The sequence below is a fragment of the Leptodactylus fuscus genome, chromosome 10, assembly GCF_031893055.1.
Source record: "Leptodactylus fuscus isolate aLepFus1 chromosome 10, aLepFus1.hap2, whole genome shotgun sequence".
NCBI classification, from domain to species: domain Eukaryota; kingdom Metazoa; phylum Chordata; class Amphibia; order Anura; family Leptodactylidae; genus Leptodactylus; species Leptodactylus fuscus.
Genome location: NC_134274.1, coordinates 70,975,052 through 71,047,140, shown reverse-complemented (window position 1 = coordinate 71,047,140; position 72,089 = coordinate 70,975,052). Strand labels below are relative to the sequence as shown.

At 43.4% G+C, this 72,089-nt stretch overlaps 2 protein-coding genes across 2 annotated transcripts; one reads left to right on the top strand and one right to left on the bottom strand.

The window, feature by feature from the left end:
- The first annotated feature begins 27,240 nt into the window (after positions 1–27,240).
- Positions 27,241–49,677, top strand: ACY3 (aminoacylase 3). Its single transcript, XM_075288156.1, has 7 exons — positions 27,241–27,377; positions 27,829–28,062; positions 41,347–41,542; positions 42,309–42,402; positions 43,927–44,034; positions 45,684–45,793; positions 49,420–49,677. The coding sequence occupies exons 1-7, from the start codon at positions 27,241–27,243 to the stop codon at positions 49,627–49,629; spliced, it is 1,089 nt and encodes a 362-aa protein (XP_075144257.1). The 3' UTR covers positions 49,630–49,677.
- A 3,470-nt stretch (positions 49,678–53,147) lies between these two features.
- UNC93B1 (unc-93B1 regulator of TLR signaling) lies at positions 53,148–64,399 on the bottom strand. The gene is made up of 13 exons (XM_075257737.1): positions 64,312–64,399; positions 63,641–63,699; positions 61,830–61,939; positions 61,523–61,667; positions 60,447–60,600; positions 58,702–58,863; positions 58,456–58,585; positions 58,283–58,376; positions 58,075–58,202; positions 57,446–57,628; positions 56,826–57,099; positions 55,156–55,274; positions 53,148–53,713 (listed from the first exon to the last, which is right to left on the bottom strand). Exons 3-13 carry the CDS (start codon positions 61,920–61,922, stop codon positions 53,399–53,401), a joined length of 1,797 nt encoding a protein of 598 aa, XP_075113838.1. The 5' UTR covers positions 61,923–61,939; positions 63,641–63,699; positions 64,312–64,399; the 3' UTR covers positions 53,148–53,398.
- Between the last annotated feature and the right edge of the window lie 7,690 nt (positions 64,400–72,089).

Below are 72,089 nucleotides of genomic sequence, written 5' to 3'. Positions count from 1 at the left end.
AAGCCTGTTTCTCTGCTTATTTCACCTGCTTCACCTATGCCTCCTTCGTCTCCAATGTCCCCGGTGTCATCAGTGGGGTCCGGTTATTTGGAGGAGGAGGAGGTAACAGAAATGAGATGTGTCACCCAGTTTCACACAGGTACCTGACCCATGTGAACTATGTTGGATTGCCTAACTGACTTTTGTTATGCCTGTGTCTTTAAAAATCAGCTCACAGAACGTGAGGGTATTCACAGCTGCAGGACGGAGGACGGCTATCTTGGACTACCTCACATCTAAACAATGCGATATAACATGCGTCCAGGAGTGCGGCCTCAACCGCATGCCACAGAAAAATGAGTGGGACGGTGATACAAAGTGGTCTTATACCACAGGAAATAAAAATGATGAGGTGGGGGTGCTTATTTCTAACCGGGATATTAAGGTTAAGAATTTTGTTGTTATTGAGCCCGGCAGGTGCATAATGTTGTTTTTGTCTTATTTAGGCTGGGAGTTCCGTCTGGTTAACGTTTATGCGCCCACCTGCAAAAACAGTAGGCTGGCGCTGCTGGAAAAGCTTAAGTTTTATTTGCAGGGCACTACCCCCATCATAATGTGCAGTGACTTTAACTGCGCAGTGGATAAGGTAACCAGAGGCTGTGCCACCCAACACTGTGCAGACTCTTCAGGTAACAAGTTAAAAACGGTCCTGTCTGAACTGGGCCTTAGCGATGTTGGTCATATTAAAGGTACAGGCAACACATATTATTCTGACAGCGGGAAGACTGAGTCTCGTATAGACTTTTTTTTCATTTCTGGCAAATCAGTCATGTGTGAGGAGTTAACACATGATCGTGTTTGTTTTTTGGACCATGTTAATCTGGTCGCAAAATTCAAAGTGGGCAAAATTCAATATGGAAGGGGATTGTGGCACTTAAATGCACAATTATTGCGCGATCCCAACATAAAAAAGCGTTTTACCATCTGTTATAACATCTGGAAGCGAAAAATCAATTCGTTCCAAAACATTGTGGAGTGGTGGGTGTGGGCGAAAACCAAACTATCTGGGTTTTTCAGGAGGGAGGGGAGCAAACTCGCCAACAAAGGCGTCTTAAATACCATTGGCAGTGCAAAAGGCTGCTATACTTACACAGAATCAAGGCACTGGGCTATAATGTCCAGGCGGCCTTAAATAAAGAAAAAGAAATAGTTAACAAATGGTTTGTCAGTAGAGATGAGCGAACAGTGTTCTATCGAACAAATGTTCGATCGGATATCAGGGTGTTCGCCATGTTCGAATCGAATCGAACACCGCGTGGTAAAGTGCGCCAAAATTCGATTCCCCTCCCACCTTCCCTGGCGCCTTTTTTGCACCAATAACAGCGCAGGGGAGGTGGGACAGGAACTACGACACTGGGGGCATTGAAAAAAATTGGAAAAAGTCATTGGCTGCCGAAATCAGGTGACCTCCATTTTAGACGAATAGTGGATTTCAAATCCGGGTCATATGAGAATGTGAACTTTGTGACTATGAGACAGGGATAGCTGTACAGGCAGGGATAGCTAGGGATAACCTTTATTTAGGGGGGAATGTTATTAAAAATAACTTTTTGGGGCTCTATCGGGTGTGTAATTGTGATTTTTGTGAGATAAACTTTTTCCCATAGGGATGCATTGGCCAGCGCTGATTGGCCGAATTCCGTACTCTGGCCAATCAGTGCTGGCCAATGCATTCTATTAGCTTGATGAAGCAGAGTGTGCACAAGGGTTCAAGCGCACCCTCGGCTCTGATGTAGCAGAGCTGAAGCTGCACAAGGGTTCAAGCGCACCCTCGGCTCTGATGTAGGAGAGCCGAGGGTGCACTTGAACCCTTGTGCACCCTCGGCTCTGCTACATCAGAGCCGAGGGTGCGCTTGAACCCTTGTGCACACTCTGCTTCATCAAGCTAATAGAATGCATTAGACAGCGCTGATTGGCCAATGCATTCTATTAGCCCGATGAAGTAGAGCTGAATGTGTGTGCTAAGCACACACATTCAGCTCTACTTCATCGGGCTAATAGAATGCATTGGCCAGCGCTGATTGGCCAGAGTACGGAACTCGACCAATCAGCGCTGGCTCTGCTGGAGGAGGCGGAGTCTAAGATCGCTCCACACCAGTCTCCATTCAGGTCCGACCTTAGACTCCGCCTCCTCCAGCAGAGCCAGCGCTGATTGGCCGAATTCCGTACTCTGGCCAATCAGCACTGGCTAATGCATTGTATTGGCGTGATGAAGCAGTGCTGAATGTGTGTGCTTAACACACACATTCAGCTCTACTTCATCGGGCTAATAGAATGCATTGGCCAATCAGCGCTGGCCAATGCATTCTATTAGCGTGAACTGAGTTTGCACAGGGGTTCTAGTGCACCCTCGGCTCTGCTACATCAGATTGCTACATCTGATGTAGCAGTGCCGAGTGTGCATCAGATGTGTAGTTGAGCAAAACTGACTCAGCACTGCTAAGTCTCTGCATTCGCATAGGAATGCATTGGCCAGCCTTCGGCCAATCAGCGCTGGCTCTGCCGGAGGAGGCGGAGTCTAAGGTCGGACCTGAATGGAGACTGGTGTGGAGCGATCTTAGACTCCGCCTCCTCCAGCAGAGCCAGCGCTGATTGGTCGAGTTCCGTACTCTGGCCAATCAGCACTGGCCAATGCATTTCTATGGGGAAAAGTTAGCTTGCGAAAATCGCAAACTGACAGGGATTTCCATGAAATAAAGTGACTTTTATGCCCCCAGACATGCTTCCCCTGCTGTCCCAGTGTCATTCCAGGGTGTTGGTATCATTTCCTGGGGTGTCATAGTGGACTTGGTGACCCTCCAGACACGAATTTGGGTTTCCCCCTTAACGAGTTTATGTTCCCCATAGACTATAATGGGGTTCGAAACCCATTCGAACACTCGAACAGTGAGCGGCTGTTCGAATCGAATTTCGAACCTCGAATATTTTAGTGTTCGCTCATCTCTATTTGTCAGTAAAGGCAAGGAAATACAATTCCGTTCAAGGGTTAAATACCAAGAACATAATGAAAAATGTACACCCTTTTTCTTTAAAAAAATCTGCAGTGGAAAGGATGTGATGGAAGGATTGTATGGTGTGAATGGGGCTGAAGTGAATGGTGAGGGAATGCTTGATGTGGTGCGAGATTTTTATGCAAGGCTGTTTGAAAGGAAGGTGTGTGAACTGGGGGTGGATGATGACTTTTTGGATGTTGTGGAGAATAAGGTGCCTGAGGGTGAGAGTGGATTTTTGATTGAGGATGTGACTGCAAGAGAGATTGGTGATATTGTGAAAAAACTTAACAGAAATAAAGCGCCTGGGTGTGATGGTTTGATAAATGAGTTTTACATGTTGTACTGGGATGTGATTGGTGCGGATGTAGTGAATGTTATGGTGAGACTGTTTGAGGGACAGGGAATGCCTGACGCAATGAAGAAAGGTGTGATCAAGTTGCTGTATAAAAAAGGCGACAAAAAAGATGTTGCAAACTGGCGACCCATTTCTCTGCTAAACGCAGATTATAAAATCTTTGCGAAAATACTAAGTAACCGGATGTGGCAGGTGATCCAATATGTAATTGAGGAAGAACAGACCTGTGCAATTCCCAACCGCAGTATGCATGAGAACATTGTGTGTATGAGGGATGTGTTGGTGGACTTCAGGGGGCGAGGGAAAGGCATGATTGTGTGTGCGTTAGATTTTGAAAAAGTGTTCGATCGAGTGGGGCATGAATTTTTGTTTAAATTGTTGGAGCGAATGGGTTTTCCGGAGAGGTTTGTGCGTTTGCTGTATGGTCTGTATGAGGGTTCTAGGAGTTGTGTGCTGGTGAATGGCGAGTTTGATGTTATGTCTGGGGTGCGGCAGGGTTGCCCCCTGTCCCCCATGTTGTTCGTGTGCGCGATTGAACCGCTATTGACCATAATCCGTAAGGATAAAGTTATCAAGGGGATGTTTATTCCTGGTTCCGGGGGAAACGTGTTGAAGTGTTTGGCTTACATGGATGACGTGTGTGTGTTGTGTGAGAATGAGTGTGAGATACAAAGGGTTAAATTGTGTGTGAGCATGTTTTGTATGGCGACTGGGTTTAGGATTAACTGGAGAAAGAGTGAATGCAAAACTTTTTTCCTTCAGTCTGAAATAAATGAACAGGATATGCAAAAAGTGTCTGGGGACATAAAAATCCTGGGTATAAAATTTAATGAAGACCTGAAAGGGTCGAGCAATTGGGAGGATTTGCAGGCCAAAATTCAAAATAAAATTCATTTCTGGCGCCTGAGGGACCTGTCATTCACGGGCAAGCTACTGGTCATAAAAAGTGTATTATTGCCTATGATTTTGTTTATTTCAATTGTTTTTCCACCAAATGATTTATGGCTGAAAAGAACTTGCCGGTGTCACAATACCCTTACTAGTAGTCTAGAGACCAGTGGCTGGAAACAGGGAGTATACAATATCAATGCACAGATAGACTTACAGTCCGTTCAATGGAAGGCAGAGAGGCTTGGCCGGAAGCAGTGGTCCTATTATCAGCAGGAAGGCTTGCTGGAGGCAGTGGTTCCACGGCTCCTATGGACCAGGTAGATAGCAAGTCTTTTAGTAGAAGGAGGACTTGCTGGGGCCAGTAGTTCCACGGCTCCTATGGATCAGGTGGATAGCAAGGTCTTTTAGTAGAAGGAGGACTTGCTGGGGCTAGTAGTTCCACGGCTCCTATGGACCAGGTGGATGGTAGCAGGAGGACTTGCTGGGGTTAGTAGTTACAGGTAGCAACGAACTTGACAGGTGAATAACTAACTTGGAACAGTCAGTTAGAGCTTGAGGAACTTGGTAGAAGACAGGCTTCTGGAACCAATACTCAGGCAACTTGGGTAATCACAACACACATGCTAAATAGTCAAGAATCAGGAAACCAGGGTAAGTCACAGGCAGGAAACACAAAAAACTCCATCTTGACTGCTGGCAAAAAAGAGTTGAACAAAACAAGATCCTGACATTACTCCCACCTCAGGAGCGGCCTCCGGACGATCCCAGACCAGGCTTCTCAGGATAGTTATCATGAAATTGTTTAATCAAACGATAGGCATTGATGTTATCCAGAGGTTCCCAGGAATTCTCTTCTGGAGGATAGCCTTGCCATTTGATAAGATATTGTAACTTGCCCCTGAGGATCCTGGAATCCAGAATCTTCTCCACAACAAAATGTTCTTGATCATCTACTAAGAAAGGACCAGGAGGAGGAGATGACCGTCCCGGAAAAGGATTAGAAATTGTAGGTTTCAGCAAAGAGACATGGAAAACAGGATGAATCTTCATGGTCTTTGGAAGATTCAATCGACAGGTTACTGAGTTTACCAGACCACTAATTTTAAAGGGACCAATGTACTTTTGTCCCAATTTTCGTGAGGACACCCTTAATTTCAGGTTTTTAGTAGATAACCAAACTGCGTCTTCTACCTTGAATGTTGGTGCTGGTTTACGAAACCTGTCAGCTGTATTCTTAAATCTTGAGCCGTGCGCAATGTCTGTTTTAACAAATTCAGATCTTGTTGTAAAGAGGCAATTCTTTCTGTAACTGCTGGCACAGGGGCATCCACCGGAAATCTGGGAAAGATCTTTGGATGATAGCCTTGGTTCGCATAGAATGGTGTTACTTTTGTAGAAGCACTTTGGGAATTGTTGTAGGAGAATTCTGCCATAGGAAGCAAATCAACCCAATCATCCTGTAGATGGCAGACGTAGCATCGTAAATATTGTTCCAGAGTCTGGTTAGTACGTTCTGTCTGTCCATTTAATTGCGGATGGAAAGCAGAGGACAAACAGACATCTATGTCCAATGCCGCACAGAACCCTCGCCAGAATCTTGCAGTAAACTGAACCCCTCGGTTAGAAACAACCTCATCTGGAACTCCATGTAGGCGAAAGATATTTTGAATAATTAAGTCAGCAGTGTCTTTAGCTGAAGGTAGACCTGCACAGGGTATGAAGTGAGCAGCTTTCGTCAGACGATCAACCACCACTAAAATTGTATTTTTTCCCTTGGAGGTTGGTAGTTCTACAGTGAAGTCCATGGAGATTGACCCCCCAGGGGCGAGTTGGGATAGGAAGAGGCTGCAGTAGTCCTGTTGGTGCAGAACGTGGAGTCTTACATCTGGCACAGACGTCACATGAGCGAACATAATTCCTGACATCTTCTCGAAAACTTGGCCACCAGAAAAAAAGAGAAAGAAAATCTTGGGTCTTCTGTATCTCCCTGTGACCTGCCATCTTGGAATCGTGCATCAGTTTCAAAATGTTTACTCTCATTGATTCAGGAACATAAAGGCTTTGTCCTTGAACCCACACTCCGTTCCTTAGAGTTAAACGTACATCCCTTGTGGGTTGTGAAAGAAATAGATCTGAATCATAAGCCTCCTTAATGTCACTCAACAAATCTTGATTGTGAATTACCTGTAACATCTCTGCCTGTTCGGGCCTCTGCGCCACCCTCTGCTCGCATGCCGCGGCGCAGGAGGCGTGTGCAGTTTGATAATCTGCTTAAAGTTTTTAGTTGCACTGTGTGAACACGGCTCTAGTCCTTAATTGGATTTGCACCACACCCGTCTTCTGCCTATGTTGCCTCTGTTCATTTAGTGTTTGATTTTGTCTGCCTGTGATTGACAGCTTTCTTTCCTATCAGGTTCAGGGTGGGTTCTTCCTCCCCTATTTAGTCTTGGCTCACAGTCACACTGGTGCCGGTTATTGCCCTAGCTTTCTGGTTTTTCTTGCTGTTATATTACTTGTACTCTAATCCTTGACCTCTGGCTTCCCTACTGACAATTCTTTTGGACTCCGATTTGGCACTGCATCACTCTCCTGCTACCGAACCCTGGCTAGCTGACCTCCCTTTGTTGTTGTTCGTCTTGTCTGCGTTTTGTGTTTCACGTATTCAGGGAGGGATTGTCTTTGTGGTTGTCGCCTATTACCTAGAATAGGGTCTGGCAATAGGAAGGGAAAGCGGGGGGCTTTAGTTTAGGGCTCACTGTCCCTTGTGCCCCTTCCTCCAGGGTTCACCAGCAGCTTCTGGGGAATTATCGTCTGCCATTCCCTAACATTACCCCTACAAAATTTGAATTTGACAGTATTGTCTTGGGTAAAGAACCTGGAGTAGGGTCAACAGCGTACATTCTGGATAAGGCATCAGCTTTACCGTTACGAGAACCTGGCCTAAAAGAAATCACAAAATTAAATTGATTGAGGAATAAACTCCAGCGAACCTGTCGGGGAGACAAACATTTTGCAGATCTGATAAACTCCAAGTTACGGTGATCAGTGAGGACAACAATCTGTTGTGATGCTCCCTGGAGATGGTGTCTCCATTCCTTAAAGGCAGCGATGATGGCCAATAATTCTTTATTCCCTACATCATAATTTCTTTCTGCAGGTGACAAACGTTGAGAAAAGAAAGCACATGGATGTAATAAATTCTTCTCTCCTGTTCTCTGAGAGAGAATAGCTCCAATAGCACTGTCCGACGCGTCTACCTCAACAATGAAGGCCCGTTCCGGATCAGGATGAATTAAGACTGGGGCTGTGGTGAATCTTTCCTTTAAACGGTCAAAGGCTTCCTGTGCCTGAGTGGTCCAAATAAAAGTTGTTGACTTTTTTGTTAGTTGGGTAATAGGGGAGACGATCCCTGAAAAGTTCTTAATGAAGCGTCGATAGAAATTTGCAAAACCAATGAAATGTTGAACTTGTTTAACGTTCTTGGGAACAGGCCAATCAAGGATTGCTTGTATCTTACTTGAATCCATGCTCAATCCTTGAGGAGTGATTATGTACCCCAAAAACTGCACTTCAGTTCTATGGAACTCACATTTCTCAAGTTTGATGTATAGCTGATTCTCTCTCAGGCGTCCTAAGACAGTCTTTACATGCTGTTGATGTTCCTCGAGAGAATTTGAGAAAATCAAAATGTCATCCAGATATATGACCACGAAGAGATCTAGAAGGTCCCTGAAAATGTCATTCACAAGGTGTTGGAAGGTGGCTGGAGCGTTACAAAGTCCGAACGGCATAACAAGATATTCAAAGTGCCCATACCGAGATCTGAAAGCGGTCTTCCATTCATCCCCGGTCCTGATACGGACTAGATTATATGCACCACGAAGGTCTAATTTTGTAAATCTCTTGGACTGTCGTACTCTCTCCAATAATTCTGGGATTAATGGCAAAGGATAGCGATTCCTAACTGTAACTTTATTTAATTCGCGATAGTCTATGCAAGGTCGGAGAGAGCCATCTTTCTTCTTGACAAAGAATATGGGCGCTCCAGCTGGAGATGAAGAGGGACGAATAAAGCCTTTAGCCAAATTCTCATCAATGTATAACTTGAGAGCTTCCAGTTCTGGCCCTGCTAGTGGATAAATGCTCCCAAAAGGTATAGATGCACAGGGTCGGAGATCTATTGGGCAATCATATGGACGATGTGGAGGAAGTAGATCGGCTTTCTTTTTGTCGCAAACATCGGAGAATTCCTCATAACAAGCACTTGAGCTGGATCTTGAATCTTTATGCTGGCAAGTGGTACATTAGGGGCTGGAACCAGATCTTGAATATTCATGCTGGTAAATGTTACATTTGGGGCTGGAGCTGGATCTTGAGTATTCATGCTGGCAGGGCGATCCTTTCCCGGAAAACGTATCTCACTAGTTTCCCAGTTGATATCAGGGTTCTAGGTCTGCAACCATGGAAAACACAAAATGATAGGAAAGTGTGGCGAGGAAATCAGCATGAAGGTAAGTGTCTCTTGGTGATCAGGTTTCAGATGGATCTTCAAGGGTACTGTCTCATGATCCACGGGCCCTGAATCTAGTGGAGAGCCATCCACTGTCTCCAATACCACCAGTCAAACAATAAATCTATAAAGTTTCCACTAGCTCCTGAGTCAATCATGGCCGTACTGGTAACACACTGAGAGTTGATCAATATCTGAATTGGAAGGAGGCAGTGTGATCCTCTTTCCTTTTCTTTAGGGTGCAGAGTCACAGGAGCTATGACAGCATTCAGAAGTAAAGCTGACTCTGAAACAACTGACTCAGAAACAGAAAAGTCACATTCAGCAATTGCTGCAGCCGTTCTAAGTGGACGATTAGGACAATTCATAAGGAAGTGACCAGAACCACCACAGTACAGGCATAAGCCCTCCTGAAGCCTATGTTCTTTACGGTCCTGACTTTGACGTCTCTGTAGAGAATCTATTTGCATAGGTTCAACCCCTGCATCCCGGGGAGGTTTACTCAGTGGATCCTTCACGGATGAAGAGGGGAAAAAATTACTACTCCGATTCAGGGCGAGCCATCTCTCTTTCTCCTGCCTCCGTTCAGTAATACGCGTGTCAATACGGATACAATGATTGATGAAATCGTCCAAGCCTGAGGGAGCCTCTGCTCGGGATAACTCATCCTTAATAATACTGGATAGGCCCTTACGAAAAAGAGGAAGCTGTGCCTGACTGTTCCAGGTTGTATCCACAGCCCATCTTCGGAATTCCATAGCATAGTCAGTAACGGAGCGCCTGCCCTGACGTAAAGTTAGAATGGCAGCTTCAGCTGTAGCACATCGATTGGGGTCATCAAACATTAGATTCATAGCGGTAAGGAAATCGTCCAATTTGTCCAAGATGGGATCTTCAGTCTCAATGAAGGGGTTGGCCCAAGCTATGGCCTTATGAGTCAGGAGCATGATAATAACCAGCACTTTGGAACGATCGGTTGGAAACTGGCTAGCATTGGCATCAAAATATAAACGGCATTGGTTTATGAAGCCACGGTACTTGTCACGTTCACCGCCGAATCTAAAAGGTGGTAGCTTAGGAATGGGAGTGGGAGCAGGAACTGGTACCTGCGCCTCCAATTGTGCGGTGCGGTTACGTAGTTCCTGAATTGCTTGCCCAAACACCTGGGTATTATGGTTAGATTGTCGATCCATTGCATCAATGTTTGCTTTTAAAGCCTGCATCTCAACATGCATAGAGGTAGTCAGATTGCATAATTTCTTGAAACGTACCTCCAAACTCTCTGAACCAGCGGTCTCCGTCATCATGGCCTGAGTATTCTGTCACAATACCCTTACTAGTAGTCTAGAGACCAGTGGCTGGAAACAGGGAGTATACAATATCAATGCACAGATAGACTTACAGTCCGTTCAATGGAAGGCAGGGAGGCTTGGCCGGAAGCAGTGGTCCTATTATCAGCAGGAAGGCTTGCTGGAGGCAGTGGTTCCACGGCTCCTATGGACCAGGTAGATAGCAAGTCTTTTAGTAGAAGGAGGACTTGCTGGAGGCAGTGGTTCCACGGCTCCTATGGACCAGGTAGATAGCAAGTCTTTTAGTAGAAGGAGGACTTGCTGGGGCCAGTAGTTCCACGGCTCCTATGGACCAGGTGGATGGCAAGTCTTTGGTAGCAGGAGGACTTGCTGGGGGTAGTAGTTACAGGTAGCAACGAACTTGACAGGTGAATAACTAACTTGGAACGATCAGTTAGAGCTTGAGGAACTTGGTAGAAGACAGGCTTCTGGAACCAATACTCAGGCAACTTGGGTAATCACAACACACATGCTAAATAATCAAAAATCAGGAAACCAGGGTAAGTCACAGGCAGGAAACACAAAAAACTCCATCTTGACTGCTGGCAAAAAAGAGTTGAACAAAACAAGATCATGACAGCCGGCTACTGTTTGTATTTTTCTGGAGTAACACTGTGGAGAAGGCCCGGAGGGCAGTATTATGTAAATCAAGGAAGCTGGGAGGTCAAGGCTTCCCAGACATCCCGGTGTTTATAGGCCTAAATTACATATGGTTTTTTTGTCATCTCCCTACAAAAGGATACAAAAGCTGGATGCTTGGCAAAGTACATGTCCGGCACAATTGTTAAAAGGTTAAACTGGCCGATCAACTACAGAGGGCGGCCATACGCTTTTGTTTGCCCTGATGTATACCAGTATGTGGTAAAGTTCCTCCGTGCATACCAACTGGAACATATCACCATGTCTAAATTTGGCTCTGATAGAAAAGGTTTAAAAAAAATTGTGTTCTAAAGAATGTCAATGTGAGATTGCAGATCTGTCCTCTGCCAAGGCAAAGGAAGTCTGGGAGAACATAGGTAAGTTTGACACCACAAATAAACAAAAAGATTTTTTATGGTTATCCACGCAAAATGTTCTGCCAGTCAGAGCGTTTCAATATAGGCGGGGCTTCCAGGCTTCCGCAAATTGTCCTAGAGTCGGTTGTGCAGGAGAGGAGGATGTCCGCCATTTGTATTGGGGCTGCCAGTATGCGAGACAGGTATGGATGAGTTTGAATGGTCTATGTAAGGAAATGACTGGTCTTGAGTGTCTGTCGTATGAATTTGTGATGTATGGTTTGGTAAAATTGAGGAACATCAAAGCCAGGGTATTATGGGTTTTCTTGACATGTGTCAAAGAGGTTCTGTGGAACAGTAGGAACCTATACGTGTTCAAAAAGGAGGACCTAAATGTTACTGATTGTCGCAACATGGTACTTGAGAAATTGTATTTGTTATCAGCGTGATCTCAGCAAAAATCTGGATGCGGAAGGCATCTGGAAACATTCAAAATGGCGAAGCCTGCTGAGTTAAGTTGTAATTATGTTTTTTCTTTGTTCAAATCTGTTAAAATTAAAAACCTGAAAAAATTTTACATATCAGTATGATGACTGGTAGCATCTGGATAAAGTCTTGTTCAGATCTGCCATATCTGATGAGATATGGGAAAAAAAACCAAAACTGGTGCCCCTGCTGTGCTGTGCCTACCTGGCAGCCATTTCAAAATGGATACCAGGTAGGCGGTCCATGTTAGAAGGCAAGCACCAGCAGCATCATCCTCTGTCATACACAGACTGCCCCTTGCTGGTTATCATCTGCTTCTCGACTGCTAATGGTCACACAGATCACTCGTCCTAGGGGTCATTTGAAAGGACACTAGAGATGACCCAATAGTATTCAATCGAATACCTGGCTGCCATAGGAATGCATATTAGCGGCCCAACACTAAGGGGTTAAGGCTTAACCCCTTGGTCTTCGGCCGCTAACACGCATTCCTATGGCAGCCACGTATTACATCAAATACTATTCGCTCATCTCTAAAGGACACCTCTTGTTAGATTAGTCTCAGCATCTACAGATCTTTAAGGGGGTTCTTTAGGGTGAGAGAAACATGGCTGCATACTTCTAAAAACAGCGCCACTCCTGAGCCTGCTATTTGAAGCTCGGTTTCATTGATTACAAGAGTTGTGAAAACGCTTGAGATTTGTCGGAGCATGGACAGAAGCAAAGTTACGGAACTTAATCACAAGATGGAGTCATTGGACCTTGCTCCATGGTGCATCATAAATAGTCACATGACCTAGGAGGACTTATGTGAGGCTCCTCCTCAGTAAGAAGATTATGATAGGAACACCTTCAGCCCTTGATATTTAAATAATTCCCATAATGCACTGCCTGAGTTTCTCCTTAAGTTGAATCAACGGTGCTCTGAGGTTGTCCCTGTGAGGATGCTGGCTTCTCCATGTAGAGTGTGTTGCACACTCACTGTGGGCTGTCCATGGCTGCTGTGTGACCCGTGGCTGCCTACTGGTAGAAGCCTGGTGCCACTGCTGTGCGTGGCCTTAGGCTTTCTATCGGTAGAGGCCTGGTGCCCCTGCTGTGCCTGGCACCTGGCTGCCTACCGGTAGAGGCCTGGTGCCCCCGCTGTGCCTGGCACCTGGCTGCCTACCGGTGGAGGCCTGGAGCCCCCGCTGTGCCTGGCACCTGGCTGTCTACTGGTAGAGGCCTGGAGCCCCTGCTGGATGTGGCCTGTGGCTGCCAGTAGTGCATATTCAGCAATTGCTGTTTAAATTTCAGAGAAAAAAAAACCCTTTTATTAAAACCTACACTAAAATTTTTGCTTTTCTGTTTTGAATCCCTCAAAATTTCAGCTGCTGGAATCCTGACCTAGCAGCCACGCTTGGACCAATGCAGCAGGCTCCGCCCACCCCACAGATGAGAATTACACACATTTTGTTTGACATTTTCCTTCATTTGATTTATTCTTTTCATTATTCACTAAGCTTAGGGAGAGTTCCAGCAAAGGATTGTGGGTAATTATGCAAATTCTCAAGTTCCTATTGGTCAATTTTTCAAAATGGCTGCCAGGTAGGCGGTCCATGTCAGAAGGCAAGCACCAGCAGCATCATCCTCTGTCATACACAGGCTGCCCCTTGCTGGCCATCATCCGCTTCTCGGCTGCTAATGGTCGCACAGATCACTCATCCTAGGGATCACTTTTCATACCTATAGTTACCTATAGTAACTACAGAATACACCCAGACCATGAACCTACCTATGGTAACTACAGAATACACCGAGACCATGAACCTACCTATAGTAAGTACAGAATACACCCAGACCATGATCCTACCTGCAGCAACTCCATCCTAGTCAGTTCTGTAGTGAGACAGCTAGAATGGAGTGGCTGTAAGGACCTACCTATAGTAGCTACAGAATATACCCAGACCATGAACCTACCTGCAGCAACTCCATTCTAGTCAGTTCTGTAGTGAGACAGCTAGAATGGCGTTGCTGCAAGGAGGACCTACCTATAGTAGCTACAGAATATACCCAGACCACGAACCTACCTGCAGCAATTCCATTCTAGTCAGTTCTGTAGTGAGACAGCTAGAATGGAGTTGCTGTAAAAAGGACCTACCTATAGCAACTACAGAATATACCCAGACCATGAACCTACCTATAGTAACTACAGAATACATCGAGACCATGAACCTACCTATAGTAACTACAGAATATACCCAGACCATGAACCTACCTATAGTAACTACAGAATACACCCAGACCATGAACCTACCTATCGTAACTACAGAATATACCCAGACCATAAACCTACCTATCGTAACTACAGAATATACCCAGACCATGAACCTACCTGCAGCAACTCCATTCTAGTCAGTTCTGTAGTGAGACAGCTAGAATGGAGTGGCTGTAAGGACCTACCTATAGCAACTACAGAATATACCCAGACCATGAACCTACCTATCGTAACTACAGAATACACCCAGACCATGAACCTACCTATAGTAACTACAGAATACACCGAGACCATGAACCTACCTATAGTAACTACAGAATACACCCAGACCATGAACCTACCTATAGTAACTACAGAATACACCGAGACCATGAACCTTCCTATAGTAACTACAGAATACATCGAGACCATGAACCTACCTATAGTAACTACAGAATATACCCAGACCATGAACCTACCTATAGTAACTACAGAATACACCCAGACCATGAACCTACCTATAGTAACTACAGAATACACCGACACCATGAACCTACCTATAGTAAATACAGAATACACCGAGACCATGAACCTACCTATAGTAACTACAGAATACACCCAGACCATAAACCTACCTATAGTAACTACAGAATACACCCAGACCATGAACCTACCTATGGTAACTACAGAATACACCCAGACCATAAACCTACCTATAGTAACTACAGCATACACCCAGACCATAAACCTATCTATAGTAACTACAGAATATACCCAGACCATGAACCTACCTATAGTGACTACAGAATACACCCAGACCATGAAAATACCTATGGTAACTACAGAATACACCGAGACCATGAACCTACCTATCGTAACTACAGAATACACCCAGACCATGAACCTACCTATAGTAACTACAGAATACACCGAGACCATGAACCTACCTATAGTAACTACAGAATACACCCAGACCATGAACCTACCTATAGTAACTACAGAATACACCGAGACCATGAACCTTCCTATAGTAACTACAGAATACATCGAGACCATGAACCTACCTATAGTAACTACAGAATATACCCAGACCATGAACCTACCTATAGTAACTACAGAATACACCCAGACCATGAACCTACCTATAGTAACTACAGAATACACCGACACCATGAACCTACCTATAGTAAATACAGAATACACCGAGACCATGAACCTACCTATAGTAACTACAGAATACACCCAGACCATAAACCTACCTATAGTAACTACAGAATACACCCAGACCATGAACCTACCTATGGTAACTACAGAATACACCCAGACCATAAACCTACCTATAGTAACTACAGCATACACCCAGACCATAAACCTATCTATAGTAACTACAGAATATACCCAGACCATGAACCTACCTATAGTGACTACAGAATACACCCAGACCATGAAAATACCTATGGTAACTACAGAATACACCGAGACCATGAACCTACCTATAGTAACTACAGAATACACCCAGACCATAAACCTACCTATAGTAACTACAGAATACACCCAGACCATGAACCTACCTATAGTAACTACAGAATATACCCAGACCATGAACCTACCTGCAGCAACTCCATTCTAGTCAGTTCTGTAGTGAGACAGCTAGAATGGCGTTGCTGCAAGGAGGACCTACCTATAGTAGCTACAGAATATACCCAGACCACGAACCTACCTGCAGCAATTCCATTCTAGTCAGTTCTGTAGTGAGACAGCTAGAATGGAGTTGCTGTAAAAAGGACCTACCTATAGCAACTACAGAATATACCCAGACCATGAACCTACCTATAGTAACTACAGAATACACCGAGACCATGAACCTACCTATGGTAACTACAGAATACACCGAGACCATGAACCTACCTATATGAACTACAGCATACACCCAGACCATGAACCTACCTATGGTAACTACAGAATACACCCAGACCATGAACCTACCTATAGTAACTACAGAATACACCCAGACCATGAACCTACCTATGGTAACTACAGAATACACCCAGACCATGAACCTACCTATAGTAACTACAGAACACACCCAGACCATGAACCTACCTATAGTAACTACAGCATACACCCTGACCATGAACCTACCTATGGTATCTACAGAATTCACCCAGACCATAAACCTACCTATAGTAACTACAGAATACACCCAGACCATGAAAATACCTATGGTAACTACAGAATACATCGAGACCATGAACCTACCTATGGTAACTACAGAATACATCGAGACCATGAACCTACCTATAGTAACTACAGAATATACCCAGACCATGAACCTACCTATAGTAACTACAGAATACACCCAGACCATGAACCTACCTATAGAAACTACAGAATACACCCAGACCATGAACCTACCTATAGTAACTACAGAATACACCGAGACCATGAACCTACCTATGGTAACTACAGAATACACCCAGACCATGAACCTACCTATAGTAACTACAGAATACACCCAGACTATGAACCTACCTAAAGTAACTACAGAATACACCGAGACCATGAACCTACCTATAGTAACTACAGAATACACCCAGACCATGAACCTACCTATAGTAACTACAGAATACACCCAGACCATGAACCTACCTATAGTAAATACAGAATACACCCAGACTATGAACCTACCTAAAGTAACTACAGAATACACCGAGACCATGAACCTACCTATAGTAACTACAGAATACACCCAGACCATGAACCTACCTATAGTAACTACAGAATACACCCAGACCATGAACCTACCTATGGTAACTACAGAATACACCCAGACCATTAACCTACCTATAGTAAGTACAGAATATACCCAGACCATGAACCTACCTGCAGCAACTCCATTCTAGTCAGTTCTGTAGTGAGACAGCTAGAATGGAGTGGCTGTAAGGACCTACCTACAGCAACTACAGAATATACCCAGACCATGAACCTACCTATAGTAACTACAGAATACACCCAGACCATGAACCTACCTATAGAAACTACAGAATACACCCAGACCATGAACCTACCTATAGTAACTACAGAATACACCGAGACCATGAACCTACCTATGGTAACTACAGAATACACCCAGACCATGAACCTACCTATAGTAACTACAGAATACACCCAGACTATGAACCTACCTAAAGTAACTACAGAATACACCGAGACCATGAACCTACCTATAGTAACTACAGAATACACCCAGACCATGAACCTACCTATAGTAACTACAGAATACACCGAGACCATGAACCTACCTATAGTAAATACAGAATACACCCAGACTATGAACCTACCTAAAGTAACTACAGAATACACCGAGACCATGAACCTACCTATAGTAACTACAGAATACACCCAGACCATGAACCTACCTATAGTAACTACAGAATACACCCAGACCATGAACCTACCTATGGTAACTACAGAATACACCCAGACCATTAACCTACCTATAGTAAGTACAGCATACACCCAGACCATGAACCTACCTATAGTAACTACAGAATATACCCAGACCATGAACCTACCTGCAGCAACTCCATTCTAGTCAGTTCTGTAGTGAGACAGCTAGAATGGAGTGGCTGTAAGGACCTACCTACAGCAACTACAGAATATACCCAGACCATGAACCTACCTGCAGCAACTCCATTCTAGTCAGTTCTGTAGTGAGACAGCTAGAATGGAGTGGCTGTAAGGACCTACCTATAGCAACTACAGAATATACCCAGACCATGAACCTACCTATCGTAACTACAGAATACACCGAGACCATGAACCTACCTATAGTAACTACAGAATACACCCAGACCATGAACCTACCTATAGTAACTACAGAATACACCGAGACCATGAACCTACCTATGGTAACTACAGAATACACCCAGACCATGAACCTACCTATAGTAACTACAGAATACACCCAGACCATGAACCTACCTATGGTAACTACAGAATACACCGAGACCATGAACCTACCTATCGTAACTACAGAATACACCCAGACCATGAACCTACCTATAGTAACTACAGAATACACCGAGACCATGAACCTACCTATAGTAACTACAGAATACACCCAGACCATGAACCTACCTATAGTAACTACAGAATACACCGAGACCATGAACCTTCCTAACGTAACTACAGAATACATCGAGACCATGAACCTACCTATAGTAACTACAGAATATACCCAGACCATGAACCTACCTATAGTAACTACAGAATACACCCAGACCATGAACCTACCTATAGTAACTACAGAATACACCGAGACCATGAACCTACCTATAGTAAATACAGAATACACTGAGACCATGAACCTACCTATAGTAACTACAGAATACACCGAGACCATGAACCTACCTATAGTAACTACAGCATACACCCTGACCATGAACCTACCTATGGTAACTACAGAATACACCCAGACCATAAACCTACCTATAGTAACTACAGCATACACCCAGACCATAAACCTACCTATAGTAACTACAGAATACACCCAGACCATGAACCTACCTATAGTGACTACAGAATACACCCAGACCATGAAAATACCTATGGTAACTACAGAATACATCGAGACCATGAACCTACCTATGGTAACTACAGAATACATCGAGACCATGAACCCACCTATAGTAACTACAGAGTACACCCAGACCATCCACCTACCTATAATAACTACAGAATATACCCAGACCATGAACCTACCTATAGCAACTCCATTCTAGTCAGTTCTGTACTGAGACAGCTAGAATGGCATTGCTGCAAGGAGGACCTACCTATAGTAGCTACAGAATATACCCAGACCATGAACCTACCTGCAGCAACGCCATTCTAGTCAGTTCTGTAGTGAGACAGCTAGAATGGAGTTGCTTTAAAAAGGACCTACCTATAGCAACTACAGAATATACCCAGACCATGAACCTACCTATAGTAACTACAGAATACACCGAGACCATGAACCTACCTATGGTAACTACAGAATACACCGAGACCATGAACCTACCTATATTAACTACAGCATACACCCAGACCATGAACCTACCTATGGTAACTACAGAATACACCCAGACCATGAACCTACCTATAGTAAATACAGAATACACCGAGACCATGAACCTACCTATAGTAACTACAGAATACACACAGACCATGAACCTACCTATGGTAACTACAGAATACAACCAGACCATGAACCTACCTATAGTAACTACAGAATACACCCAGACCATTAACCTACCTATAGTAACTAGAGAATACACCCAGACCATGAACCTACCTATAGTAACTACAGAATATACCCAGACCATGAACCTACCTGCAGCAACTCCATTCTAGTCAGTTCTGTAGTGAGACAGCTAGAATGGAGTGGCTGTAAGGACCTACCTATAGCAACTACAGAATATACCCAGACCATGAACCTACCTATAGTAACTACAGAATACACCCATTCCATGAACCTACCTATAATAACTACAGAATATACCCAGACCATGGACCTACCTATAGTAACTACAGAATACACCGAGACCATGAACCTACCTATAGTAACTACAGAATACACCCAGACCATGAACCTACCTATCGTAACTACAGAATACACCGGGACCATGAACCTACCTATAGTAACTACAGAATACACCCAGACCATGAACCTACCTATAGTAACTACAGAATACACCCAGACCATGAACCTACCTATGGTAACTACAGAATACACCCAGACCATGAACCTACCTATAGTAACTACAGAATACACTGAGACCATGAACCTACCTATGGTAAATACAGAATACATTGAGACCATGAACCTACCTATAGTAACTACAGAGTACACCCAGACCATCCACCTACCTATAATAACTACAGAATATACCCAGACCATGAACCTACCTGCAGCAACTCCATTATAGTCAGTTCTATAGTGAGACAGCTAGAATGGAGTTGCTGCAAGGAGGACCTACCTATAGCAACCCAGACCATGAACCTACCTATAGTAACTACAGAATACACCCAGACCACGAACCTACCTATAGCAACTACAGAATTCACCGAGACCATGAACCTACCTATGGTAACTACAGAATACACCCAGACCATGAACCTACCTATGGTAACTACAGAATACACCCAGACCATGAACCTACCTATAGTAACTACAGAATACACCCAGACCATTAACCTACCTATAGTAACTACAGAATACATCGAGACCATGAACCTACCTATAGTAAATACAGAATACACCGAGACCATGAACCTACCTATAGTAACTACAGAATACACCCAGACCATGAACCTGCCTATAGAAACTACAGAATACACCGAGACCATGAACCTACCTATAGTAACTACAGAATACACCCAGACCACGAACCTACCTATAGTAACTACAGAATACACTGAGACCATCCACCTACCTATAATAACTACAGAATATACCCAGACCATGAACCTACATATAGCAACTTCATTCTAGTCAGTTCTGTAGTGATACAGCTAGAATGGAGTTGCTGCAAGGAGGACCTACCTATAGTAACTACAGAATACACCCAGACCATGGACCTACCTATAGTAACTACAGAATACACCCAGACCATGAACCTACCTATAGTAACTACAGAATACACCCAGACCATGAACCTACCTATAGAAACTACAGAATACACCCAGACCATGAACCTACCTATAGTAACTACAGAATACACCCAGACCATGAACCTACCTATCGTAACTACAGAATATACCCAGACCATGAACCTACCTATAGTAACTACAGAATACACCCAGACTATGAACCTACCTAAAGTAACTACAGAATACACCGAGACCATGAACCTACCTATAGTAACTACAGAATACACCCAGACCATGAACCTACCTATAGTAACTACAGAATACACCGAGACCATGAACCTACCTATAGTAAATACAGAATACACCCAGACTATGAACCTACCTAAAGTAACTACAGAATATACCGAGACCATGAACCTACCTATAGTAACTACAGAATACACCCAGACCATGAACCTACCTATAGTAACTACAGAATACACCCAGACCATGAACCTACCTATGGTAACTACAGAATACACCCAGACCATTAACCTACCTATAGTAAGTACAGCATACACCCAGACCATGAACCTACCTATAGTAACTACAGAATATACCCAGACCATGAACCTACCTGCAGCAACTCCATTCTAGTCAGTTCTGTAGTGAGACAGCTAGAATGGAGTGGCTGTAAGGACCTACCTACAGCAACTACAGAATATACCCAGACCATGAACCTACCTGCAGCAACTCCATTCTAGTCAGTTCTGTAGTGAGACAGCTAGAATGGAGTGGCTGTAAGGACCTACCTATAGCAACTACAGAATATACCCAGACCATGAACCTACCTATCGTAACTACAGAATACACCGAGACCATGAACCTACCTATAGTAACTACAGAATACACCCAGACCATGAACCTACCTATAGTAACTACAGAATACACCGAGACCATGAACCTACCTATGGTAACTACAGAATACACCCAGACCATGAACCTACCTATAGTAACTACAGAATACACCCAGACCATGAACCTACCTATGGTAACTACAGAATACACCGAGACCATGAACCTACCTATCGTAACTACAGAATACACCCAGACCATGAACCTACCTATAGTAACTACAGAATACACCGAGACCATGAACCTACCTATAGTAACTACAGAATACACCCAGACCATGAACCTACCTATAGTAACTACAGAATACACCGAGACCATGAACCTTCCTAACGTAACTACAGAATACATCGAGACCATGAACCTACCTATAGTAACTACAGAATATACCCAGACCATGAACCTACCTATAGTAACTACAGAATACACCCAGACCATGAACCTACCTATAGTAACTACAGAATACACCGAGACCATGAACCTACCTATAGTAAATACAGAATACACTGAGACCATGAACCTACCTATAGTAACTACAGAATACACCGAGACCATGAACCTACCTATAGTAACTACAGCATACACCCTGACCATGAACCTACCTATGGTAACTACAGAATACACCCAGACCATAAACCTACCTATAGTAACTACAGAATATACTGAGACCATGAACCTACCTATAGTAACTACAGAATACACCGAGACCATGAACCTACCTATAGTAACTACAGCATACACCCTGACCATGAACCTACCTATGGTAACTACAGAATACACCCAGACCATAAACCTACCTATAGTAACTACAGAATACACCGAGACCATGAACCTACCTATAGTAACTACAGCATACACCCTGACCATGAACCTACCTATGGTAACTACAGAATACACCCAGACCATAAACCTACCTATAGTAACTACAGAATACACCGAGACCATGAACCTACCTATAGTAACTACAGCATACACCCTGACCATGAACCTACCTATGGTAACTACAGCATACACCCAGACCATAAACCTACCTATAGTAACTACAGAATACACCCAGACCATGAACCTACCTATAGTGACTACAGAATACACCCAGACCATGAAAATACCTATGGTAACTACAGAATACATCGAGACCATGAACCTACCTATGGTAACTACAGAATACATCGAGACCATGAACCCACCTATAGTAACTACAGAGTACACCCAGACCATCCACCTACCTATAATAACTACAGAATATACCCAGACCATGAACCTACCTATAGCAACTCCATTCTAGTCAGTTCTGTAGTGAGACAGCTAGAATGGCATTGCTGCAAGGAGGACCTACCTATAGTAGCTACAGAATATACCCAGACCATGAACCTACCTGCAGCAACGCCATTCTAGTCAGTTCTGTAGTGAGACAGCTAGAATGGAGTTGCTTTAAAAAGGACCTACCTATAGCAACTACAGAATATACCCAGACCATGAACCTACCTATAGTAACTACAGAATACACCGAGACCATGAACCTACCTATGGTAACTACAGAATACACCGAGACCATGAACCTACCTATATTAACTACAGCATACACCCAGACCATGAACCTACCTATGGTAACTACAGAATACACCCAGACCATGAACCTACCTATAGTAAATACAGAATACACCGAGACCATGAACCTACCTATAGTAACTACAGAATACACCGAGACCATGAACCTACCTATAGTAACTACAGAATACACACAGACCATGAACCTACCTATGGTAACTACAGAATACAACCAGACCATGAACCTACCTATAGTAACTACAGAATACACCCAGACCATTAACCTACCTATAGTAACTAGAGAATACACCCAGACCATGAACCTACCTATAGTAACTACAGAATATACCCAGACCATGAACCTACCTGCAGCAACTCCATTCTAGTCAGTTCTGTAGTGAGACAGCTAGAATGGAGTGGCTGTAAGGACCTACCTATAGCAACTACAGAATACACCCAGACCATGAACCTACCTATCGTAACTACAGAATACACCGGGACCATGAACCTACCTATAGTAACTACAGAATACACCCAGACCATGAACCTACCTATAGTAACTACAGAATACACCGAGACCATGAACCTACCTATGGTAACTACAGAATACACCCAGACCATGAACCTACCTATAGTAACTACAGAATACACTGAGACCATGAACCTACCTATGGTAAATACAGAATACATTGAGACCATGAACCTACCTATAGTAACTACAGAGTACACCCAGACCATCCACCTACCTATAATAACTACAGAATATACCCAGACCATGAACCTACCTGCAGCAACTCCATTATAGTCAGTTCTGTAGTGAGACAGCTAGAATGGAGTTGCTGCAAGGAGGACCTACCTATAGCAACCCAGACCATGAACCTACCTATAGTAACTACAGAATACACCCAGACCACGAACCTACCTATAGTAACTACAGAATACACCGAGACCATGAACCTACCTATGGTAACTACAGAATACACCGAGACCATGAACCTACCTATGGTAACTACAGAATACACCCAGACCATGAACCTACCTATAGTAACTACAGAATACACCCAGACCATTAACCTACCTATAGTAACTACAGAATACACCGAGATCATGAACCTACCTATAGTAAATACAGAATACACCGAGACCATGAACCTACCTATAGTAACTACAGAATACACCCAGACCATGAACCTACCTATAGAAACTACAGAATACACCGAGACCATGAACCTACCTATAGTAACTACAGAATACACCCAGACCACGAACCTACCTATAGTAACTACAGAATACATCGAAACCATGAACCTACCTATAGTAACTACAGAATACACTGAGACCATCCACCTACCTATAATAACTACAGAATATACCCAGACCATGAACCTACATATAGCAACTTCATTCTAGTCAGTTCTGTAGTGATACAGCTAGAATGGAGTTGCTGCAAGGAGGACCTACCTATAGTAACTACAGAATACACCCAGACCATGGACCTACCTATAGTAACTACAGAATACACCCAGACCATGAACCTACCTATAGCAACTCCATTCTAGTCAGTTCTGTAGTGAGACAGCTAGAATGGAGTTGCTGCAAGGAGGACCTTTCTATAGCAACTACAGAATACACCCAGACCATGAACCTACCTATAGTAACAACAGAATACACCGAGACCAGGAGCCTACCTATAGTAACTACAGCATACACCCAGACCATGAACCTACCTATGGTAACTACAGAATACACCCAGTCCATGAACCTACCTATAGTAACTACAGAATACACCGAGACCATGAACCTACCTATGGTAACTACAGAATATACCCAGACCATGAACCTACCTATAGTAACTACAGAATACATCGAGACCATGAACCTATCTATAGTAACTACAGAATACACCCAGACCATGAAAATACCTATGGTAACTACAGAATACATCGAGACCATGAACCTACCTATAGTAACTACAGAATATACCCAGACCATGAACCTACCTATAGTAACTACAGAATATACCCAGACCATGAACCTACCTATAGTAACTACAGAGTACACCCAGACCATCCACCTACCTATAATAACTACAGAATACACCCAGACCATGAACCTACCTATAGTAACTACAGAATACACCCAGACCATGAACCTACCTATAATAACTACAGAATACACCAGACCATGAACCTACCTATAGTAACTACAGAATACACCCAGACCATGAACCTATATAGCAACTCCATTCTAGTCAGTTCTGTAGTGAGACAGCTGTGGTCTGTGCGCTTTAACTGCACAGCACTTGCAGTTGCGCTTGTATTCCGTTCGGGGTGGTGGTGGTGGTGGTGGGGGGATCCTCATGCAGACTGCTTTCGGACAGAAGCCAAGCACTAATGTGAACCGGCCCTTAGTCTGGTTCAGTAGGCGACACAATCATGCAGAAGACTGCTGACTTGACAGATATGCAGAAGGCAGTCACTGACACACTCCACAAGGAGGGGAAGCCACAAAAGGTCATTACTAAAGAAGCTGGCTGTTCACACAGTGCTGTATCAGAGCATATTAATGGAAATTGAGTGGAAGGAAAAAGTGTGGTAAAAAAAAGGTGCACAAGCAACCGGAATAAATGTAGCCTTGATAAGATTGTTAAGTACAGCCATTCGAAAAATTTTTGGGAGATTCACAAGGAGTGGACTACACAGACATATCCAGGACATGGGTTACACATTCCATGCGCCAAGCCACTGATGACCAATATTCAGCGCTAGAAGCGGCTTACCTGGGCCAAGGAGAGAAAGAACTGGACTGTTGCTCAGGGGTCAAAGGTGATGTTTTCAGATGAAAGTAAACTTTGCATTTCATATGGAAATCGCGGTCCCAGAGTCTGGAGGAAGAGCGGAGAGGCCGCTGTACACAATCCAAGCTGCTTGAGGTCTAGTGTGAAGACTCCACAATTGGTGATGGTTTGGGGGGCCATGTCATCTGCTGGTGCAGGTCCACTATGATTTATCAAGACCAAAGTCAGCGCAGCCGCCTACCAGGAGATTCCAGAGCACTTCAGGCTTCCCTCTGCCCATAAGCTTTTTGGAGATGGATTTTTTTTTCCAACAGGACTTGGCCCCTGTCCACACTGCCAAAAGTACCTAGACCTGGTTTAATAACCTCAGTATCACTGTGTCTGATTGGCCAGCAAACTCGCCTGAATCTATGGGGTATTGTCAGGAGGAAGATGAGACCCCAGACCCAACAATACAGACAAACTGAAGGCTGCTGTCAGACAACCTGGGCTTCCATGACACCTCTGCAGTGCCGCAGACTGATCCCTCCCAGCCACATTGTCACACTGATACCGTCATTCATGTACTAGGAGCCCCCACCGAGTATTGTGGGCATTTACTGGACAGACTTATCATTTGGCCAATATCTCTGTGTTACATAATGTTTTTACAGCTGGTCTTATATAATAAATCTAATATTCTGAGATAATGACATTGGTTTTCCTTGGCTGTAAGCCATAGTCATCAACATTAACAGAGAGAAACACTTGCAAAAGTTCCCTCTGTTTGTAATGACTCAATTGAATTACAAAAAAACCCAAAACTTTTTGATAATATTCTAATTTATTGAGATGCCCTAGTAGATACCCATAACATGTATGGTAAATAAAGAGATAACTGCACAGATTATCTCCATCCTTTAGAAATCCAACTACCTGCTCCATAGGCTCCATTCCCACGGAGTAACACGCCACGCATTCACACACGTATACACGTGTCAGAGCGTGAGCGCTCAAAACAGATCCCATTCACTTCAATGTGTGCCGGCTTACGGGCGTTACACATTGAAATCAATGGGAGGCTTTTTAACCGCGCGCACGCGTGAGCCGGCACTCATTGAAGTGAATGGGATCTGTTTTGAGCGTTCACGCTCTGACACGTGTATACGTGTCTGAATGCACGGCGCGTTACTCCGTGGGAACGAAGCCTTATACTGTCATGGGGTAAAATTATATTGTTTACAACCTCAGCAAATCTGCCCAAAAATCCAAGAGGAATCAGCCTTAAATTTTAGCCCTGGAGGGAATTTCTTAAGACGTGCGTTCTGTGTGTCATCCTTGATACATTCCCCTGTTGGTGCTAACTGCGCCTGTATTTTTAAGAGGCTCCAGTCCAATGCGACAAAATCTACATTTCTGCTAGTCAGGATATGACGTATATTTCAGGAATAACAAGTGGCATTATATAGTAAATTTATAGTAAATTTGCACCCTTTGGTCTTGAAGAAGGAACAATGTGATGCATCTTTGGCGCAAGATATATGCACCAGAAAACTAGCATAGATGGGTTAGTAGATTGGATTGTAATATCTGTGAATGAAGCCTTACAATACAAAATAAAGTGTGAAGAAGGCCGACAAGTGAAGCTAAAAGAGGAGCGTGCAAGAGACAAAATTTGGTATACTGATTCCATTGTCCACTGTGCTAACACAGTGGCCATTCAAGTTCTCCCACTCATATGACTGCAGCATTGTTGGCACATGAAGGGTCAGACGGTGTAAAGTCAGGTCACAGCATGACTGTATGTGAGCGGAGGGCTGTGAGCCCTGATCACCTGAGTTCTGCTCTATGGTGGAAATTTACATATGACCCTTGGCCATGTCAGCATTCCTGGGGTTAATAGGTAATGTGCGTGTAACCTGTAGAAGCCATTAACATGTCCTACAATGAGGATTTAACAGATAACGACTGAGGCTCATCCGCCAAAATCAGCGTGCTCAGAAAAGTGAGAGTGAACGTCGAGAGACTGCAATGCTGAGGTAAACGTCAGAACGTTCTTTGTTCTCTGCTGTCATTCACCAAAACAGAAGCTCTAGAGCCGAACCGACTAACATTTGTTTTTTTCTCAGCGTTTCGGGAGCAGGTTCCATTACCCCCCTCCATCTTGTGGCTGTGGCAGGGGGAACGCATGGTAATGAGATGTCGGGGGTCACTCTCGTAAAACATTGGCTCCGAGACTCTGCTGAACTGGTGAGGGACACTTTTACGGCTGTTCCGTTATTGGCCAACCCCAAAGCCACGGAGAAATGCGTTAGATACTACGAAAGAGATCTGAACCGCTGCTTCACCTGGGACATCTTATTGTAAGTCAGCTGTTTAGAAACCTTATGATAAAGGGGGCTTTATTCTAAGAAATTCGGCTTTAAACAGAATTTGTTACCATTTCCCAGAAAATCAAACTCACAGATAGATAGGTTACGGTCACCTCAATGAAACTGTGTTTTCCCCTTGTGATGTTGGTGTTTTTGGCAATATATATGCACTTTTTAGTGTAATGAGGGTCACTTATTGATGATAACGCCTTTGTAGATCTCGGCAACAAAGGTACCGATTCACAATGGGAATACTCAATTTGATTTAGGCGAATGTAACCTATCTATCTGCCGGGCTGGGTTGATATGCTGCGTTTAGGGGAAATCAATAATTAATGATCATTGTAACATGAATTGGACTGAGACCACCTGTCTCCCCTCTACCAGTATAGCAAGAGAGCAAAGGTGGCGCACTCTACTTTTGTTTGTGGTGCTATACATGGTAGGGTTCTTCAACCCAATCAATATGTAGAAGGAAACCGCAGCAGACACCGATATTTGTAGCAATTTCAAGGTGCAGTTTATCTGGTCAATAGAGCTTCAGTATTCTGGAAACATCGACCACATAAATAATTGTATGAGAAAAGTAATTGTAGAGGGCACCAGTATGTCACCATGACATGACATGTCTGACAGCATGAAATCACTCAAGGGGGTTTCTCTAACATCTTCAAAAATGTAAATTACCCATCACCAAGAAATGTGAGAAGTAGAGATGAGCGAACAGTAAAATGTCCGAGATTCGATATTCGTTTTGAGTAGCCCTTCAACATTCGACTACTCGAATTGAATATCGAACCCTATTATAGTCTATGGGTTCGATCAAATTATACTTACCAAGTCCATGAGTGAGGGTCGGGCTGGATCCTCCGAGAAGTCTTCTCCGTGTAGCGTCCCCGCGGCATCTTCCGGCTCTTCATTCACTCTGCCAGGCATCGGGCCTGAGCCGGAAGACGCCGTGGGGAAGCTGCACGGAGAAGACTTCTAAAGGTAGGAGAAGAACCATCGTTGATTGGCCAACTGTATAGCATTCGGCCAATCAATGCTGGTTCTGCATCGAACTTTTCCATTCGAATAGCGAGTGGTACTCGATCGAGTACGAATATTTCGAATACCGTAGTATTCGATCGAATACCTACTCGCTCATCTCTAGTAAGAAGAGCAAGCCATTGATGCAGCTAAGTAAACCAAGTCTGGCTGGTAAAACTGGAAGGGTAGCATTAGAAGCAGCATGGGATCAACCAAGAAAGTATAGCTCCTTTTCTTGTTGTATTGCAAGACCTAGCTATGGCAACACTTTGTCTATGTCACAAAACATCTTTAATTCAGCTGACACAAGGGTATGCATGGCTGTAGCTGCTTATCATGCATTGCAGCCCTTAAAGGGCCCATGCACACAGAGTAAATGCGCATTTACTTTGTGTGCACGGGCCCAAACAAATTCAACAATATCCCGCCTCTGCTTGGAGCTCTGAATCACACCCTTTACCTACTCCTGCCTGACACTGCCTATATGAAAGTACAGAGCCTACATAGCATATCAGGCACCAAATCTACCTGCACTGATTGCTTGGGAATGGTGAGGGCTAGAGAAAAAAATACCAACTGTAGCAGAATCAGTGAAGCAGCACCTTTTAATAGATGCAAAGAGCTGGAGTTGGTGGAGGTGGTGAAAGTCCTCTTTAGGCTGAGGCCCCACATTGCAGAAACGCACCTTTTTTTGTTGCAGATTTTTAATTGGTTTTTTTTTAGCCAAAGTCAGGAGTCGATTAAGCAGACGAGAGAAGTAACAGAGTTTCCTATATATTTCCCATTCCTATTGAATACATACTTGGCCTTAGCCTTAGTCAGTTCTGGACTGCGCCATTTTTCCTTGTTCAGGAATGGACACAGTTTTGGATTATTTTGTACACACGGTTTTAAGGGCTATAACATTTTTTTTCATTTCATTCATTCATTCATTTTATTCAAATCAAATCATTTTTACATCTTTTGAGTAGCCCCTCAATATTTGACTACTTGAATCGAATATCGAACCCTATTATAGTCTATGGGGGGAAATGCTCGTTTCAGGGGTAGGCAACGTTCGATCAAATTATACTTACCAAGTCCACGAGTGAGGGTCAGGCTGGATCCTCCGAGCAGTCTTCTCCGTGCAGTGTCCCCGCGGCGTCTTCCGGCTCTTCATTTACTCTGCCAGGCATCGGGCCTGGGCAGAGCCGACTGCGCATGACGGCACTACAAGCGGACATGTGCAGTCGGCTCTGCCCAGGCCCGATGCCTGGCAGAGTGAATGAAGAGCCGGAAGACGCCGCGGGGAAGCTGCAAGGAGAAGACTTCTAAAGGTAGGAGAAGAACCAGCGATGATTGGCCGACTGTATAGCATTTGGCCAATCAATGCTGGTTCTGCATCGAACTTTTACATTCAAATAGCGAGAGTACGAGTATTTCGAATACCGTAGTATTCGATCGGATACCTACTCGATCGAGTACTACTCGCTCATCTCTAATGGCCTCACAAAAAAAAATACCCTATACATACACAAAGAAATAAAAAAGTTACAGGTGTCTGAAAACGGTGAGTCAAAGAAATTTTTGGAGTTAGTAAGGGCTTAAAACGTAAGAAAAAAACAAAGAAATTTGGTATCCCTAGAATTGCCCCGACCCATAGAATACAGGTGACACATCATTTTGGCTGTGTAGTGAACGCTGTAAAAACAAACTCCGTAAGAATGTCACACAAAAGTATTTTTTTCTCCATTCCAGCACATTCTGAATTTTTTTCCCACTTCCCAGTACATCTTATGGAATAATTAATAGTACCATTACAAAGTACAACTTGTCCTGCAAACATTAAGCCCTCATAGGGCTCTGTGAAAGGAAAAATAACAACGTAAGGATGTATGGAAGGCGGGGTCAAAAACAAAAATTAAAAATTGAAAAATGCCTGCGGCGGGAATGATGATAAAACCTGAAAAGTGGGTGTGGAAGTGGCAATATGTTTTTTTTAATTTATACATAATGTCCCCCCATAATAGACCATTGGGGTGCATTTTAACATAACTATTGTGTTGTTTTCATTCTGCTGCTTTCTCCTGTAGCGGAGGCTGTTGTATTAGCCCTAGTTATAGGAGAAATGCAGCCTCCTGAATTACACTGGAGAGCAGATTTGGCTACATACAGTTCCTAGATCATGGCAGCTCCCATGGTTGTGCGCACAGTGCTCATTGGGCTCCCCGCCTTCTTTATGGGAGGTCGGGCCGTAGTAACAGCCGACTCCCTGGTTCTAAAGCTGCACAAATTTCATGCAGCTGCTTAACACTACAAGGACGTAAATATCCTATTAATATTATAAATGTGAAAGTTTGTGAGTTTGGATGTTTGTGGGTTTGTGTGTTTGGATGTTTGGATGTTTGTTAGTCAATCACGCAAAACCCGCTCGACCGATTTGGCTGAAAGTTTCCACAAACATAGTTAATACACCCGATTGCGCAATAGGCTACTTTTCGTCACAATAGCGCACATACGTTTTTCCCAGGACTCCCACAAACCCCAAACTCACACCACCATCTCTGCAATCTCACACACTTTGGACCATAGCAAGACCCAAAATTCATATTGCCCTCTGCAGCCTAGCCCCTAACCCCACACAATCACATATACATATACTTTACCACTTTGCCCCTCACCTTAACGATTCTCTAGGAGGCGCTCTTTAACGCTCCGGAGCAGCCATGTTTGCCGACTCCCACCGCTCTGACAATCCGCAACACCACCCACCCATGTCAATACCCCTAGGCGGTCTAATAAATGCAAAAAAAAAGTTTAAAAAAAAAAGTAAAAAAAATATAAAAACAAATAAAAAGGATTAAAATTTCAAATCACCCCCCTTTCCCTAGAACACATATAAAAGTAGTTAAAAACTGTGAAACACATGGCTCTGAGAGCGGAGAAATAAAAAAATTATGGGGTTTAGAAGGAGGGGAGTCAAAAACGAAAATCAAAAAGGGTTAACTTCAAATACTTCTGTCCCAAAGTCACTATGTAAAGTTTCTCACAACACCGTATAGCAGCTCAAATACAAATGAACTTCAACACAAAATTCTCTCATATTCTCTGAATTACAGCAAAAACAAGATACAAACTTACATTTCATATCCCATACCTTATACACACTACGAAAACCTTACCCACGCCAGTATATACCCATTTCTACAATCACCACAGACGAAGTTGTGGGTACCAGCTAGTGAGGCTATATATTATAGACATATGATATAGGTGTACATTAAAGGGGTGTTCACACGTCGCATACTCACCAGTCTTCGCTGCTGTAAAATCTTCTTTCTTCCTGGTTTCTTGCGTCATTTGGTGGGTGAGGTTTCATATGCAACCTGCAGTTTAGCCCCGCCCCCAAATTAGTGTGTAGCTCCACCCACCGCATAGCATGATCCTATGGGGCGGCTGAAGGGCCTGTGATGTCATCAAAGGTCCTCAAACAGCACTATATGCACAATATTGGACTATGCAGTACAGGCAGGAGCAACTCCATTCTGTGTTACATACAGAGACTGCCTGTCTCTGCCATAATGAACACAATTGAATTAGCTAGCCTGATAACTGGGAGAACAGAAGAAATGAAAGCAGCTCCTCTATCTGAGTGCAGGACCTAGGTCACATGGTGTAGACACAGGATTAGCTAGATACACAGGCTCGCTCACTGCACTTAGCCCCTCCTCCTCCCCCCTGAGAGCAGCAGATACATCACTTGACTTTTGAGCAGATAAGTCAAGGGCTGTGGCCACAAAGAATTGAATAAAGTAAGATAGTGTACAAACAAAGCAGTTTTGCTGAAGCAGTGTATTTAGGAAAAGTCTTACATCCACATTAACAAGCAGTATAGATAGGATCCTTGTGATGGGACAACCCCTTTAAGGCAGAGGCCCCATGTTGTGGGAACACTGGACAAAAATGCAGCATTTTACAGTACCAAAAAGGGAAATGAGATTCTAGCTAATTCCATCCGCACATTACAGAAAAAAATGCTGCAGAAAAGCTGTTTTTTGGAAAATGAATGAAAAACACAGGATGTCAATTTTAGCTGCGGAAATGCGAGCGTTTTTTTCCCGTATAGCTTTAGGCTGAGGACCCATGTTGAGGAAATGCAGCTTTTTTTGTTGCAGATGTTGCAGCGTGTTTGCAGCCAAAGCCAAGAATGGCTACAAAAGGAATGGGAGATGTATAGGAAGATCTTATACTGGACTTCCACCTTCTGCTCAATCCACTTCTGGCTTTGGCTCAAAAAAAACACAGCAAAATCTGCAACCAAATGTGAGGCTTCAACCATAGCCTTAATCGAGGAAGAAAAACCAAAGAGAAAGTTGCGACAAAAACGCAATGAAAAACGATACGGAAAAAAAGTGGTGCTACAGTTGACTACGTGGGGCCTTAGCCTAAGAGTGGACCTCCCAGACGTATATACTTCATGGGTGATATGGAACGGGTTTATGGTAGATGGACGTTGCGACTTTGGGTGATGTTTAGCACCACTTATGAAACAAGCTGGATACAACATATTGAGCACTGAAATGGAGTTCTTCTTTAAAAATGTTTTACTTTGAACCTTCCACTGGTTGTTAATTTTTTGGGTAAGCACCACTTGGGTCAAAATGATCACGATTGATCTTGAGAAATTTCAGGAGGTCGTGCAGATTCTAAAATGGATCATATCTTGGGGGTTCATTTTTTTCAATTACATCTCAGAACCTTTGCAAATCATTCCCCCCCATCCAGTGTAAATTAGGCATCAAATACACATGGTGCTCTTTTAATTCTGAGCTCCATCATATTTCCAGGCAAAAGTTTACAACCATATTAAGGGAGCCTTCACACGGAGTAAACGTGCGTGTATTTTTGCAAAATACACGTGTAAAAATAAGACTCCCATTGACGTCAATGATATTTTTTTACACGTGTAAAAATACGCCTGTAAAATGTCATTGAAGTCAATGGGAGTCTTATTTTTACACGTGTATTTTGCAAAAATACAAGCGCGTTTACTCCGTGTGAAGGCTCCCTAAGGCTGAAGCCCTGGCAAATTTCTAGCGTATCCCATCCACAAACTGCAGAAAAATACCTGCAGCAGAAATGCTGCAATTTCCTGCACAGAAAAAGCCTACCTGCTCAGGAGGCTGAGGGCCTTTGGAGTCCAGGGGCCACTTCTTAGGGCCTTTCTCAACTCTGTGGTTGCTTCAGCCATCTTCTTCAGGTGTGGCCTGCTGGGGGAGCAGTATATCAACCAGGAACAGAAATAGACTTGACAGGCTGATCAGAAGGGCCAGTTCTGTCCTGGGGAGCCCCCTGGACCCAGTACAGGTGGTGGGTGACAGAAGGATACTGTCCGAGCTCCATGCTGGAGAATAACTCCCATCCCATGTATGAGACCGTGATAGTACTGAGCAGTACTGTCAGTGACCGACTGCTTCACCCCAAGTGTGAAAAGGAGCTATCGCAGGTCCTTCCTCCCAACCGCGGTCAGGCTGTATAATCTACATCAGGCTAAGCAGAGATCACTCCTCACAGAGAACTAAATGATCCTGAAGTCTTTCTTTTCTTTTTAGTTGCTAGGACTCCAAGTATCTTTTCTATCTGCTACAAGCTTGTATGTGTCTTTCTTGTAATATATTACTGTATTATCCATGCTGCTGTAACACACTGAATTTCCCCATGGTGGGACTACTAAAGGATTATCTTATCTTATCTTGATTGATGTCTGCCCTGAATCACCAGTAGTCTCCACCAAGGAAATGTCAGTCAAGCCAGGAAGACAGGGTTGACTGATAGCAGTGAGATACGAAAGTTTTGTGGATTGTGGAGATGGGAAAGAAACCGAAGATTATAGGACACGGAGGACCCAGAAGGGACCAATGAAGCAAGGTGAAGCGTGAAGGAAGATATTCCTAGTCTGATGTTCATGGTGGACAACTAAATTCAAAGACTGAGAAAAATGAAGACCAGGCAGGCAATTCTTGTTGCAGATGTTGTATCATGAACTGCAGCCTGTTACAGTCTGAAATTTATTTTCAACATTACTGGCTTTCCAGATCTGCTCATTGGTCTTGGGATGATAACTTGAAGAAAAATTCAAAAAATTGTTTAAAAGTTGACATGAAGATCTCCAGAACGTTGACATAAACTGAACTCTAGAAACTATATGGTAAAAATAACCATGAAACTGGAAGAACATCTAAAATAATCTTTGGGCCAATTGTGAAGCAGAGTGTAACCCTGGCAGAGGACCAACATGAGCTATTTCCAAGTCTACTACAAGTCTACTACCACCCATGTTATAGAGTTACCCAGGGGTGCAGGTAAATTAAAAGTAAAGTCTAGGCCTGTGTGTGAATGGGTAATAGCTGCAAAACACCAGAATATTGTAAGCCGATGGCTGGTCAGGTAATGGAGGGGTGTACATCTCACCCAGACTACTAAGGAGGGTGAGATGAGAAAAATCCAGAAGGAACGTTTCTCAGCAGATAACTATTGTCTGCTGAGGGTTATTTCAAAACTCCAGTTACTGGGCTGGATTTTTAGGAATGACAGGTAGGTTTGGTAGTGGGACCTGTCATTCCACCTCCCTCCAGTCCACACTTTGGGGATGTTCCGGCAGCAACTCAGCTGCAGAGAGTCTCCTTGTCAAGGAGGCTTAAGAAGTTGCTCCAGCAACAACACTTTGGCAGAGCTTGGCTGGAGAGCTGACAGAGAGGTCATATTTTTGGAGCTGTGTCCTGAATGATTCTACTGGCTTTTGGATTTCTGTTATTCTACCGTAGGTGAGGTAACCTATTCTATGTTTAGTTAGAGCCTAGCCGGGCAGGGATTTATTTTTGTATTGTTTCCTTTTGTTGCTGCACTACCTTTCTGAGTGAAAATAAACTCTACCTTTGTTTTTGGACTAAAGAATCTGGACTTTTGTGTCTATGCCACCCCACCTAGCAACCCCAGACCCTGACAACATGTATAATGGGAAGCCTGTGTTGGTTTGTTCCACCTCTGCACAACTAAAATCTGCAACTTTTTGTCTCTAATGAGGCCTCCATGTGCTAAAATACATTAGGGATCAGTGATGTGCTGTGGCACCTTGTTGGTATGTCTACTATGTAGCCTGGGGTCTGGCCAGTGACCCCAGGCTACCAGGAGCCCCCACGTTACCTGGTGATCCTGCCAGGACCTTTTGACGTCAGGCTGGATTTTCTCCTTTTTCTTGTACTTCTGCACAGCCTGACTTCCTGCAAAGCAATGCAAGATATATGCATGCTTTGTCTCACATTGCATAATACTATCAGCAATCAAAGCATTGCTGATAGAAGTGTCCCACAGGGACACATGAAAAACTGAAAAAAATAAAGTATTTGAAAAAAAATTAATAAAGTTATAAAGCCCCCAAAATTCCCTTTTTTCTATAGAAAATGAATTATATAAAAAAAACCTAAAAATTATTAAAAGTAATACATATTTGGTATCATCGCGTCCATATCAATCTGTACAACAAAACTGAAATAATATTTAATGTGCATGGTGAACGGTGGAAACCCCCCCCAGAAAAACCCGCTGAAAGTAATGATTTTTCGCCATCTGCCCTTACAAAATATGCTATAAAAAGTATTCAAAAAGTCATACATACACCACAACAGTACCAATAAAAAGCACAGGTTGTCCTGCAAAAAATAAGCCCTCAACCAACACTGTCAACCGACAAAAATGTTATGTCTCTCAGAAGATGGCGATGCAAAAATCACTTAATCACTGTCCCCATATGTGTTTTTGTTCTGCAGAATTAGTACTGCATAAAAAATAATATAAATGAGGTATCGCCGTAACCGTACCGACCCGCAGAATAAACGTCACATGTTACTTATACTGTATGCTGCATGGCAAAAAAATTAAAAGGTAAAATGCAATGCCAGAATTAATTTTTTTTTTTTTTTAATCCAGCAAGAAAGAGGTAATAAAATGTATTCAATAAGTTGTAGGCACCCAAAAATGGTGTCATTACAAAATGCATCTTATCCCGCAAACAACAAGCCCTTATATGGCCACGTCACCAGAAAAGTAAAGAAAATATAGAATCTAGCAATGTGAGGACAAAAACCCGCAAAATCACCAAATCATTAGAACACAACTGGCTGCGGCAGGAATGGAATGTATAAACTGTGCGAGCGAATATCAGGGGACACCCCAGATGAACAGCCGTGTTCAGGAGAAATTGTGTAACAAACTGGTGGTGGTGGTGGTGGTGGTGGTGGGGGCTTTTAATTCTCTAACTACTTGCAAAAATTAAAAATTTGGCGCTAAATGGACGATTTATTGGAATTTTCACATCTCAATGGTAAAAAAAATCTGTGAAACACCTTTAGGGTCCAAGTGCTCACTAAACCCCTTGATAAATCCCTTGAGGGGTCTAGTTTCCAAAATGGGGTCATCTTGGGGGGGGGGGGGGTCCACGGTTCTGGCACTTCAGGGACTTTGCAAATGCAACATGGTGCCTGAAACAGATTTCAGCTAAATTTGCCCTCCAAAATCCCAATAGCGCTCCTTCCGCTCTGGACCTTACAGTGTGCCCATACATCACTTTATAGCCACATGTGGGGCATTTCTGTAGTTGGGAGAAAATGCTTGACATCTTGTGGGATGCATTTTCTCTTTTAACCCCTTGTGGAAATGCAAAATTTGGGGTTAAAGCAACATTTTATAGTAAAAAATGTCACTTTTCCTTTTGTTGGGCCAATTCTGTGAAACACCTGTAGGGTCAAAGGGCTCACTATACCCCTTGGTAAATTCCTTGAGGGGTCTAGTTTTCAAAATGGGGTGACATTTTGGGGGTTTCCACTGTTTTGGCACCTTGGGGGCTCTGCAAACGGGACATGGTGCCTGCAAACTATTTTAACAAAATCTGGCCTACAAAATCCAATTAGCGCTCCATCCGCTCTGAGAGCGACCGTGTGCCCGTACATTAGGGTACCAGCACATATGGGGTATTGTCGTGTTCGGGAGAAATTGTGTAACAAAATGTGGGGTGCAATTTCTCCTTTAACACTTAGTAAATGTGTATATTCTAGGGCTAAATTTATACATTAGTGACAGAAATTGAAAAATGTAAATTTGACCTCCATTTTGTTTTAATTGCTGTGAAATGCTGAAAGGTTAAGAAACTTTCTAGCTGCTGTTTTGGATTCTTCCAGGAGGGCAGTTTTTAGAATGGGGAGATTTATGGGGGTTTTATTAGAGAGGCCTTTCAAGTTCCCTTCAGAACTGGTCCCTTGAAAAATGTGTTTTGGAAATTTTCTTGAAAATTTGTAAAATTACTGCTTGACTTGTAAGCCTTATAACATCTGATAAAAATTAAAGGGTGATTAAAATTTGACTTCTACATAAATCAGAAACACGGTTAATTATATTTATGAAAAAAATTTGGGCAGTATGGATTTCCATTTGAAAGGCTGGCAAAATTTGAAAACTGCATTTTTTTCCAAATTTTCGCCAAATTTCCTATTAAAGACAAAACATATCGCCGAAAATTTACTACTGACATGAAGTACAATGTGTTACGAAAAAACTATCTCAGAATCACTTGTGTAAGTTAAAGCGTCTCAAAGTTATTGCCATTTAAAGTGACACATGTCAGTTTTGAAAAAAGAGGCCTGGTCCTTAACGCACTTTTGGGCTGTTTCTCTAAGGGGTTAAAAGGTGTGAGCCACCCTTCAGCTTGGTGATTGTTTAGTCTGTGGGTAGCTTGAAGGCATTCCAAGTTTTTATGACCCTTATAAAGTCGACTTCTCTACCAGCAGTTTCCAATCTCCAATGGAATAATTCTATTCTGCTTAAATCTCCCCAATGTAACACAGCAGGAACATTTCCAAGCCTGAAGGGCATGAGCGGACATTCATAGTGTCTGTTACGATGGTGGAAGACTGGCTTTCATTTGTTCTCTTTTTTTTGTACAGACCAGGTTATAAGATTGCAAAAGATTGAATTTTGTAAAGAGACTAGGCCTTATTCACACGATAGGGGAAGTTACTAATCTTGTCACATTATTTTTGGTACACAGCTATGATACATTTTTGGGATTAGGACAGAACGCCATTGTAAAGAAAACAAAACGCAATGATTTGGAAGTCTTATCAAACCATATTTTATTCACAATAGATATCAGAAGATGTCAGACATATTTTCATTTCATTTGAAAAAAAAAACCCAACTCATTTAGAAATAGAAGTAACATCTCAAAAAAGTTGGTGGAGGGATAAATAAAGGCTGGAAATTTCGGCAACTTCACACAGCCAAAAATGTATAGGAATTCCTCTTTCTGGTACTGATAAGGCCCAGATGAAGGGGCCTAACCATCAGGGGGTCTCGGAGTGCCCATGTCAGTAATATGGCAGATAGCACAGCACTCTCCTATGTTGGTTGGATTTAATAAGTCACAAACATACTGCATAAATGGGTAGTGTAAAATCAAATGGAGAAGGCAACTACTGTCCAAAGACTCGAGGCCTGGTGTAGGCCTTTATCAAAGTCATTAGGTGTAGGATAGAAGGCATGGGAAAAGTGTATATAGCACACTTCTATATTACCGTATATACTCGAGTATAAGCTGACCCAAATATAAGCCGAGGCCCCTAATTTTACCACAAAAAACTGGGAAAACTTATTGACTCAAGTATAAGCCGAGGGGGGGAAATGCAGCAGCTACTGGAAAATTTCAAAAATTAAAATGATCAGAGTTTTTGGGTGCAGTAGTTGTGGGTGATGGGGAAGGGGAGGGGGTGTTTTGGTTGTCTGTCTGCCCCTTCCCTGAGCTTGAGGACTGGGGTTTTTTCTCCCACCCCCCCCCCCCCACTTGGAATTCAGTCTGGCTGAATATAGTGTATCTGCAGTGCTCCTATTAACCCCTTCCCGACAGAACAGGAGCACTGCAGATACCCTATATTCAGTAGAACGGGCACTGTCAGACACAGGGATACCTAATGTCCTAATGTGTATGTGTTTCACAGTAATTTTCGACTTTTGTAAGTATTCTAGGGAAAGGAGAGATTCTATATATTAATATTGTGGCTGGTCATAAACCCCCCCTCCTAAAAGATAAATAAATACTTTTTTTTTTTTTTTTTGATGACTCGAGTATAAGCTGTGGGGGGCTTTTTCAGCACAAAAACTGGGCTGAAAAATTCGGCTTATACTCCAGTATATACGGTATATTATGGCCAGTATTTGATCCACATGCACCACACCTATACTGAGTGTGAGATCAACTGTTACGGCTCCTGTGAGTAAGACCTTTGTGTCCTTTATACTGTTTTGTGCGCCATATCCTGCTAGTAAACTATAGTCAATCTAAGCAATACACATAAATATAGGGCAAAATAGGGTAGATCCAATACAACAACTACACTAGATGCCAAAAGAAGGCAAACTACCGCATGAATGTGAATAAAAATTGTATATTTATTAAATCACATTAAAAAACATTATAACATAGAAAAGAGAATTCAGAAGGGAGAAAAATAGTACATCCAAATAAAAGTCATACAAGGTATATGGTAAATTAGTAATTTCTCAGATTGGTCCTATATACATAGGTATAAATAATACAGGGGGATGATTTAGCGATGCACATGTTATTTGCTGACTGCATAAATCTAATGCATGGAGCAAGAGGTTTTGTTGAATAACAATTGTTATAATATTAGCATGTAGTTCTAGCAGTCAGTGTTACATATAAGAAGATAAAGGCATAACCATGCACCCAAAAAAAACAATATGTAAGAAGATATAGAACTTAAAGCATTGTGTATATATTACCTCTATATCCTTGTTGTACAGATAACGCGTTACGCTAGGTTCACACTAGCATTCGGCAGTCCGTTATGTGGTTTCCGTCTTCAGCAAGCAGAAGACAGAAACCTGTCAGATCGGGTCCAGCTGGTTTTGTTAAATCGGACACAGAGTACTGCATGTCCGACTCTGTGTCCGATTTAAAAAAAATGGTTTTATGGTGGAGAGCATAAAACGCTCACCGCCGCTCTCGGCCGGACATCTTTCAAACCCATTATTGCCCTTGTAACCATAGCTATAAGCCATGGGGGTGTAATTCAAGACATCTATACTTGTTCCCTATAGCCATACTTTTGTTATATGACTGATCTATATGATTTAACTTCAATTGGTGTCAATATATTTTTCATCTGATCATAACTAAGAATTTTCTTCTTCTAGTTCGTCAGAGTCACAAGATGAACCATATGAAGTAAAAAGGGCCAGAGAGATAAATAGGGTGTTCGGTCCGAGAGGAAACATAAATGCTTACGACTTGATACTGGATTTACACAACACCACATCTAACATGGGTGTCTGCCTAATCCTCAGTGAGGCGCACAAGCAACTGGAGATGCATGCATGCCATTACATACAGGTAATAGATTGAAATATCCTAAAATCTCATACAAAATTAGGAAAAAGATGTAGAATATCTTAATAGAGGAATATTCTTCTATCTCCTCTTATCAGCTTCTCTGCTGTTTGATAAACTGAGGAGGGGGGGGGGAGGAATAACAGGAGATAGAAGCATTTTTCTTTGATAAGATATATTAAGTTATTGTATTGTATTGTTATTGTATTTTGTATTTATATACAAAAATATTTGTAACAACAGTTACATTTGGGCTAGGCAAGTTGTTCCCTATCCACATGATAGGACGTACAATGTAGATCAGTCGGAGTCTGACTACTGGGACCTCGCCAATCACAATAATAGGGATGCCTTCCCTGAACAGAACAGCAGGTCAGTAGGAATGCTACCGCTCCATTGATTCTTTGGGACTGCCACATATAGCCAAGTGCTGTAACTCCTTCCTTCTCAGGACTACCATCTGCAGCTGGGGACGGCTGTAAGACAAATAGTGACATCCCGCTCCAGCACCTGTGGTCAGAGATAACTGGGTGTTAGCCTCTTAGATGTCGTGGTTAATCAAAATAGATGACATACGGATGGAAAAATCATATTCAGAAAGCAGAAGAAAAACTGATGAAAAACAGACCGCTTTTTCAAAAACTCCACTTACAGATGTGTGAATATGGCCTGAAGAATTGTCATTTATCTGATATATTTATCTATATATTTAGATGATGGGTAATAATTGTCCTAAACTTTCCTTTCATGCATATATCCTTCTTTTCAGACTCAACTTCCCAACTTTGACCCACGAATCTATGTGTACGCAGAACGTGGATCGGAATTGTACGATCTGGCGTCTGTTAGTAAAGCTGGCATCGGTGAGTACACTACACGAAATAAGCTTAGAACTTTCTGTGTTGTACTTGAGAGGTACATATATAGTATATACCATTCCTTTATCGTCTATTGCTATACTGTACCTTCCAGTTTAGGGGATGGGAAATAGGTACAAAGAGTTACCGTATTGGCTACAGAATCAGTTCCATCCTGTATCCTCTTACTGCATACACTACACCGTACTGACAATGCCCTATTAGTATAAGGCAGCAGCACTCATGAGAATGGTGGCCTTGTGTGATCCCCTGAATGTTGTATGCGAGTGAAGTGCTAGCACGTGTTGCCACACTCCATTCACTTCTATGGGACTGTTGGGGCAGCGATCTATGGCAGCCCTACAGAAGAACACCAACGAACCAAAGTTGCAGTCGGATACACAGCAGGATGACTGGGATGACCCATTTAAGTAATATGGCAGTGTGCATGAGGGCATATACAGTACTGAGATAATAATGCTACATGAAGCTATACAGTACCACATACTGACAAACAGTGCTTAGAGTTAGGTTAAAAATGTTTTTAATTACCCATATATACTCGAGTATAAGCCTAGTTTTTCAGCACAGTTTTTGTGCTGAAAAAGCCCCCCTCGGCTTACACTCGAGTCATCAAAAAAATATATATATATATTTTTTTTTTTAGGGGGGGGGGGGGGGAGAGAGGTCTATGACCAGCCACAATATCAATGCATAGAATCTCCCATACAATAGTGCAAAAAAACAAAAAAACAATTATAAGTCCCTCCTTTCCCTAGAATACATACAAAAAAAGAAAATGACTGTGAAACACAAACACATTAGGTATCCCTGTGTCTGACAGTGCCCGGTCTACTGAATATAGGGGATCTGCAGTGCTCCTGTTCTGTCGGGAAGGGGTTAATAGGAGCACTGCAGATCCCCTATATTCAGCCAGACTGAATTCCAAGTGGGGGGGGGGGGGAGAAAAAACCGCAGTCCTCAAGCTCAGGGAAGGGGCAGACAGACAACCAAAACACCCCCTCCCCTTCCCCAGCATCTACTGCACCCAAAAACTCCGACCATTTCAATTTTTTAAATTTTCCAGTAGCTGCTGCATTTCCCCCCGCCCCCCCTCGGCTTATACTCGAGTCAATAAGTTTTCCTAGTTCTTTATGGTAAAGTTAGGGGCCTCGGCTTATATTCGGGTCGGCTTATACTCAAGTATATACGGTAGACATTATTGGTCTAGTAGAAGTGAATAAGTTATTCTATGTAGGCCCACCACCGCTCCAGTTACATGGAGGATTCAGGTGAACCTGCAGGTCCCATTTCTTGTGACTGCTGGTTGGACCTCAGCAAACAGACTTTTGTTCTGTATACAGTAGATAGGTGAAAAGTGTTTATACTGGGACAACCCCTTTAACTAGCCTTCGGGACCTGGTCACATAAACAGTACCTATTAAAAAGTTCAAGGCAGATCTTCCCTTTCTAGTATTAGGATGATGGATCCCCGTGCACTTATATTAATCACTATCTCTGTCATTTAAGGTTTCGAGCTGGGACCTCAGCCACATGGGGTTGTCAGAGGTGACATACTGCAGAATATGAGGACACTTGTTCAAGTAACGTTGGACTTCATCAACCAATTGAATAAAGGTACTGACTAGGACGTACAGAAATGTATCTGAGCAAAAAACTGCAATTGAATGTATTGCAAGGACACCACATAGAGAAGATTGTTATGGCAGTCATTTTAGTTGTTTGTAGGATCTGTCTTCCTGTGCAGGAATAGTTGGACAGAAGAAGTAGACAAGGGCAGACGTGATGATCAGGTTCACTAACTAACCGCCATTGCCTGACTCTGTACCTGACCATACATTGCCCCTGCGTGCAGTCATGATACATGTGTAATACATGGACTACTCAAATCAGACAGATCAATGGACTGTTCTTCTGAGCGTCTCATCCCTTTGGCTTATTGAGGAGATCTTTAGGTGACAAGCCTGGCACCACCACCTATACGATATTTGCAGGGTTACTGTATACATCGCTGATCTTTAGGATATATCCAATTGCAGTTAAGAATAGACATATTTTTTCACTGTATAGGATATTGGTCTATGTCAGTCAGGGATGTATTTTGCCTTTCTTTGATGTTGAATAGACTTAAATGGTGACTATGCAAACATTGCATAACTAAACTGTACAGGTAATTGTAAGAAACTTTGTAATATATCTTATAGAAAAATTCTCTTATAAGAGTTTCCCGCCTCTGCCTTTCCCTTATTCTAAACCGATCTTCTATCACATCAGATAGTACAGATCAGGGCTTCTTTATAGACGTCCTCTGTTGTCCAGGAGGTGGTTCTGCGTGATTGATAGCTATGGAGTAGATTCTCCTCTACTTACTGTGTGCACAATGGGAAATAGTTACAAAGAGTCACCGTATTGAACATATTGCCTATAGAGTCCGTTCCATCCTCCAGGCTCACACAGTAATAACTAATAATATAAAGCTTTACGGTAATTATTTAGTACTAACTATTCTTATACACTAGTTCTGCAGACAGGAGTGAGAAGACGTAAGGTGTGAGGATGAAAGGCATAGGTCACTGACTGAACGAAGAGCTTGAGTGAGGTATAGATAGGTAAAGACTAAAATCACACATTAGTTGTGGCAATGACTTAATTCTACCATAAATCATTAACATTATTTGAATTGCTAATCCACTTAGTTCCGGTTTATTGATGTGTTAACAGATGCTGTGCAATTCATTATTTATACACACATCAACCTATGGCCTAAGGATATGCCAGTTTGTGGTATCTGTTTATTTGCAATAAATACTTCTACCTCCACTAGATACCATCGTTATAAGTCCATACTCATTTAGACCAGTCACCCCTCCCTATGACTTCTTTTGCCCCTCTTACACCTTTGACCCCTCTTAACATTCCAGTCCTTACATAATATGCAAATTTACCCAGATCCCCTAGCGGAGCAGGAATGACTTGTAAGTCTCCGTACACCTATGTAGGCACACACTCTCCCTGATGTGTACGATTATCCCCTGACCCCAGTCCTTACATGTAATTGTTGTTATGCCATAAGACTCTGGTCAGGCACATGTAGATGTGGGAAGTAATCCCATGTTTAGCAGAATCCATTGTGTTAGGCAGGTTATACACTTTGGATCGTCCTCAACTACCCCTGTACACCAATGCCCGGGCCTACACAAGCAGAGGGCCCGCCATAACTATATTTACAATAGCTGTAACACTTTTTTGTCATTTTTCTTTTCAAGGAACAGAGTTTCCAGCTTTTCAGGTGGATATTTACCAGCGTGTAGGTCACGTGGAATTTCCTCTATCACCAGATGGAGAAATCTCTGCAGTTGTACATCCTTCCCTACAGGTAAATATATGGCAGCAATCATTCTTATCCTGTGCTGTAGCTTTCTTAAGGAGCATCTGGCACATCTGCTGACATTTGGTGTAGGAAATAACAATTCTGAGGCATCTTTTCTTAGAGCTCTGCATTGTCTGACAATGTATGAACAAATAGACAACTGGGCAGTGACATCCACATGTTCAGTGGCTCTGCTCCCTGCTCCTTTGGACAGTATGGTCAGTGTTCATATGTAGGAATCCACAATAAAACATACAGTCCTATGAAAAAGTTTGGGCACCCCTATTAATCTTAATCATTTTTAGTTAATATTTTGGTGTTTGCAGCAGCCATTTCAGTTTGATATATCTAATAACTGATGGACACAGTAATATTTCTGGATTGAAATGAGGTTTATTGTACTAACAGAAAATGTGCAATATGCATTAAACCAAAATTTGACCGGTGCAAAAGTATGGGCACCTCAACAGAAAAGTGACATTAATATTTAGTAGATCCTCCTTTTGCAAAGATAACAGCCTCTAGTCGCTTCCTGTAGCTTTTAATCAGTTCCTGGATCCTGGATAAAGGTATTTTGGACAAACAATTCAAGTTCAGTTAAGTTAGATGGTCGCCGAGCATGGACAGCCCGCTCTCAAATCATCCCACAGATGTTCAATGATATTCAGGTCTGGGGACTGGGATGGCCATTCCAGAACATTGTAATTGTTCCTCTGCATGAATGCCTGAGGATTTGGAGCGGTGTTTTGGATCATTGTCTTGCTGAAATATCCATCCCCGGCGTAACTTCAACTTCGTCACTGATTCTTGAACATTATTCTCAAGAATCTGCTGATACTGAGTGGAATCCATGCGACCCTCAACTTTAACAAGATTCCCGGTGCCGGCATTGGCCACACAGCCCCAAAGCATGATGGAACCTCCACCAAATCTTACAGTGGGTAGCATGTGTTTTTCTTGGAATGCTGTTTCTTTTTGGACGCCATGCATAACGCCTTTTTTTTATAACCAAACAACTCAATCTTTGTTTCCAAAATGAAGTTGGCTTCTCCAAATGTGCTTTTGCATACCTCAGGCAACTCTATTTGTGGCGTACGTGCAGAAACGGCTTCTTTCTCATCACTCTCCCATACAGCTTCTATTTGTGCAAAGTGCGCTGTATTGCTGACTGATGCACAGTGACACCATCTGCAGCAAGATGATGCTGCAGCTCTTTGGAGGTGGTCTGTGGATTGTCCTTGACTGTTCTCACCATTCTTCTTCTCTGCCTTTCTGATATTTTTCTTGGCCTGCCACTTCTGGGCTTAACAAGAACTGTCCCTGTGGTCTTCCATTTCCTTACTATGTTCCTCACAGTGGAAACTGACAGGTTAAATCTCAGAGACAACGTTTTGTATCCTTCCCCTGAACAACTATGTTGAACAATCTTTGTTTTCAGATCATTTGAGAGCGGGCTGTCCATGTTCGGCGACCATCTAACTTAACTGAACTTGAATTGTTTTGTAGAAAGAAATGGTCCAAAATACCTTCATCCAGGATCCAGGAACTGATTAAAAGCTACAGGAAGCGACTAGAGGCTGTTATCTTTGCAAAAGGAGGATCTACTAAATATTAATGTCACTTTTCTGTTGAGGTGCCCATATTTTTGCACCGGTCAAATTTTGGTTTAATGCATATTGCGCATTTTCTGTTAGTACAATAAACCTCATTTCAATCCTGAAATATTACTGTGTCCATCAGTTATTAGATATATCAAACTGAAATGGCTGTTGCAAACACCAAAATATTTAGAACTAAAAATGATTAAGATTAATAGGGGTGCCCAAACTTTTTCATAGGACTGTATATGTCACATTAGGTGAATCATCCATTTTAATCATAGGCCCCAAGTGAAGTATAGCTCCAACACTGGCCATAATGTTCACATCCAACAGGAGGCAAAGCGACAATGTGTCAGCCATTTTGGGTGAATAGGGCCCTGGGTATTATATTTCATGTGAGCTTTACCAGCACATATGCCATGAATGGTAAAAGCAGATTCAGTCCATCTCTGTCTTGCTCATTGCCAGCCCGGACCCTCACTAGTCAATAAAGGGCTAGCCCAGGATTAGACAACACCCACATCTGTTTATAGCTGTTAGTTTTTGTCAGACACTTAAGCCTCTCTGCAACTAAACTTTTAGTGCCCCTGAAATGGCTGCAGACAGAACCGCCCTTCAAATCAGCGTGGTTTGCGAAGGTACACGAGATTTGCAGGTCTGAAGAACTTACAAGTTGGTGCTCTCACTCTAGAAATAAGTTTCTCAAGACCTGGTCCCCATGGTTGAACTACCAGCGACATGCACCCCCTGACTCACCCCTGACTCACCCCTATCTAAATAAGTATGTCCTTGTGGATTAAATTGTGTCTTCTTCCCTGCCCCGAAGTGGTCCTGAAAGAGTCCACCATTGTCTGATGGCTCACTATGTCCATACTCTCATGTATTAGTACTAGAGATGAGTGAACACTGTTCGGATCAGCCGTTCCAAACAGCACGCTCCCATAGAAATGAATGGAAGCACCTGGCACGTACACTTTGCCGGCGGCCAGTCGCCGTGCCAGGTGCTTCCATTCGTTTCTATGGGAGCGTGCTGTTTGGAACGGCTGATCCGAACAGTGTTCACTCATCTCTAGTTAGTACCAGTTTCTGTGTTATCGTATGCTTGTGCTTCTTCATTACCTCACTTTTCCCCCTCTTCCACTTAGCCCCCCCCCCTTTGGTTTTCATTCGATCTTCATTAGTTTATATTGTGTTAAACTTTGTAAAAAAGAAAAAATATCCTATTCGGGATGTGAACAACACGCCTCATCCCCTGCAGTTTTTGCCGTTTATTGTCTATTATTACCTTGTATTATGTAACTGCTTTATTATAAATAAAGGCTATCCAGGTGCTGCTAGATGTTTTTCTAAAGACCCCCCCCCTGTTTTTGTTAATTACCTTTGAAATGGATATGCAAATCAGTCTCTCCGTGCACAGTGGGCGTTCCGCGCACCTTCTTATTTGTGCTGCAAAACTCCTCCTCCTACTTGTTATTCACCGCCTCCAGCCTTGTCCTTGCCGGCAGTTTCTATTGAAATTTCACGCGTGTGCCAGCTCGCACTGTTCTCTACAGGAAAATGGTGCCAGAGGGAGCGCTACTGCGCACGCGCAAAATTTCTATAGAAGGACAAGCGCCTCTGCGCACACTCCAGCGCCAGCTCGCACTGTTCTCTACAGGAAAATGGCGTTGGAGCATGTGCAGTAGCTACTGCGCACGCGCAAAATTTCTATAGATACTGCCGGAAGGACAACGCTGTGAATAAGGAGGAGTTTTTCAGCACAAGCAAGAAGGTGCACGGAGAGAGTGATTTGCACATCCATTTCAAAGGTAATTAACAAAAACAGGAGGGCACCTTTTTAAAGGCTACTCAGGCATATCTTTATCTCCAAACCCTAAAACCTAATGATAGAGCCCCTTTAAGTACAATGTAATGATGATGTTTTCTGGTAGGGCATATGATGGTTTTACCCCCTATAGAACAGGTTTCCTCTAAAAACTCCGCTAGAAGACTTGTCTGACCCAAAGTCTCCATTTACTCTTCTTTCCCCAGGATCGAGATTTCTCTCTTCTGCACCCTGGCGATCCCGCATTTTTGAGCTTTGATGGCGAAATAATCCCCTATACTGGAGAAAAGCCTATTTACCCGGTGTTTATCAATGAAGCGGCTTATTACGAGAAGAATATTGCGTTCATAGTGGCTGAGAAGATCCAAGTTTCTGTTCCTGCTCTTTGTGCCACAAGTGGGAAGACTAGTTCATAAACCATGTGGATGCATCTGCAAAGGCCTATGTGAATACAGGCCTAGGATATCCAGTTAGGGATCTAGCGTTCATTAACCAGTATATACATTTTATATATTGAATGATACGAGGCTGTACCATCACATATATGACAGTAATAGAAGCTGCTCAGATTGAAATGGAAAAATTAGAGTGCAAGCTATACAGGGAACCTGGATTCATGTGAGTGGTGGCAATCTCTGTACAAGACTATGGAATATGGGAATATGGGAGGGCTAAAAAAGCAAGAGAAATAAATGATAAATCGTGTTTTAACCAAGGTTCCTTGTGTGTAAATTATGAACAGTCTGAACCACTACTAAAGGGAATCCATCCTTCAGTTCCTGTTTGGCACGCCCAGATTTCCTCATAGACATAAGATCTAATTCATCTAATGTTGGGAATTACAGGACCTGACGTTCTCTATACATATTGCTGAAATATCAGATCTTTGAATTTAATAATTTGACTATTAAGGTTGAATTCACACGAAGCAGAATTGCTGCAGGTTTTCAGTGTAGATTCCAAACTGAAATCCTCAGAAATTTACAGTGCAAAAAATCTGACACTACAAAATTGTGTAGTAGATTTTCACTGCAGATACAGTCATTGATAATAATAAAAAAAAAAAGCAACGCACCCAGATAAAATAGTCAAATTATTGGAAAACTGGGCATGCGGTTATGTCCCACATAGATATATAAATGATTAAAAGACGGCTACAAAAAGGCTCTCAAAGGCTACTTTTGGGTAGTGTACCCCTTGGAGGTTGGATATTGTTGACTGTTAGACATGCCTCTATGGAACACTTGGAGAGACCATTTCCAGGTACTAAGTAGAAGGAAATTTGGTTCCTCGGCACCCTTTACATGCCGTCGTTGACAGCCATTTTTGTCTTCATTTCCATAGGTGTTGTGAAGGAGAAATCTAGACTGCCACAGACTAAACCGTATCGTCTTTATTATTGAATCCAGATTCTATTTGGGATCCAATAAGGGACATGTGTATGGAGGCTTCATAGTGAGGACTCCAATCCTGCCTTCGTTGTGGAGTGACACAATCCCCTGTTTGCTGGTGTGACGATCTGTGAGCCATTGCATACTACAGACGGACAACTTCTAGCTGTGATGTGAGGGACACTAACAGCTCAGGGCTCATTCACATCTGCGCCCCGTTCTCCGTTATGCAGGTTTACGTTTCCTGCCCGAAACTGGACAGGAGACGGAAGCCTGCAGGCATTTTTCAATGGGTTTGAAAAGTGTCCAGCCGTGAGCGCCGGTGAGCGTTTTGTGCTCTCCACAGCTAACACGTTTTTTTTTTTAACCGGACACAAAGTGGGACATGCAGGACTTTGTGTCCGGTAAAAAAAAAAACAAAATTTTGCCGCAGAGAGCACAAAACGCTCAGGGGACATGTCTGCCTCTAGTTGCCCCAGTTTAATGTCCCCTTTTCTGCTGGTTTATACTGGGACACCAGGAGAGGGACTTAATACTGTGGGACATTTGGAGGGAAACATTATAATGTGGGGATGTATAATGTTAGGGTGACTGTAGGAGGATTTTACTTTGTGGGGCATATGGAAAAATGATTGAGAATGGGCGGAGTCAGAGAAGTGGGTGGAGCTAAATTTGCCGAAACGCGCATGGCCCTCCCATGGCCCCATGGGAAAATTAATTGCCCACCCCTGATATATAGGCTGCCCAGTACGTTACTAAAGCCTCCATTCAGTTGTACAGTTTTCCCAAAAAAAACCCCCCAAAAACGTATCCTTTCGCTTTAATATTGTAATCACTTACATATATCATTACATTCACGCACTGAAAGTGTCATTCAGTTCCAGCAAGAAGGAACTTGGTACGTTATTTCTTTGTCAATGAGTATTTTATTCCTTGCAATGTACAAATCCACAGCGAAATATTGCAGACTCTTTGCAAATTGATGTGAAATCCACAACAAGAAAGGTCAGTAATGTCTGGAGTCTGAGCAGGATGGGAGATAACTTGCAGATCATTCAAAGGTGCGACAGTCCTGCCTGAAAGATCACTTATTAAAATATCAGTTTATTAAATACTACAGAGGCTAATAGCCGATCTTAATTAGGGTAAGTTCACACTGAGTTTTTTGGTCAGGATTTTGAGGCCGTATCCGCCTCAAAATCCTGACCAAAAAGACGGCTCCCATTGAAATCAATGGGAGCCGCTCAGGAGTTTTTCTGGAAAAAAAAAAAAAAGAAGCGAGGTGCTCAATCTTCAGGCCGAGACACCTTGCGATTCGGCCTGAAGACACTCCCTCCTCTGGACTAGGCCCATTCATTGGGAGCGGAGTGCGCGGCTGGATGCCGGTGCAGTGCATCGACTTTCAGTCGCGGCTACCCAGCTTTTGGACTGGAACCCGATTTACAATTCTGAGACCTCTTATTTCTCTTCATTTTCCTAAGTATGAACCGGTTCTAATAGTCAGTTTTGTTCATGTGTGGTCAAAGATATGCGATAAAAGAATTATACAAGCAAGAAAAATGTATGGTAAATAAGCCATATAAAAACTAATTTTGTTCCAACCATAAAATAGCTCATTTTCATGTTTAACAAAAAATAAAACCAAATCTTTCCAGACAGTATAAAATTATAGTACATTCACTTAAATGCGGAATCAATCTTACCCCCTTTCCCCCCCTTTTTAAAATAAAGACCATCTTAGGAACAAAAGTTGAAGCTGAATGTGATGACTTGGTGCGGCCACTCATCATCATTGTTTGACCCATAGGACCTCTGAGGTCATGAGCCCAATACACATGGGGAAATGATGGACAGCAGCATTTTATAGGGCAGGGGGAGCTAGGCATTGGCTGAGGGCCCCTGAACAGCTATGGGCCCCTTGTTTCCTAATATCTCAGCATAGAATTACTTGATACCTCCGAATCATCTATAATGTATTTGTCCCTAAACATCACAACACCTCAGCGATAGTCCAAAATCTATAAAACACATCTACCTGCTCCTTTCATTTATTTGAATAAAAATCCATGCCCATCTACCCTAGTGGGCGATCCGGAGGCCCATCTCCTTCCTGCCCAGTTTTAAACTTGACCCCCTAAATGTTCTGGTAAAAACAATGACTGTTCTAGTAGGACCACTGCAGCTTCTCCCATAGACCCCGTGAACCAGCTGTTATACTGACTTCTGTTTATCCTTGTATTTCTTGCCTCTATATTCTTGACGATTATAGAAGACATGTGAACACTATGGCACTTACTAGCACATAGATCTGTGTGTACTAGGAGTTACCTAAAATGAGTCTGGGTGCCAAATCTGGCAAGTCACCAGATGTCTATAACTAGTCAAGACTAGGTGGAACTGTTGTGATGACATTTGACGTACCTTGGATTCTCATGACCATAGCCCTATAGTTCAGGTTACAAATCCAATAGGCACCCAATTGTTCAGACCTACTATAGTTACTACATAGCTGCCTCCGTGAGGATGAATTTTCTTTTTATGCCCCATGCCAACCCCACCCTCCCTTCTTCTCAAGTTTTTTTTTTTGCTATGAAAAAGTTAAAATCTTAAATAAAAACAGAGGAAAAATAAATCACTGGGTCAGTAGTAACCCAACTGAGTCCATGATTATTCTAGAAGCTTCTACTGTGAAGGCCACATCTGAGAAACATGGAAGAATATAATAAATGGAGGATTCACTAATGCGTTGGCTAGGTCAATGTACGTATACACCGTGCGCCCATGTTGGTCTACATCACTCTTCCTCCACGGCTTGCTCATAACAGCTCCCCTGTTTGTGCGTTCTCCGCCTCTGGAGGGGCTGTTCTCGGTAGTCCTCTTCCTCGCTTGCTGAATTTTCATCTCCATCTCCATCACTGTCATTTCCCTCTTCTTCAGATTCAGACTCATCGGAATTCTCTTCTTCCAGGTAACGGTAGCCTTTGACTTTGTGACGTGGGGAAGGAATCTTAGGGAGTCGAGGTTGTACCTTGAGGCGGATTTTATGTTCCATCCATAGGTATGAGAGAATGGATATCAAGGCAGAGGCCAGCACTAATCCCAGTTTAGCCTAGAAAGGTCAAGAGATCAGACCACAGATTATACTGGGTATTATTTAGGTAATTTTGTCTGCCTTACTTACTAACCTAAAAGAATAGTCCGTAAAAAAAGCAAGGAGTCAAATGACCACATCTTTTTCCTCTGTCTTCAACTCTTGTTTTCTATTTAAGGCAGGTCTTTAACTTTAAAAAGCTGTCAACTGAATGCTCATTTGGCCAATAGCCATCCATCCTGACCCCCTGACCAAGGATACATGTGTACTAAACGGAGAGAGGTTAAAAAGCTACAAAAGATCCACTAGTGACGGTAACTTTCCCCTCCCTGTCAGCAGTGAAATGAGTGTCAAATAGAGATGAGCGAGTAGTACTCGATCGAATACTACGGTATTCGAAATACTCGTACTCGATCAAGTACCACTCGCTGTTCGAATGTAAAAGTTCGATGCAGAACCAGCATTGATTGGCCCAATGCTATACAGTCGGCCAATCAACGCTGGTTCTTCTCCTACCTTTAGAAGTCTTCTCCGTGCAGCTTCCCCGTGGCGTCTTCCGGCTCTTCATTCACTCTGTCAGGCATCGGGCCTGGGCAGAGCCGACTGCGCATGTCCGCTTGTAGTGTGGACATGCACAGTCGGCTCTGCCCAGGCCCGATGCCTGGCAGAGTGAATTCAGAGCCGGAAGATGCCGCGGGGACGCTGCACAGAGAAGACTTCTCGGAGGATCCAGCCCGTGCAGTCACTCGTGGACTTGGTAAGTATAATTTGATCGAACGTTGCCTACCCCTGAAACGAGCATTTTCCCCCCATAGACTATAATAGGGTTCGATATTCGATTTGAGTAGTCGAATATTGAGGGGCTACTCGAAACGAATATCGAACATTTTACTGTTCGCTCATCTCTAGTGTCAAACTAATGATCGTACCTTGTAGTGATCCTTCTACTCTTTCCAAAGATGTCTTTCTTATTCCACATTGCTGCTCCATTTTCTTAAATATCTTTATGCAATTCAAAGAGGTTTTAGGGGAGTTTCCTCTCCTGCTGGGGCTTCACTCTAGATAACCACTCCTAGCTCCCGTCCTGCTCACCCCTTCCCCAATGACCCCACTGACATTACAAGCTGTTATCTGGAGTGGAGAGCGAAGCCCTGGCAGAAGAATCACCTCTAAAGCTGTCTTCAGCTGATCTGCATAAGAATAAAACACTGATTTTCATGAACACGGAGCTGCAATGCAGAATAAGAAAGTCACAGTACAAAGTACAGCCATTAGTTTGATAGACTGCCTGGCAGACTCCCTTTAATCTGGTATGAAAGCAAATAGAGATCTAAAAAACCGTGAGTAATTGATACATTAAATTGTATAATGGAAAATTGTAGAACTTCTCATTATACAAAGAATGATATCCATTTGCTGAGACTAGACAGCTCCTTAATATCTGATATTAAATTGCTTACCATCATGGGCAGTTCAGACCAAAGATATACAATAAATATGGCGAGTGCCTGAAGCCAGTGGTAGATCGTGAACACAAAGTCTTGCCGTCCTTTATCCTCGTAAAACATGCCTATTAGAACTAGAGAAAAGAAAGGACTCTTAATGGGTACACTGGAATAATACGCAGTGGGCAAGGTCAAGATTCCCTCAATCTGGAGACCATTTTGATAGTCTTCATTATCGGGGAGCTCCCATCTACATGTTATTTGGCCACAACAGTAAAAGCCATCGATAGGGAAGATCATATTCAATGGAAGATCAATGGAAACACTGTCCCTCAAATAAAATTGATGGACGTATTGCCTTTTTTCAACCGTACTATGTTACTATATTGATATTTGGTGCCCAAGTAAATTTGCCATAAGATATTGATTCTCTAACGCCATTGTACCTTCTCAACCAAGTCATTAAGCAGGTGGAAGTAGAGTAATGTATAAGGCACTTCTATGCTTAAACATAGCTAGAAGCCCAAGGAATAAGGCTTGTGTACTGTAAGATGCGGGTAACATCCGGTGACATCACTGCTGTTACATCATCGTATCTGTTATTCCTGTACTGAGTCATCACTATATGGAAGACTCCTATACTGTGACATTACAATATACATTACGGTTCTGTGATATCACTGTGGATATTGTTCTTCTACTGTGACATCACTATGGACATATGTCAATCATTAGAATTCATCTTCCAAATTTGTAGATAAAGGTCGTCATAATGAGCAGGGACCCCATTCCCCAACTTTGCTATAGGTTCTCAGGCCTTTTTCGTACAGCATTTTAAACATAATGAGAGTGAATAAGTAACAAAAAAAGGTCCATTGAAATACCGTATATACTCGAGTATAAGCCGAATTTTTCAGCCCAGTTTTTGTGCTGAAAAAGCCCCCTTCGGCTTATACTCGAGTCAGCAAACTTTTTTTTTTTTTTTTTATATAAAGGAGGAAGGGTCTATGACCAGCCACAATATCAATGTATAGAATCTCCCATAAAATAGTGCAAAAAAAAATAAATAAATAAAAAAATTAAATAAAAAGTTCTAAATTTCTGTGAAACACATAGGTACCTATGGTCGGAGTTTTTGGGTGCAGTAGACGCTGGGGAAGGGGAGGGGGTGTTTTGGTTGTCTGTCTGCCCCTTCCCTGAGCTTGAGGACTGGGACTTGGAATTCAGCCTGGCTGAATATAGGGTATCTGCAGTGCTCCTATTAACCCCTTCCCGACAGAACAGGAGCACTGCAGATACCCTATATTCAGTAGACTGGGCACTGTCAGACACAGAGATGCCTAATGTGTATGTGTGTCATAGTCATTTTCTACTTTTGTATCTATTCTAGGGAAAGGATTTAGAACTTTTTTTTTTTTTTCAAGCTTCTTTCCCCCCCCCCACTATTGTATAGGAGATTCTATACATTGATATTGCAGCTGGTCATTGACCCTCCTCCCCTCCTAAAAATAATAAAAAAACAATAATTTTTTTTGCTGACTCGAGTATAAGCCGAGGGGGGCTTTTTCAGCTCAAAAACTGGGCTGAAAAATTCGGCTTATACTCGAGTATATACGGTTTAAGCAAGAAAGAAATTCAGAACCATGGATATAATAGAAATGTGAATCACTAAGTCTCCTACTCACTGCTGACGCTGGTCTTGTTCAGGGCACTGCCAATCCCCCACAGGACAGCCACTAAATACAGCTGAGGGCCCTGTGACAGATCCCTGGGGGTCGGACTCCAGAAAAACAGTCCAATCAGGAGACAGGAATGGAGTAAAGGTCCGGCTAACAATAGGAAGTGTCGAGGAAGACAAAGTAGAGAAAGCGCAAGAGAAGAGAAGATACAGGCAGAAAGACCATAAGCTGTGAGGATGTATGGAAGATTCTCCAATCCAATAGAGCAGACGCCATAACCCTGTTTGGCAAAGAGAGAACAGTAATGAACATTTATAGAATTATTATCGATCTACTTTATCTACTTCTTTATTTGCACTGACATACGACATATAGGACCTCATGTATGACAAGTCTGTAGAAACCAAACCCATTTACTATAGTAGCGGGTCAGAAAATGACATGATAGGGATGAGATAGTGAGGATATTGTTTGCTATGGGCAACACCCCCCCAATTCTGCCCAAGCATTGCTGAATGTTTGAGTATGGATGACGGCATCATAGCTATACATGACAAACATTACAGTGATATAAATCCTCTTGGAAGAAGAGTTTGTGTATTACTGTATATAGTGATATCACTCACCAGAGCAAACCCAGTGCAAGCAAACAGGACCTCAAATCCAGTGTAAAGGAAGTAGGGAGCCAAACAGCGCAGGCGATAGTCTCTGGCATGTTTAAAGGGTAACTGGAATATGTTACCCCAGCCAATACTGCGCAGGTCAATCTCTTCAGTTGGCCGATATGCAGAGCCACAGAGGATCAGGATCTTAAGAAAATGATAAAGTAAAGGCATTATACACAAAATCTCATTTTTCAATCTCTTGTCCCCTGAACTGTGTGAAAGGATCTCCTGCGCCATACACGAAAGGAGTAAGAACTAGAGATGAGCGAGTAGTATTCGATAGAATACCTCACTGCCATAGGAATGTGTATAAGCGGCTGAACACCAATGGGTTAAGAGCATCGAATATTCACTGCGCTTAACCCCTTGGTGTTTGGCCGCATACACGCATTCCTATGGCAGTGAGGTATTTGATCGAATACTACTCGCTCATCTCTAGTAAAAACCACAAAACACCACCTACAAGTGTGTCAATTTAGAGAGGAGGAGAACTTATCTTCATACCCTTCCCCATAGATCGTTGCCTATAATTAAGTCTCCCAACATCCCCTCGATCTATGAGAACCAGTACCCCCGAAGCCCTCGCTTACCACCAGCATAGATAACAAGGCTATCAGCATGAGCGAGCTTTCCATATAAATAAGATTCACACTTGAGGGCAGAGTATGTAGGACGGTCACGTTAAAGCCTGGAATGAGTCCATGTGGGATGGAGGCACCTGCAAGGAGAACATGGAACACATTGCATTGTATGACTCTAGGACAGGACCTCTGAGACGTCTGGTGGCCGCACACTTACCACACTGCTTGACATCACACAATGTGTGGTTATATCCATATATGAATTTACTAAGGAAGGCGTACATTGGGAGCTGGGATAGGATAAAGCACAACTGGGAAGAGAAGAGAGAGAGTTGAAGTATGGAAGTGTCGGAGATTGTTGTAAGAAAGACCGTTGTGGTGGACACTCACATGGAAGATGGAGAAGAAAATGCTCTGAAATATGATGATGTACTTGTGGCTGGCTCCTCGGGGCAACTTCTGCTTTTCTCGCATGTTATCCTCTTTATAATTTGTAAACTCATAGTATCTTTGAGCCATTCTGAAATGACATAGGTCCAACTGACTTGTATTCTGGGGTTTACTAAAGATCCATATTCTAAAGGACCTCATATAACATATATAGCTTATTGGTCCCGGCAATGAAGGTGACCTTACCTGGTAATGTAATTGCCTATTGAGGCCCAGAAAGGGACAATCATGGCTCCAATGACTGTGGCAGAAGGGACAAGTGTGTAGTATCGTTCCCAGTAGTTGGTGGAGACAAACAGTGCATAGATCCCAGAGGACAGGAACAGCATCCATTTGGTGCCAAAGTACCTGTAAAGTAAAAGTCGCATAAGACTGACAATCAGTGGCGTAACTAGGAATGGCGGAGCGGGGCTTTTGACATGGGGCCCCCCCAAACCGACGCCGAAGACCTCGACCGACCCCCTCCTCCGCACTCTATTATGTCCCTTAGTAAGCCCTGCACACAGTATTATGTCCAATAGTGTCCCCTGCACACAGTATTATCCCCCATAGTGGCCCCTGCACACAGTATTATCCCCCATAGTGGCCCCTGCACACAGTATTATCCCCCATAGTGGCCCCTGCACACAGTATTATCCCCCATAGTGTCCCCTGCACACACAGTATTATCCCCAATAGTGGCCCCTGCACACAGTATTATCCCCCATAGTGTCCCCTGCACACACAGTATTATCCCCAATAGTGGCCCCTGCACACAGTATTATCCCCATAGTGTCCCCTGCACACACAGTATTATCCCCAATAGTGGCCCCTGCACACAGTATTATCCCCCATAGTGTCCCCTGCACACACAGTATTATCCCCAATAGTGTCCCCTGAACACACAGTATTATCCCCAATAGTGGCCCCTGCACACAGTATTACCCCAATAGTGTCCCCTGCACACACAGTATTATCCCCAATAGTGTCCCCTGAACACACAGTATTATCCCCAATAGTGGCCCCTGCACACACAGTATTATCCCAATAGTGTCCCCTGCACACAGTATTACCCCAATAGTGGCCCCTGCACACAGTATTAACCCCAATAGTATCCCCTGCACACACTGTGAACACCCATAAACAATTATTATACTCTGGGGTCTTTTCAGACCCCAGAGTATAATAATCGGAGACCCGGGGAATAAAAACATTAAAAAACCAGAAACAGTTGCTTACCTGTTCCCCGGCTCCTAGGCTGTCGGCCACCGCTCTTGTCCTGCTTTAATGACGTCGGACGTCACATGACCCCGGAAGCAGACCCGGGTCATGTGACGTCAGACACGAATGACGGAGGCCTGGCAGGATCGTGGAGAGGTAAGTAACACAGTTTGTTATGTTTCTTACCTCTCCCGATCCGCCGATCATTATACTCGGGGGGTCTGCAAAGACCCCCCGAGTATAATGATAGTGTTTGTGGGGCCCGCGGTGTCACTTGCCGATCCCGGCCCAGCCAGGATCGGCAAGTGAATACGGCCCGTAACAGATTATTGAAAAAAAACAAAAAACAAAAAAAAAACGCAGCGGTAGCGGCTGTCACCAGGCCCCCTAATGGCCCGGGCCCTGTGGCAGCTGCCTCCGCTGCCTCTGTGGTAGTTATGCAACTGCTGACAATATACTGAATCACAATACAACATACTGCACATTCCCATAAAATGCTCCTTTGTCATACATGGAAGGCACCTCAGAAGCTTTTGTCCATGTAGGATTTAAAAAACAAAAATTTGTTGCAGATTTTGTTGTAGTTTACCAATGGATTTCACCCTACGTGTACATAGGAGCCAAGAGATCTATAGGCCATCTCAGTCAGTCCTACTTTCCCCTGACATTGTCTTTTGGGGCAAAATCATCACATTAGGTGGTCGGCTGGTCCTACCTTTGTCTATACGAACCTGATAAGAACAGGAGTATACAGCAGGGCAGCAATTGGGGTGACGTTAATACCCATCAGCATCTTGTTATCAATGTCCTGTAATCCCATGTTCCCATATTTCACTTCTCTGTAAGTTTCATCATAATGTAAAATCAGCTGCATCTCAAGAAGTCCTGAAATAAAGGGATAGCAACATCATGACATGACTTCTGGGACTCAGGACAACTCCCTACTTTGTTCATCCCAAGGTGAACTAGGTTTATTTTTGTAACCGAGCTAGCCACCCACTTATCACAGAAAAGGGGTTTTCTGGACTAAAATGATTGATAACCTATATGACACCTAGGACCGTCACTGACCAGCTGTTCTGGATTTATTCTCCTCTGATATGGAGCAAATGGCATCAGCCTTAAGCCGGGTTGACACGCGGAATCCACATCAGAATCTAGCTAAAAAAAAAAAAACGCCTCCCATTGAATTCAATGGGTTCCTTTTTCCCCTTTTTCCGTGAGAGGTTTGTTCCCACTCGCGGAGAAAAGAAGCGACATGCCCTTTCTTCAGGTGGATTCCGGCCGTCCGCGGCTGATTCACTCCCTCCCAACTAGGACCATTCATTTGGGTCTAATCCGGTGCGGACTACTGCGAGTGGATGCCAGTGCACTGCATGTACTTCACCAGCATCCAGTCGCGACTAGCCATTTTTTTGACCGGATTGTGAGGTGGCCTCCGCCTCAAAATCCGGTCCAAATACCCCCCTGTGTGAACCCGGCTTTATGGTGTTATTAACCTACATCTGTATGGATACTGTAGGTTTATTGGTTGGACTTGATGGACCTGTGTCCACTAAGTTCCTATGTAACATTGCGGGATAGTTGACTGAACCTGTAGGATACGCATCTTTTTCACCCGTACAAGCTATGTCACCATGTTTTATTACTAGGTGTTGATATGACACAGAAATGTGCATGGTCTCTCTGATTCAGTTATACAGTAATATCCCTTTAAGTGAAGATTTTCTTTAACATTTTGAAAGCTAAGGATATTCTGATAATATAAAGATGATATGATGGCCTCAATGATAAGGACGCTATGTACCTAGGTAAACGCCATATGTCAAGGCTGCTCCCAGACTTGCTGATATGACACTTTTCACGGTCAGTAATCGCTTCCTTCTATAATACCTCTTCTCCTCGGCTTCTTCATTATAATCCTCATTGTCACCCAAGAATTCGTCCAACTGCTGAAAAATGAAGCCACCTCATAAATAAAGTGATCGAGTTCCTAATAGAAGGACAACCTGTTGCATACTGTATTATAGCAAATAGTACAAGCATGTCCCAGCCATTATGGGTAATGTTCCTATCCCATACATGTCCGCCATTACATTATTGATAGACGGTACCTGTGCGTTATCTTCATCCAGTACTGCAGTATCCTGTGGCATTTCTCCATCAGCTGCCACCCCATTAATGGAGGCATCATGATACTGGGCCATGATCTATCTGTAAGGTCCTTAGAAAACAAATGACAAAGTCTACAATGTACAGGCCTGATAATGCCGCCCATATATATTGCATATATTATTTACACAACTATATTCTCTATTACAGAAGTAACATATCACAAGCAATGCTAAAACTAATGCCGCCCCTGCTATCTCGTGTCACCCCCTCTCCCTCATAGATTGTAAGCTCTTGTGAGCAGGGCCCTCAGTCCTATTGTGTATATGGATTTATTGGATATATGTAATGTTTGTACTTGAATCTTACAATTTGTAAAGAGCTGCCGAATGTGTTGGTGCTGTATAAATACAATGTATTATTATTAGTATTATATCAACTGCGGATAGATCGGTTAGAGCTCATATTCTGAGTCGGCGCCTCCATTACCGAGATATTGCTGTTATATTAATATGAAATTGAGCTCCCTGGAGCAACGAGAACATTGCCATTGCTCCAAAGAGATAAGCGGCAACGTCCTAATTGCTCTTAAGATCTCCTTTACATATTGACAAAAACGGCAGTACTCCATGATGGATCGCCGATTCATAAGGTGCAAACACCATTTCATTTGGGTGCTATTTATGGGGCTATGGTTGATATGCTGGATTCTTGTGAGCTCAGAACACGCTGATCTCTTGGTTTTCTTCCTTCTTTCAGGGAACAATGGGACAGATCTAATACGACATTAGTCTTAATAAAGTGCAATGAATGCTTTGATAAAATCCCCCCAATGTGGGTAAAAATATTGTGGTTTTATTTATGAACACTGGGATAGCACTGATAGAATACACTGTCTACCAATAAGTATTTGGACCCCCATGCAAATGAAGATATCTGCGGTCGTGATATACATCACGCCTAACGCCGTTAAATAGGAAACAGCATTGGCATTAGTCACATGTAAGATGCCACGAAGTGCAGAGTTGTCCGATTTCGAGAAAGAGGCAATCGTGGGGTATCACAGAAATGGTCAATCCTTAAGGGACAAGCAAGCAAACTGAATTACCCAAAATCTAGAGTGGCCTATGTGTTTACGAAGTGGAAGGTGAACATCGATTGTTGGAATGTGCCCCGAGTCAGCAGACCTCCGAAACTGGGAGATAGAGACTGACAGGTGCTGGCCAGAGAAACTGCACCCAACCGATGGCTCACATACACCAGGAGTCTCACCAGGTATCCGGGAGTATTGTGTCGATCAATACCATCCGTAAGGAAGCATCTGCTGGGGTCTACCAACTATTGGATAGGAAAAAATATGGTTCTTCTATTCTACCCCAGGTGTCCAAATACTTATTGCTAGACAGTGTATAAGATTGTAGTCCAGCATATGCTATATTCTTTATTATGGAGCTCATCTAATAAGGCTATCTTCAGATCACTGCGCTGATCCTTGCCCATATTTTGTCACCACCAAGTCAGTATGGCATCCTATTTATTCACCGATCCATTTATTAGCAAATTAATAAATTTAGGGCTCTTTTATTTGGAAGTAATGTGAATGTATTTTAGAGACGAGGTTTAATCTACAAATCCTGCCCTGACCGCAGAACGAATAACCCAAACAAGTGATCTATGCTTCTGTGAGATCGGGTATTTAAACCGACAATACATATATTATACAATATGTGACAAGCCCTTTGCTTTTCAGTAACATTTCAGCCATCAGAGATCCTGGAGTCCAAGTCAGTCTTTAGGACCAGGTTTTACTTACATGGGATATTAAGCTCCAAGTATTCAGTGCTGTAATGGTAAGACACAGGGGGATTTTCCCTAGGATCCGAAAAAGGATAAAAGAGAGAAAACGGGAACAATTATTGCAATAAAAATGGTAAATGTCTCTTCCAACAATACTAAAAACCCATAATGATAGATCGCCATGATAGATAAATAGACAGATAGCGAGACAGATAGCTAGATGATAGCTAGATAGCTAGATAGATAGATAGATAGGCTGGTCAATGTGCAAATTCATCACAGGTATTGTATATATTAAGAAAAATTAAAAATGGCACAGAAAATAACATTTATACTTTTTACAAAAGTTCAGCGTATACAGCACCGACATATGAACAATGTGGGGCATGACAGATGGGAAGTTCAGAGATAAGCAGGGCTATATCCTCTACGAACAAGTTCGGGGACCCATGTGAGTCTCTACTGGACCCCTACAGTTTATTACCTTTATATTCTGCGTGTCAGACGGGTAAGTTTGTAAAACATAGGCAGACATGCCTCCAACCTGACACCATCTTATCTCATTTCAGATACAATACCCCCAAACCCCAATCTGCGACAATGACGAATCCATGTAATCTTTGTACGTAGCTTTGTGCTCTGACCAGTAGGTTCGGCACTTGTGACCAGACCCCGTTCCCACATTACCTGACTATTGTTCGCAGCAGATTTTTGATACCTGCACGTCTGTCTCTCCTCTTACAAACTCTATACGCTTCCTTCTTGTAGCGAAAGAGGAAGCAGCACTGAGAGGGGAGTGAGCAGCTGGAGGGGAGGAGGGGAGACGTAGCTTCAGACCGGCCTGGGTACACTATCAAACAGGGAAGAGATTGCTAACCGGACAATGCTGCTAGTCCGACAGCCGCTTTCACTTCCTTTACTCTGTTCCTCTTGTTTAGAGCTGCAAAATACAGGCCGAGCCACATCAGTTTGTTTGTGGTCGAGATGCAGCCTTTGGAAAAATGTGCTGGGAACGTTCACACGAACAATCCCACTATTAACATGAAAAACTAAACCGGCCGACCTGGGGACAATCTGCATTGAAAAAAAACCTCTTGAGTCTTGGCCTAAAGTTTCTGATCTTGCCTAAATAACTAAAGAATATAAATGTAACTTTTCATAAACTCGATTAATACCTTATAGATCCTACAAGACCCTCTCTACTATTACAACAGCGTGGATGGAGCTCCAATAAGGGAAATACAAGGCCTTAGGGAAAAATGAAGGCTGAATTCACATTATGCAAAATGGAGACTGAAACTGCATGGAGGACTTTTTATTCCGCCGCTTTCAGTATGAAACTGCTGGGCACCCCGCAGATCCCTTTATAGTCTAATGGTGTCCGCCAATTTCTGCGACTTTCTGTTGTTCAGGTCCCCATATGACAGATAGCTGAACGCTGCTGTGAATCTAGCCAAAGTCTAAACATATGCAAAGTTTGGTGGATTAGATTGATGCTATCCTGATAAGATATATTGATGCCAACCCAGCCATAGATATAAGCGCTTACATGCAAAGTGTTTCCCTCTGGGCGGACAGAACAAATCACCATGTAATCCAAACTGTAATGTATGCTATAGAATAATATGATTTCCAGAATACATTGCTCACATAAGTAGTAACGGGTCTAATATATTAGTATAATCCAAAGTGGAAAGGTGCACCCACCCTCCATTACCCAAATTATGACTTGTGGTATTATTTCCCTAAATAATAACTCTTGAAGCGTGAATTCATTCCATTGGGGGTGCGTTCTGATAAGACCTGACTCCTGAGCCAATGTTCCCTAAGCTAAAGGGAGTCATTCACAGACTGATTCATCAGGGAGCAGATGACACAGTGACAGCATAAGGGGTGGCACCGTATTAGAAGATAGATAGGGTATTTAAGGCAGGTCCCCTACCCAGTGGTGTAACTAGGAATGGCGGGGCCCCGTGGTGAACTTTTGACATGGCCCCCCCCCCCCCAAACCGACGCTGAAGACCTCGACCGACCCCCTCCTCTGCAATCTATTATCCCCCATAGTGTCCCCTGCACACACAGTATTATCCCCCATAGTGTCCCCTGCACACACAGTATTATCCCCCATAGTGTCCCCTGCGCACACAGTATTATCCCCCATAGTGTCCCCTGCGCACACAGTATTATCCCCCATAGTGTCCCCTGCGCACACAGTATTATCCCCCATAGTGTCCCCTGCGCACACAGTATTATCCCCCATAGTGTCCCCTGCGCACACAGTATTATCCCCCATAGTGTCCCCTGCGCACACAGTATTATCCCCCATAGTGTCCCCTGCGCACACAGTATTATCCCCCAGAGTGTCCCCTGCGCACACAGTATTATCCCCCATAGTGTCCCCTGCGCACACAGTATTATCCCCCAGAGTGTCCCCTGCGCACACAGTATTATCCCCCATAGTGTCCCCTGCACACACAGTATTATCCCCCATAGTGTCCCCTGCGCACACAGTATTATCCCCCATAGTGTCCCCTGCGCACACAGTATTATCCCCAAGTGTCCCCTGCGCACACAGTATTATCCCCAATAGTGTCCCCTGCGCACACAGTATTATCCCCAATAGTGTCCCCTGCGCACACAGTATTATCCCCCATAGTGTCCCCTGCGCACACAGTATTATCCCCCATAGTGTCCCCTGCGCACACAGTATTATCCCCCATAGTGTCCCCTGCGCACACAGTATTATCCCCCATAGTGTCCCCTGCGCACACAGTATTATCCCCCAGAGTGTCCCCTGCGCACACAGTATTATCCCCCATAGTGTCCCCTGCGCACACAGTATTATCCCCCAGAGTGTCCCCTGCGCACACAGTATTATCCCCCATAGTGTCCCCTGCACACACAGTATTATCCCCCATAGTGTCCCCTGCGCACACAGTATTATCCCCCATAGTGTCCCCTGCGCACACAGTATTATCCCCAAGTGTCCCCTGCGCACACAGTATTATCCCCAATAGTGTCCCCTGCGCACACAGTATTATCCCCAATAGTGTCCCCTGCGCACACAGTATTATCCCCCATAGTGTCCCCTGCACACACAGTATTAACCCCAATAGTGTCCCCTGCACACATAGTATTAACCCCAATAGTATCCCCTGCACACACAGTATTATCTCCAATAGTGTCCCCTGTACACAGTATTATCCCCAATAGTGTCCCCTGTACACACAGTATTATCCCCAATAGTGTCCCCTGCACACACAGTATTAACCCCAATAGTGTCCCCTGCACACAGAATTAACCCCAATGGTGTCCCCTGCACACAGTATTATCCCAATAGTGTCCCCTGCACACAGTATTAACCCCTATAGTGTCCAATGCACACAGTATTATCCCCCATAGTGTCCCCATATGTCCCACTGTGGACACCTATAAAGAATTATTATACTCTGGGGTCTGAAAAGACCCCAGAGTATAACAATCGGAGACCCGGGGGAATAAAAACATCAGAAACAGTTGCTTACCTGTTCCTGTCGGCCGCCGCTCTTGTCCTGCTTTAATGACGTCGGACGTCGCATGACCCGGGAAGCAAGCCTGGGTCACGTGACGTCAGACACGAATGACGGAGGTCTGGCAGGATCGTGGAGAGGTAAGTAACACTGTTTTTTATGTTTCTTACCTCTCCCGGGCCTCCGCTCATTATACTCGGGGGTCTGCAAAAACCCCCGATTATAATGATAGCGTTTGTGGGGCCCGCGGTTCACTTACTGATCCCGGCCCTGCCAGGATCGGCAAGTGAATAGGGCCCGTAACGGACTATTGAAAAAAAAACAAAAAACCCCGCAGCGGTCGCGGCTGTCACCGGGCCCCCTAATGGCCCGGGCCCTGTGGCAGCCGCCTCCGCTGCCTCTACGATAGTTATGCCACTGCCCCTACCCCTTCTTGGTCAAGCCTCCATTCTCTAACTGTTACATTCGTGTCTATGCCCAGACCCAGAATCTGGACTGCAGACTGCACCGCTAAGGGAACAGGGGAGGGAGACTTTCCCCGACGCTACGGCGGCTAGCTAGGCCCTGCCTGCAGGTGGTGGTCAGCTGTTCCCAAGCTAGCCTTGGCCCCAACAACTCCTGGCTCTCTAACACGAAGGCCTAGCCGACAGATAGGGTGAGAGCTACAAGAGAGTTAGGGGCTGGGGATACTAAGGTGGTCACCCCTACCGAAACCAAGGTGCAGCTGCAGACAAAACAGGATGGGAAGTGCTGAACAACAGACACAGAGCACAAAACAATACGGAACAAGAGAATGAGGAGAGGGATAGTGGAGAGGTGAGGAAAGGGTTAACACAGGACAGGGGCAAAACAAACTGGAACCCAAACTTCCTCACAAACAACGAGATAGTGCCAGGCAATCAGAACAGATGGACAGGGTAGAGTAGAAGTGTGGTGGGACAAATCAGACTCACATACAAGGCAACACTCACACCACTTCCTAGTCAGTTGTGATTCCACAAACCACTACTCCTCCCAGAGCCACGAATTCCAGTTGGTTACAACAAAAACCAGCAACTAGTGAAGCCAGTGAAGTCTTCAGGTCGTGACACTAACCCAGGGGTCCTCAAACTTTTTAAACAGAGGGACAGTTCACTGTCCCTCAGACCATTGGAGGGCCGAAATATAGTTTTAAAAAATTTAAGATTATACACTCCACAGTACTTCCCTTCACAGCATTATACACTTCACAGTACACCCGCCCCACAGTATTATATGCTCCTCAGTGCACCCCCCACACTGTATTATATGTTCCTCAGTATGCCCCCCCACACTGTATTATATGCTCCTCAGTACGCCCCCATACAGTATTATATGCTCCTCAATACGTCCCCCACACAGTATTATATGTTCCTCAGTACGCCCCCCATACAGTATTATATGCTCCTCAGTATGCCCCCACACAGTATTATATGCTCCTCAGTACGCCCCCCCATACAGTATTATATGCTCCTCAGTACGCCCCCCAAACAGTATTATATGCTCCTCAGTATGCCCCCCACACAGTATTATATGCTCCTCAGTATGTCCCCCACACAGTATTATATGCTCCTCAGTACACCCCAAACACAGTAATATATGCTCCTCAGCAGTGGCGTAACTAAGAATGGCGGGGCCCCGTGGCGAACTTTTGACATGGGGCCCCCCCGACACCGAAGATCTCGACCGAGTCCCTCCTACGCATTCCTGCGCGCTCTATTATGTTCCGTAGTGGCCCCTGCACACAGTATTATACCCAATAGTGGCCCCCTGCACACAGTATTATGTCCCTTAGTGGCCCCTGCAGGACTAAATACTGTCACGTCACCCGCTGACCGCTATACCAGGACAAATTGTGGATAAAAAATCTGGTCATGTGCATTACAATTTAGTAACTCCATGTGCCTCATATTAATAGCAGTTAACCCCATCATCTCCCTCACATTAACCCCTGTGTGCCTCACCATAAGAGTTACTGATATGTGAGAGACATGGAGGTAATAATAAAGTATCTTCATTATTATTACCCCCATATGTCTCACATATCAGTAACTCTTATGGTGAGGCACACAGGGGTTAATGTGAGGGAGATGATGGGGTTAACTGCTATTAATATGAGGCACATGGAGTTACTAAAACACAAGTAATCACCCCATATGCCTGACATTAATAAGTAACCCCAGTACGTACCTGTATAGCTTTAGTTTCACTTTCCTTCTTCCTTTCTTCCTCCAGTGCAGGACGGCAGGAGCTCGGCAGGGATAAGCCCCGCCTCCTCCTCTCATTGGTGGGCAGAGGACAGACAGAGAAAGGGAGGGGGGGAGAGAGGGGGAGCGTCCTGAAGCGCTGACAGGAGCCAGACCTGCAGCTCCTGTGTCTCAGCCGTTGCTGCAGCTTCGGGGCCCCCTGTTGGTGGAAAGTATTCCACCAACAGGGGGCCCCAATCATTATACTCGGGGGTCCGAAAAGACCTCCGAGAATAATGATAGCAGCGGTAGCAGCTGTCACCGGGCCCCTAATGTCCCGGGCCCTGTGGCAGCTGCTACCGCTGCTATGGTGGTAGTTACGCCACTGCTCCTCAGTATGCCCCCACACAGTATTATATGCTCCTCAGTATGCCCAAACTCCCCCACACACACAGTATTATATGCTCCTCAATACACCCCTCACACAGTATTATATGCTCCTCAGTGCACCCCCCACACTGTATTATATGTTCCTCAGTACGCCTTCCCCACACACACACAGTATGAAGAGCCGTCGGGCGTCCTACGTCTTACGTCATCATGCCTGCGCCAGGGCAGAGGTGCATGAACCTCAGCCTAAACTGACTGCTTTCAGCCATATGTGCGATTTTGAGAGATTGTGGCCAAGAGGGATTGTATGGTACAATATTGCAGTGTTTTGTTATGCGGGTGTATTTACTCCCCATATTATAACACTATTATCAGATCCACCCTATTCTGATGTGGCGCCAACGTCCTCTGTCATTAGACACGTCACACAGATTGTTTCTTCTGCTTATTCAGTACAGAAAGTTACTTCTCATTGTTCATTTGTATGAAGTGACACCCGAGTCCCCTGCGCTTATCTGACAACCGAAGGGGAAGTGTAACTAGTAACGTGTATGAATTTAGTAACTTCCATCTCACATGATTTCCTGGCTTTCTGATTAATTATTTTGCATGAAGTACAGAATAGAATAGTAGGAACCATTGCCAGCAGCTCCTATGACATTATTATATTGTATGGTGGTCAATTTGATGATAGGTCCTCATTATCTACTGATGACAATCTTTCCAGACATTTCCAACCTACCATGGATCTCATGCATAGGGAGACATTTGGGCAATTTTATTAAAGGGGTTGTCCAGGAATTAGTCAAACCCTGGGCAGGTATAACATAGACATGGCCTCACAGCTTGGTTTACTCTAGATCAGGGGTAGAGAACCTTCGTCTCTCCAGCTGCTTGTGAAACTACAACTCCCATCATGCTCCATTCATTTCCATGGGAGTTCCAAGAACAGCAGAGCAAGTATGCATGCTGGGAGTTGTAGTTTTGCAACAGCTGGAGAGCCGTACATTCCCTACCCCTGCTCTAGATGTTAGCTAGGTTTTCTTACATATTGTAATGTGACATACTATATATATATATATACAGTCCTATGAAAAAGTTTGGGCACCCCTATTAATCTTAATAATTTTTAGTTCTAAATATTTTGGTGTTTGCAACAGCCATTTCAGTTTGATATATCTAATAACTGATGGACACAGTAATATTTCAGGATTGAAATGAGGTTTATTGTACTAACAGAAAATGCGCAATATGCATTAAACCAAAATTTGACCGGTTCAAAAATATGGGCACCTTAACAGAAAAGTGACATTAATATTTAGTAGATCCTCCTTTTGCAAAGATAACAGCCTCTAGTCGCCTCCTGTAGCTTTTAATCAGTTCCTGGATCCTGGATAAAGGTATTTTGGACCATTTCTTTCTACAAAACAATTCAAGTTCAGTTAAGTTTGATGGTCGCCGAACATGGACAGCCCGCTCTCAAATGATCTGAAAACAAAGATTGTTCAACATAGTTGTTCAGGGGAACGATACAAAACGTTGTCTCAGAGATTTAACCTGTCTGTTTCCACTGTGAGGAACATAGTAAGGAAATGGAAGACCACAGGGACAGTTCTTGTTAAGCCCAGAAGTGGCAGGCCAAGAAAAATATCAGAAAGGCAGAGAAGAAGAATGGTGAGAACAGTCAAGGACAATCCACAGACCACCTCCAAAGAGCTGCAGCATCATCTTGCTGCAGATGGTGTCACTGTGCATCGGTCAACAATACAGCACACTTTGCACAAGGAGAAGCTGTATGGGAGAGTGATGAGAAAGAAGCCGTTTCTGCACGTACGCCACAAATAGAGTTGCCTGAGGTATGAAAAAGCACATTTGGACAAGGCAGCTTCATTTTGGAAACAAAAATTGAGTTGTTTGGTTATAAAAAAAGGCGTTATGCATGGCGTCCAAAAAGAAACAGCATTCCAAGAAAAACACATGCTACCCACTGTAAAATTTGGTGGAGGTTCCATCATGCTTTGGGGCTGTGTGGCCAATGCCGGCATCGGGAATCTTGTTAAAGTTGAGGGTCACATGGATTCCACTCAGTATCAGCAGATTCTTGAGAATAATGTTCAAGAATCAGTGACGAAGTTGAAGTTACGCCGGGGATGGATATTTCAGCAAGACAATGATCCAAAACACTGCTCCAAATCCTCAGGCATTCATGCAGAGGAACAATTACAATGTTCTGGAATGGCCATCCCAGTCCCCAGACCTGAATATCATTGAACATCTGTGGGATGATTTGAAGCGGGCTGTCCATGCTCGGCGACCATCTAACTTAACTGAACTTGAATTGTTTGTCCAAAATACCTTTATC

What these genes read in the sequence shown, in the direction of transcription:
- UNC93B1 (XM_075257737.1), bottom strand. Translation starts at nt 61,922, where the DNA reads ATGGCCCAGTATCATGATGCCTCCATTAATGGGGTGGCAGCTGATGGA. An exon ending in TGGATGAAGATAACGCACAG is followed by an intron (nt 61,668 to 61,829) that starts GTACCGTCTATC and finishes TTCATTTTTCAG; the next exon opens with CAGTTGGACGAATTCTTGGG. An exon ending in GAACAAGACCAGCGTCAGCA is followed by an intron (nt 55,275 to 56,825) that starts GTGAGTAGGAGA and finishes TCTTTTCTCTAG; the next exon opens with TTCTAATAGGCATGTTTTAC.
- ACY3 (XM_075288156.1), top strand. Translation starts at nt 27,241, where the DNA reads ATGCACCAGAAAACTAGCATAGATGGGTTAGTAGATTGGATTGTAATA. An exon ending in CGTGCAAGAGACAAAATTTG is followed by an intron (nt 27,378 to 27,828) that starts GTATACTGATTC and finishes TTTTTTTCTCAG; the next exon opens with CGTTTCGGGAGCAGGTTCCA. An exon ending in ATGCATGCCATTACATACAG is followed by an intron (nt 41,543 to 42,308) that starts GTAATAGATTGA and finishes CCTTCTTTTCAG; the next exon opens with ACTCAACTTCCCAACTTTGA.